The sequence below is a fragment of the Eutrema salsugineum genome, unplaced genomic scaffold (genome assembly GCF_000478725.1).
Source record: "Eutrema salsugineum unplaced genomic scaffold, Eutsalg1_0 scaffold_15, whole genome shotgun sequence".
NCBI lineage: Eukaryota > Viridiplantae > Streptophyta > Magnoliopsida > Brassicales > Brassicaceae > Eutrema > Eutrema salsugineum.
The window spans coordinates 5667608-5739543 of NW_006256867.1; the positions used below are offsets into that span (position 1 = coordinate 5667608).

The 71936-nt window shown below is 37.3% G+C and overlaps 5 protein-coding genes, 1 non-coding gene and 1 pseudogene across 6 annotated transcripts in view; 1 reads left to right on the plus strand and 6 right to left on the minus strand.

Annotated features, from left to right (window-relative positions):
- Nucleotides 1-15326: 15326 nt before the first annotated feature.
- Nucleotides 15327-15433, plus strand: LOC112088308. The gene has a single exon (XR_002900470.1). It is a non-coding gene; the product is annotated as a small nucleolar RNA R71 (small nucleolar RNA).
- A 3088-nt stretch (nucleotides 15434-18521) lies between these two features.
- LOC18022205 (proline-rich protein 1) lies at nucleotides 18522-19769 on the minus strand. The gene is made up of 3 exons (XM_006405086.1): nucleotides 19145-19769; nucleotides 18949-19055; nucleotides 18522-18662 (listed from the first exon to the last, which is right to left on the minus strand). The coding sequence occupies exons 1-3, from the start codon at nucleotides 19767-19769 to the stop codon at nucleotides 18522-18524; spliced, it is 873 nt and encodes a 290-aa protein (XP_006405149.1).
- Nucleotides 19770-33673: 13904 nt separating this feature from the next.
- On the minus strand, nucleotides 33674-34701 carry LOC18022208 (proline-rich protein 1). Its single transcript, XM_006405089.2, has 2 exons — nucleotides 34077-34701; nucleotides 33674-33987 (listed from the first exon to the last, which is right to left on the minus strand). Exons 1-2 carry the CDS (start codon nucleotides 34699-34701, stop codon nucleotides 33674-33676), a joined length of 939 nt encoding a protein of 312 aa, XP_006405152.1.
- A 3215-nt stretch (nucleotides 34702-37916) lies between these two features.
- On the minus strand, nucleotides 37917-40855 carry LOC18022209 (hydroxyproline O-galactosyltransferase HPGT3). Its single transcript, XM_006405090.2, has 12 exons — nucleotides 40338-40855; nucleotides 40023-40086; nucleotides 39868-39917; nucleotides 39601-39785; nucleotides 39457-39517; nucleotides 39269-39341; nucleotides 39004-39127; nucleotides 38800-38887; nucleotides 38654-38704; nucleotides 38490-38561; nucleotides 38285-38397; nucleotides 37917-38211 (listed from the first exon to the last, which is right to left on the minus strand). The coding sequence occupies exons 1-12, from the start codon at nucleotides 40472-40474 to the stop codon at nucleotides 38189-38191; spliced, it is 1041 nt and encodes a 346-aa protein (XP_006405153.1). The 5' UTR covers nucleotides 40475-40855; the 3' UTR covers nucleotides 37917-38188.
- Nucleotides 40856-46362: 5507 nt separating this feature from the next.
- LOC18022210 lies at nucleotides 46363-48511 on the minus strand (annotated as a pseudogene).
- Nucleotides 48512-54089: 5578 nt separating this feature from the next.
- Nucleotides 54090-57206, minus strand: LOC18022211 (pentatricopeptide repeat-containing protein At2g25580). Its single transcript, XM_006405092.2, has 2 exons — nucleotides 55223-57206; nucleotides 54090-54405 (listed from the first exon to the last, which is right to left on the minus strand). Exon 1 carries the CDS (start codon nucleotides 57148-57150, stop codon nucleotides 55234-55236), a length of 1917 nt encoding a protein of 638 aa, XP_006405155.1. The 5' UTR covers nucleotides 57151-57206; the 3' UTR covers nucleotides 54090-54405; nucleotides 55223-55233.
- Nucleotides 57207-70246: 13040 nt separating this feature from the next.
- Nucleotides 70247-71936, minus strand: part of LOC112088085 — a 3923-nt gene continuing 2233 nt past the window's right edge. Inside the window, exons 7-8 of the mRNA XM_024158236.1 lie at nucleotides 71267-71878; nucleotides 70247-71149 (exon numbers count right to left, since the gene is read on the minus strand). Of these exons, the coding sequence (XP_024014004.1) occupies nucleotides 70247-71149; nucleotides 71267-71878 (1515 nt within the window). The remainder of the gene's footprint in view (nucleotides 71150-71266; nucleotides 71879-71936) is intronic.

Here is a 71936-nt window from a genome sequence, read left to right on the forward strand (position 1 = left end):
CATAAGAGAAAACTTAGATTTGCGGTTAATGGATGTTGTAACCGCATATCTTTATGGACCACTGGACAGTGAAATCTATATGAGATTACCAGATGGTATTGAGCTCAAAGATAAGCATGCATCTCGTGATAAACACTGCATTAGGCTGAACAAATCCTTATATGGATTGAAACAAAGCAGACGTATGTGGTATAACCGGTTAAGCGAATATCTCATCAGATTAGGCTACGAAAACGATCCAATCAGTCCATGCATCTTCATCAGAAAATATCAAAACAAAGGATTTGTAATCATAGCAGTATACGTGGATGACTTGAACATCCTCGGAACATCTGGTGAAATCGCCCAAACAGTTGAATGCTTAAAAGCAGAGTTTGAAATGAAAGACCTAGGCAAAACTAAATTCTGTTTGGGATTACAACTTGAGTACGTCAATGACGGAATCCTTGTGCATCAATTGGCATACACTGAAAAGGTACTCAAGAGATTCAATATGGAACAGGCCCACCCATTAACCAGCCCAATGGTTGTGAGGAGCCTTGGATTGGATAGTGATCCATTCGGTCCAAAGAAGGACGATGAAGAAATCCTCGGTCCTGAAATGCCATACCTCAGTGCCATAGGAGCATTAATGTACTTGGCTAGTCACACTAGACCAGACATCTGCTTTGCCGTGAGCCTCTTAGCTCGCTTTAGTTCGTGTCCAACTCAAAGGCACTGGAACGGTATTAAGCACATCCTTAGATACCTTCAAGGTACTAAGGACTTGGGATTATTTTATTCTAACCATAACAAGGATGGTCTAGTTGGTTTTGCTGATGCAGGATATTTGTCAGATCCGCACTGTGCCCGGTCTCAAACCGGTTATGTTTTCACGCATGGAGGAACAGCCATATCTTGGAGATCCATGAAGCAGACTATTGCCGCTACCTCATCCAACCATGCGGAAATCTTGGCCATTCACGAAGCTAGTAGAGAGTGTGTTTGGTTGCGGTCCATGACTCAGCATATCCGATCAGATTGTGGTATGGACGAAGATAAGGAGCCTACGGTGATGTATGAAGACAATGCAGCTTGTATCGCTCAACTCAAGGACGACTACATCAAAGGTGACCGGACGAAGCATATTCTGCCCAAATTCTTCTTCACTCATGAGCTACAGAAGGATGGTCAGGTCAAGGTTCAGCAAGTCCGATCAAGCGAAAATTCAGCCGATCTATTCACTAAATCATTACCGACTTCTACACTCTGGAAGCTCATTCATCAGATAGGAATGCGTAGACTTAGAGATCTACAGTGATGCCTAAACCAGGGGGAGTAATGCGTGTTGTACTCTTTTTCCTTCACCATGGTTTTTCCCACTGGGTTTTCCTGGTAAGGTTTTAATGAGGCAACGTTCCCCAACGCATTATAGAGATCCCGGTTTTGTGACAGACATGGTTACCTTGTCCAAGGGGGAGTGTTATAAACAAATGGACTTCTAGTAACCGGCCCATTAACCATCAGGTTAATGTCTCATGGCCCATTAGGGTTTCTGATACATTAGTTATGTAATGTATATATACACTGCTTATGAAAACAATAAGATAAGAGTTTTTTCCTTAATACTTTGCCCTTTATTAATGCATTAAATAACTTTTTTTCTCTAATTAATATATTAATCAATAGGGTCAAAACTGGAATATTGTTTAAAATTCTGCATTGAAAATATAAAACGACACTCTTTGTAAAACAAAAATAAAACCTTAAAACGACACTCTTTGTGAAACGGAGGGAGTAATAATAAAAAGAATACATACAATTGACAAAAAAAAGAGAATACATACAAAATAATACTACACACTAGACGTTAAATTTTACCTTTTATGAAGAAAAGTATTAAAAGTTTATTTTCAGCTAAATAAATTTAATCTCTCTAACTAAAAACATTAAGACAATAAGATTAAAACTGGATTTTTTTTCAAATTTTTTTACTAGAAATACAAAACAACAATCTTTGTGAAACAAAAAGAAATTAAACAAAAATATATCTGCAAAATAATGATAATAATAATAATAATTAATTTTTTTGGGCATGCCTTCTTATACACTATTTACAAAGTTGGTACTTGAAATGGAGACTTCAAGTTCACTTTCACAACAAAAAAAAAAATTGAATAAAATGTACATTCTTATACACTATTTGCAAGGTCGGTTTTTGAAATGGAGGCTTCACTTTCACTAAGAAAATGAATAAAATGTTATTGATGAATCGGCTTCTTTACCAATAATTATTATATTCACTAGGTTTTTATCCACGACAGCTCAATTTTTCATAATATTATATTTGTTTATAAGGTTTTGTATAATATATCAAAATGTACCTTTTTTATTAAAGCAATTAGCAATACAATCAAAACCGTGAAAAATCATAAGTTTGATTGTTTTTGAAAATTAATCAGAATTTTCTGAAAGAAATCTGTTCTCAAATTTTGTTTTTATTTTTCATTAAAGAAGACTGTCGTTTTTATCATATATGGAATTAGTCGCATAAATCAAACAAATAAGACTATATGTAATAGTGTGTTTAATAAATATATTTCACAGTTGACTCCAAACAATGGTGTGTTGTAAAAAAAAATAATATGAATTTATTTGCGTTGAATTCAAACAAAAAAATAGTCCACTAACAATATATATATATATATATATATATATAAAGTTAATTTTCTTTATTTCTCATATACCACCTCAGTGTCTACATACACATCTACTATATACAAAAACTTTAATTATAATTAAAAAAGTTAAAGTATATCAAAAATTTAAAAATGTATTCTATATGAACTTCTACAAATAAGCTTATATGAAACAAGAAAAAAGAAACTAAAATTATGCAACAAAAAATTTCATATATTAATATCTTCACTTAATTAATTGCACAAAATTTGATCATTTAAAAAGGTAAAAATATGTATCTATTAACAAGGCTAAACAAACACATAGATGATCATAGATTTAAGATATTAAAAATAATAATAAATAATAAATACACATATTTTAAGTTAATAGGCTTTTTCTTCAATATGTTTATGTTACTTCTCAACACTATCAACAATCGCTTGCAAAGCAAAGCTAAAATCATCGCACTTAAATGAAGTCATCTTCCCAATGTGATAATGTGTAATTCCATAGATTACCACATATCAAAATCTGTTTATATTTTGGATCATCTGATAGATGTCGACATATCATAATCTGCAGAGATTTATTGCTTCGTAGGAGTATTGCCTACAGTGTTTGTAAGATTTTCAATTAGAAATGAAAACATGATGATGAGAGTCTTGGTTCATTACATGGAGAATGTGAGTAGCATTGGCGAATACTTTGAAAAATATCCCAAAAGACTAAACATGGGTGAAATACTTAAAATTTATGTGCTTGATGTATGTGTTTGGAATATGGATCGAAACAGTGATAATATCATCATCCGAGAAGAAAAAGACAATACACCTCACTTTAATTCTATTGATTATGAAATGAGTTTTGCTAATGAGTACAACATATGTAGTCTTTTTGGTTAGATTTGGTGAAAAATAGTGTCAACTCTTCAGATTTTATCAATTTTGTGGTCCAGTTAGATCTAAATCAAGATTTGGTTATTTTTTTTTTGAAGTAGTGTGGTTGGGAGCCTAACTGCATTGAAGAGTTCAACGGGTTTTCCAAAATTTCTAAAGGAAACAATTTTTCAAGTAATTACACCTCATCACATTGGGCAATTGGTTTACTATTTTTATTTTAGTTTTTTGCTCCACATTAAACTCTGTTCATCCAAATGTTTATTACACAGCATTCTTATCATCCTCAACATAAAGGATAATCCAATTAGGCATCATAAAATACAACTTAGGAATATTATTCATGAAAGAAGAAGTCTTCTGAACTATTTGGTCTGCCACTCTATTAACTTTCCACGTTTAAAACACTACTATGTATTCTTTGAGATGGGTTATTAGGTGTTCTGCATTTAACACAGGCCATGAGTTCTTATTAATGCTTTAACCATCGTTTTGGAATTTGATTCAAATATTATATATATATATATATATATATATATAAATTCTTAGGTTACCACTATTTATTAAAAAAAAAAATCTGAATATTAAAATATGATAACTACACGTAGTAGCAAATCTACGTTGTCCAAGGAAGTAGCAGCAGGCAGCTGCCACCAATCAAATTTTTTTTATAACAAAAAATAATAATCACCATTAAAAACTAAAATATTGTCTCCACACAGTTTTTTTCTTGGTTAAATAAAAAAAACATCTTTAAATATTTTGCCTCCATTAATTAAATTGTATAGATCTGCCACGGACTACGCGTCTTATTTACAAATACATAATAAAAAAAATATGATGTAATAAAGAATCACAACTAAGAAATCAGTTAATTCTATAGCAAGAAACTAGGTGATTATCTGTACTTTGTACGGGATAAATATTAACCATAGTTCTATTATTCAAATATTCAAATATAACGTATATAAATACAACTATAAAAATGTTAACTGTATTTTTAATTATAAATTAATACACTAACTATGAAATTGTAAATAATAATTACAATTATATTTATTTTTAATACAATTGCTTAAATGCTAGATAAAATTAATGGTAATTTTAATAGAATTTTAAATGAATGAAATTGCATATTTTAAATATACGAAATTGGATTAACAAATTATATCTAACCGTTTCAACATATGACTAAGATATTTTTATTTTGATATAAAAAATAGAATTATAATATGTATGACAAAATTCAGTTTTTTTTATTAAATGATAATGTGATTATGTTTTTCAAAGATCAAAGAAAAATGAGATAAATGAAATAAATGTTTAGTAACATAAGTAATATTATGTATTAAATTTTTATAAATTGATTCCAACTGGATGTACTCCTAGTTTCTACTGCAATAGAACAGTGATGTAGTTGTAATATAAATGATTCGGAATCCAGAGGACCAGTGCTACTCTATGACTTTGCAAGTATTGAATTAAAGCTAAGACATAGATAATTTGATGCGAAAACTAAAGAAATAAACAAAACGGCAAACAACGATTTAAATTCGAATTGAGACAAACACTAGATCAAGGTAATTCGCAGGAATTTCAGAGATAACTATCAGATGACTATTCAGGGCGCGGTTAAACACAAGTCTCGAACTCAAACAGAAATGCATATCGACCCACTGTCGTGGCATCGATAACTTTATCTAACAACCTAAATCCTAAACTATCGTTTGAACCTAGAAAATTGCAGACAAACATTAACAATCTGGTTTGATCTGTTCACGATTTGCCTTAGCATCAACTCTCGCAGGCTGAGGACAAATCGCTCACCTATGTTTCTTCTAGCAACCTAATACACTTTTGATGAATAGATTAACCTAAGATCATAGATTGAGTGATCAGTTCAACCTAAGCATTAAGTCTAACAGAGATGAAGACAACAGATATGAAGCCCTATTTGCATCTAATCATTTAACTCATGAAATCCTTTGAAATAAACCTTAATCTAGCTAAGAGAACTACTCAGACATGGAGAAAAGAAACACAGCAACAGATAAAAAAAGAATTCATGAAATAAATTAGAAAAGATATCAGAGTTCAGAATTATTCTCAGAATGTAGCAGGAATTCTTCTTCCTAAGCTTACAAGCATAAATCTCTCCAAAACTAAAGCGTAAAAAGTCTGTAGAAAACGTGATAATAAAACACAGGTGGCTCTGGGCTTTTTATTCCATCTCACGCGACTTAGGATTAGGTAAGATCGTTTCCTTTTCTCCAGAGGTTGGAGCAGGTGCTCCATGAAAGGTCCAAACCGGGAGCAGGTGCTCCATGAAAGGTCCAAACCGGGAGCAGGTGCTCCGCGGATGATTTCTCCAAAAGCGTATGAAATAGCTCTTTTTTGCTCAGATTCATCTCTTTTTGCTCCAATGCCTTCTAAACACTCCAATCCTCTGATAAAGCCTCTAAGTCACCTGAAACTTCCTGAAAAGACTCCAAAAACTCCTAAAACGATTAGTAAAAACGGGTTAGAATGAGCCAAAATCTCCACTCATCAACTCCCCCAGACTTGGATTTTTGTTTGTCCTCAAACAAACTCAAATTCAATTCCTAAAGAGTGACTGGATAAAGGTGGGAACTCGCAAAACTCAAAAAACCGAACCTGACAAAGGCATGCGACGATCTGCTGCAAAAATCAATCAAAAATCTTACCTCCATGTACTTCTCCGTAGACATTGCAGCTTTCCAGATTAGTCCCTCAATTTCATAACATCATCCATGTCCCATCATTGCTGAGTCTCATCGATAAAACTAGTGTCAAGGACCTTCTAGACTCGTTCCCATACTTATACCTTAACAAATTGACCATACTACACAAGAGTACATTTCCTCTCCCGAACTTATTCACTTTTCAAGCTGTTTCATTTTTTGTAAGGCATATATAACAAGGTTCAAAGACACGAGTATTGATGGTGATTGCCACCGAATCCCCGGTTTGTTCCCTCATTATATATCAAAGGTGTAGACGAATAATGGGGTCACAGGAAATTTTCCTACCCCTCGCTTCCATCCTTTGTGTGATCATTCCTTTTTAGAAGTAAAATAATGGGATCCTCGGAAATTTTCCTAATCCTTTGCTTTTAAAAGAAAATCATTTCAATCTTTTCTGTCTTTTCCTTAAATTAATTCCATTAGTCGATCTAGATGATTCTGCAGCAATGATCACTGAAAGAAAACGGTCAAGATTCACAAATGGTCTGAAATCATCATAGAATTGGTCATTATTCCCACAAGCTTTGACTTTGAATCATATAACAAACTGACTCAATAACAGAAAAATAGATTGACCGACTCAAAGACAACGTCGCAAACTAAAGAAAAACACAAAAAGGCAAAAGATAACGATGCGCATAAAGACTCTCCCCCGGACTTATCATACATCGTCCCCGGTGTACGAACAAGTAAGAGAGTGACAAAACAAATAAAAGACACAAATGGATAATACAATGGTGGTAGAAGGGTTTTACTAGCGATCAGTGCAAAGTAGCGTCCTCCGGACTCTCACTCTGAGAGCGAGCTGTGCGACGCCTGCGTCTGCTGTGACTCTCCGGAGATCTAGCTGCGGTCGCTGTGGTGCTACGACATCCACTGGTAGCATCTGCATCACCTTCTTCATGAGGCTGTTGTTCTTCTTCGTAGACGCGACCATCCACCACCGGTACTCTGCATCATCAGGATCATCAGAGATAGGTGCAAGATCAAACTCACATGCATCAGCTGAGGCGTAGGAAGACAGCTCCTCATCTCTCTGTGGTGAATACGGTTGGCTCGAAGAGCTGGTACTAGCATGAGCAGGAGCTGGAGCAGGTGCTTCGGCGTGTGCTCCAGCAGTCAAAGTGGTGCGCCCAACAAAAATCGCAGGTCCTCCGCAGTGTTGAGTGCAGTGATGGTGGGGTTAGGGAGGATGATGGTCTATGTAACTCCATAGGCGCCTTTGAAGCTGTAAGTGTTCGGGTCTGTTAGAAACCCTGAGCTCATCAGATAGGCTGTGTCCATCTTCCTTCGGCTAATGTCCTGCAAAGTGAACTGAAGAGGGACATCACAAGACACAAAGAGTGCTGTAAAGAGGCTCCCAATGTGCTCCACCTGAACACTCTTGTATGCCTTGTCCTTCGCTGCGCATATGGTCTGCGCGAACTGTATACCGAAGTTGATGCTGTGTTCGAGCGGTACCTTGTTGCTGAAGGATCTGCAACCAAGTCACCACAACCAAAGTACAATAGCTTCAAGACATTATGTGATACCTTGTTCCTAGAGTTGCGGTTGCACAGCACGTTGTTGAAGATCTTCGCACACATGCGAACAGCAGGGTGGCAAATCGCAGACACACTTGCCGAGTTAGATTTGTAGGGACCGGAAGCAATGCGCAAAACCGCGAGCTGATGATGCTACACTCTCTTTCTTTACTGAAGGAAAGAGATACAACATTGGGATGGAAGCCTTTTGTCAGGCTTATGGCTTTCATGCGGAGGACAAAACTATGAGCTTTCCAAAGAAATCCGACATCGCGAAAGAGTTCTGGCAGTGCATTGCTTTTGGTCCCTACAAATCTAACTCGGCAAATGTGTCTGCGAATCGCCACCCTGCTGTTCGCATGTGTGCGAAGATCTTCAACAACATGTTGTGCAACCGCGACTCTGGGAACAAGGTATCACAGAATGTCTTGAAGCTACTGTACTTTGGTTGTGGTGACTTGGTTGCAGATTCCTTCAGCAACAAGGTACCGGTCGAACACAGCATCAACTTCGGTATACAGTTTACGCAGACCATATGTGCAGCGAAGGACAAGGCATACAAGAGTGTGTAGGTGGAGCACATTGGGAGCCTCCTTACAGCACTCTTTGTGTCTTGTGATGTCCCTCTTCAGTTCGCTTCGCAGGACATTAGCCGAAGGAAGATGGACACAGCCCATTTGATGAGCTCAGGGTTTTTAACAGATCCAAACACTTACAGCTTCAAAGGCACCTATGGAGTTACACAGACCATCGTCCTCCCTAACCCCACCATCACTGCACTCAACACTGCGGAGGACCTGCGATTTTTGTTGGGCGCACCACTTTTGACTGCTGGAGCACACGCTGAAGCACCTGCTCCAGCTCCTGCTCATGCTAGTACCAGCTCTTCGAGCTAACCGTATTCACCACAGAGAGATGAGGAGCTGTCTTCCTACGCCTCAGCTGATGCAGGTGAGTTTGATCTTGCACCTATCTCTGATGATCCTGATGATGCAGAGTACCAGAGGTGGATGGTCGCGTCTACGAAGAAAAACAACAGCCTCATGAAGAAGGTGATGTAGATGCTTACCAGTGGATATCGTAGCACCACAGCGACCGCAACCAGATCTCCGGAGAGACACAGCAGACGCAGGCGTCGCACAGCTCGCTCTCAGAGTGAGAGTCCGGAGGACGCTACTTCGCACTGATCGCTAGTAAAACCCTTCTACCACCATTGTATTATCCATTTGTGTCTTTTATTTTTTTTTGTCTCTCTCTTACTTGTGCGTACACCGGGGACGTGTATGATAAGTCCGGGGATAGTCTTTATGCGCATCGTTATCTTTTGCCTTTTTCTTGTGTTTTTCTTTAGTTTTCGACGTTGTCTTTGAGTCGGTTTGGTCCCACTGCTCAGCCGAGTGCTCCGGCATCTTGTCGTCAGGGAGCTCGATCGCCTTGTGCTTGTCGCACGGCCATGGGTATGTCGCTTGGTTGCGGTTACTTCCCTCACCGTTCTTCTTCTTTCCATTCTTCTTAAACATTGTCCTGGGAGCCATTCCTACAACAACATTGAAGGAGAATGCAATTAAGCCAAAGAGGTTTCCAAACCAAAGTTGCGACCAGATTTTGCATGTGTGTATTTAGAGCATATAATCACATATATGTGAACTGTTTCTACTCAAGAACATCAACAACACATGCATAAGCCGAAATCAACACACAGATAGAAGAAAACTCCCTTAAAATTTTCGCCGAAATATTAAAGAGGGAATAGCGAGTCATACCTTTGCTGGGTGTCGAAATTGGTTGCAGAAACGGAAAGAGGATGAAAAACCGATGAACTTAGACCCAAAAAACGTTAAAATCGGTGAAGTTTTGAAAAATCTGGGTTTGGAGGAAGAAGATGTCGACAATGGCGAAGAAGAGAGGGAGAAGAGTTGGAATTTTTTTTTTTTTAAAGGGAAAGAAAACGCGTAGGGTAAAATGTTCTCTTAAAAATTTCTTTAAAAATTGCACTTTAGTCCCTCAAAAGTTACTTTTAAAACTCTAGAATGTTTTAAAAATCCCCAACTTACCTGGTGTGGCGGAGCAGGTGCTCCGGGTCAGAGCAGAGTGCTCTTTCGGAAATTCTTCGCCTGGAGCACCCAGTAGAGCAGATGCTCCCGTTTCCTCTTTGCATGCTCCTTCGGCTCCTTTCTCCGTGGTGAACATCCCATTGAGCAGGTGCTCTGGCGAGATAGAGGTTGCTTTTTCGGCACTTTTTTACGTGGTGAGCAACCAACCTTCAGACGGAGCAGGTGCTCCGGTTGGTTGCTCCATCCATCTTCTTCTTTTCACCTTAATCGCTGCAAACCTTTCTACCTGTTTTCTTCTCATTTTTTTTTGAAACAAGAACTGAAACACAAAGTTAGTAACAAAAATTTAAAAGACACAAAGTTAGAAACTCTTACCGGTGGGTTGGCTCCCACCAAACGCTTGTTTTAAGTCATTAGCTTGACTTTGAGGAGCTTCAGGCGTGAGGAGGATCGCTTAAGGTGAGTGATTCACCTTCTGCAATGTGTGGACCAGCGAGGTATGGCTTCAGCCTCTGTCCATTGACTACAAATTCCCCTCCTCTAGTGTCCAGCAACACTACAGCTCCATATGGTCGAACCTCCTTGATGGTGAATGGTCCGACCATCTTGATCACAGCTTCCCTGGAAACAATTTCAATCTAGAGTTAAAGAGCAATACCTGATCGTTTGGTGCAAAGCTTCTGTTGATGATCCTCTTGTCATGGAAAGCTTTTGTCCTCTCTTTGTAAATCTTCTAGTTTTCATAAGCCAAGTGCCTAATTTCCTCCAGCTCATGCAACTGCATCACTCTCCTCTCCTGAGCACTCCTTGCATTGAAATTCAGCAGCTTCACTGCCCAAGCAGCTTTGTACTCAAGTTCCACTAGAAGATGACATGCTTTTCCATACACCAAGTGGAATGGTGTAGTCCACAAAGGTGTTTTGTAAGCTGTTCTGTATGCCCAAAGAGCATCATCAAGCTTCATTGCCCAATCCTTCCTTGTAGTGCTCACAGTCTTCTGCAGAATGTTCTTGATCTCCCTGTTGGAAACCTCAACTTGCCCACTCGTCTGAGGATGGTATGGGGTCACCACCTTATGCTTTACACCATTCTTCTTCAACAAGTTTTGAAAGACTTGTTGATGAAGTGAGAGTCTCCATCACCAATCACCACTCGCGGCACACCAAATCTGGGAAAAATGACATATTTAAACATCTTTAAAACCACTTTTGCGTCATTTGTGGGACTAGCCAGAGCTTCCACCCACTTTGACACATAGTCAACTGCCACCAGAATATACTCATTCCCATAAGACGATGGAAATGGCCCCATGAAGTCTACACCCCACACATCAAAAATCTCTACTTCCAGAATGAAATTCTGAGGCATCTCGTTTCTCCTGCTTATGTTCCCTTGTCTCTGACATGTGTAACACCTGGATATGAATCTCTGCGCATCTCGGAACATATTAGGCCACCAATACCCAGCCTGCAGAATCTTTGACACTGTTTTAAAAGAGGCAAAGTGACCAGCATAAAGTGAACCATGGCAATGAAACAAGACTCCATATATCTCCTCATCAGCTACACATCTCCTGAAAATCCCATCAGAGCAATGTCTGTATAAGTAAGGCTCATCCCAAAAGTAGTGCCTCACATCCTTCAGAAACTTCTTCTTCTTGCTTCCCACGAAATCTGTAGGTTCCTGCTTTGCAGCAAGGTAATTTGCAATATCTCCAAACCATGGGAAACCAGAATGCCGATCTACATCAACTGAGTTGCAAAAACTCATCAGAGCAGGTGCTCCAGGTTGGAGCAGGTGCTCGTCGAACCCAGAAACATATATGGCGTAAATTTGTTCATCAGGAAGGCTGTCATCTAGTGGAATGCATCATCAATCTTCAGCCTCGACAAGTGGTCTGCAACCATTATCAATCCCTTTTTTTTGTCTATGATCTCCAAATCAAACTCCTGCAGCAAAAAGATCCATCTAAGGAGCCTTGGCTTGGCATCATTTTTCGTCAACAGGTATTTCAGTGCTGCACGGTCTGTGTGAACAACAACTTTCGACCCAACAAGGTAAGACCTGAATTTCTCAAAGGCATAAACCACTGCAAGAAGCTCTTTTTCAGTTGTGGCATATCTGCATTGAGCTTCGTCGAGTGTTCGGCTGGCATAATAGATGACATGGAGCCTCTTTTCTTTCCTCTGTGCCAGCACTGTTCCCACTGCATAATCACTAGCATCGGTCATGACCTCAAAAGGCAGTTCCCAATCTGGTGGCTGGACAATAGGAGCGCTGACCAAAGCTCCTTTTATCGTGTGAAATGCCTCCAAACATGCATCATCAAACTCGAATTTCACATCCTTGCACAGCAGCTGCGTCAGAGGTCTAGCAATCTTTGAGAAGTCTTTAATGAAGCGTCTGTAAAAACCAGCATCACCCAGAAAACTGCGAACCCCTTTGACTGTTGTTGGTGGCTGCAAACTCATCATCAACTTGATCTTTGTCCTTTCCACCTCGATCCCTTTCTCTGAGATTTTGTGTCCCAGCACGATCCCATTTCTCACCATGAAATGGCATTTCTCCCAGTTAAGCACCAGATACTTCTCCTCACACCGCTGCAAGACCCTGCACAAAATAGACAAACAGACAGAAAAAGAGCTTCCATAGACAGAAAAATCGTCCATGAAAATTTCCATTATGTCTTTAATCAGGTCAGTAAAAATCGACATCATGCAGCGTTGGAATGTTGCCGGAGCATTACACAAGCCAAATGGCATTCTGCGATACGCAAAAGTGCCATAAGGACATGTGAATGTCGTTTTCTCCTGGTCGTCTGGGTGGATTGGGATCTGAAAGAAACCTCATCTAAAAAGCAGTAGTAAGGGTGGTTAGCCAAACGTTCAAGCATCTGATCGATAAATGGTAAAGGAAAATGATCTTTGCGAGTTGCAGCATTCAATTTTCCTGTAATCTATGCACATTCGATGCCACCTTTCTTAGAAACTACATGAACCGGACTAACCCAATTACTATCTGAAATCGCATAGATCACACCAGCTTCTAGAAGTTTCATTATCTCTTTCTTAAAACATCTTGTAGATTCGGGTTTAACCTCCTCTGATGCTCTATAGAAGTCATTAATTCATCTTCTAGAGGTATTCTATGCATGCAAAGATCTGGAGAAATCCCTGGAATGTCATCTAGTGAATATCCTAGAGCTTTCCTATACTTTCTAAGTTCACAAAGAAGCAAGACAATCTCTACATTGTTCAATTCAGAGTTCACTATCACAGGGTATGTCGAATTGGGTCCTAGAAACGCGTACCTGAGCCCCGCAGGAAGGGGTTTGAGCTCAAGCTTCAGAGCTCGTAATTCGCTCCAAGGTCCATCAACCAAGCAATCGCGAGCAGGTGCTCCAGAACTCGGAGCAGGTGCTCCTTCGGCATTTTCTACAGTTGAGCTCTCCTTGCCTTCCAAGCTCATGCATGCCACCAGCCTCTGCATCTTCATGCTTGCATCTAGCATCCTTGCACACCCCATCAGCTTCCTCACTCAGATACCCATGCTCTCCCTCGGCTTTTGTGAGTGCCACTTCCAAAGGATCAATGGCCAAAACCTCTTTAGCAACCTCTTCAGCAATGTCTGAACCATCATCAATGACAAATGTTTGTCCGTCCAGCATTGGTTTCTTGAGGAGTTTATTTATCTCAAATCGAACCACCATGTCTCCCAGCTGGAGATCTATAACACCTCCTTTCACATCTATGATTGCCCCAGCTGTGCATAAGAAGGATCGACCCAATATCAAAGGATCTTTGGGTTCTTCATCAACCTCTAGAACCACAAAATCTGCTAGAATGAGTGTATCGCCTATCTGAACATGCAAATCCTCTAGTATACCAACTGGAAATTTAGTTGATCTATCAGTGAACACCAGCAAGATTTTTGTCGGCTTAAATCTGGTGTAACCCAATCGCTTGGCTACAAAATAAGGCATCAGATTCACAATCGCTTTGCAAACAGCACATTACCAATCCTGACTAAGAGAACAAATCTTCCTGGATCACTTCTCTTCTTCAGCACCTTGTTCTGCAACACAGCACTGCACTCCTTCGAGACCATCATGACACTCTCTTCCTCAACAGCTTTCCCAGAAACTAAACCCTTCATATATCGCTTAAGGGCTGGTATCATCTGAACAGCATCAGCTAGAGGGAGTTTTACAGTCAAATCCTTCAGCATCTCCCTGCACTTTGCCTCCTCTAAGTCCTTGCGGGACTTCTTTGGTGAAACTGGGTAAGGTAGCTTAGGCGTATAAACTCTTGCAGGAAAATTTTCTAGAGCAGATGGCTGGATCAGGTGCTCTGTCGTCGGCTCAGGGTGCTCCATCGTCTCTTCTACGTCTGGAGCAGGTGCTCTAGAATTCGGAGCAGGTGCTCCAGTCAAGGAAGTATGCTCTTTCGTCGTTTTTACGCCATGAGTTGGTGCCTCTTCTTGGAGCAGGTGCTCCACGTCCTTTTCCTTCCTCTTTTCTGAGACAGCGCTTGTTGGTGGAGCATGCAGAGTTCTCACACTTCTCAGCTCAATAGCATTCACAAACTCATTCCTAGGGTTTTCACCTTTTCCAGGGAGAGTTCCAGGTGATCTCTTCACAGCTTCTGTAGTCTGAGCTACCTGAACATCCAGATTCTTCACATGAGTCCACACTGCTTCATACTTGCCATTCAAATCATTGTACATGGTGTCCACTTTGGCATTAATCTCCATGGTAGACTTTTGCTGATTCACCAGCAGCTGTTGCATCAAGTTTTCAGCTTATCCTGCGAGTTGTTTGGGGAACTCGAAGAAAGCTGCAGACTTGTGAAGGGCAACTTCTGCTTATTTCCACCTTGAAACCGATTCTGATTGGTTATGAACTGCTTTCCTTGGAAGTTGCTGGAGAAGTTCTTCTGAAATCCTGAGTGATTCTGCACTCCTTGCTGCGGATAGACCTGATCCTGAGGGTTCTCAACATTGTTGCTTATGTAGGACAAATTCGGGTGGTTCCTGAAGTTGTTGAAGCTGCGATTCTGCACATACCCTTGTCTATTCACAAAGTTCACATCCATATGATCATCATCCTTTGCTTCCACAAACTCTTGAGCAAGAGGAGAATCGCCAATCTCATCAGCAAAATGCATAGATTTCTGGTTCTCTTTCAACAGCAGATTCACCTTTGCTGTAAGATCATCGATCTTGCTCAACTCCACACTATGAACTGCTCTGCTAGACCTGTCATACTCTTGGGATTTGTTGCTGGAGCTTGCAGCTAGGTTCTCAATCAACTCATAATCACCTGCTTTGGACTTAGTCATGAAATCGCCATTGCTAGTTGCATTCAAAGTATTCATGTAATCCCAGTTGACACCATCATAAAAGGTTGAAAGAATCTGCTCATCAGAGAACCCATGGTGAAGGCACTCTCTTCGGTACTCCTTGTACCTTTCTCAAGCTTCGCAGAAAGCTTCACCAGGTTTCTGTCTGAACAAAAAGATCTTATTCCTCAGAGCTGCAGTTTTGGACTTAGTGTAGAAGTGATCCAAAAACGCTGATCTGCACTCTGCCCAAGTAGTCAACGACCCAGCTGGCAATGACTTCAACCAGCGCAAAGCTTTGTCCGCAAGTGAGAATGGAAAAAGCTTGCACTTCAAGAAATCGGCTGATATCCCATTTGATCCAGTCGTGCTGCAAATCTCCTCAAAATTCTCGATGTGGTCCATCAGAATTTCAGCAGGAAGCCCATGAAATAGATGCTGCTTCACCAATGAAATCAATTGAGGTTTGATCTCAAAGTCTTGCTTCTGAATGGTTGGAGGAGCAATCGCAGCTCTGTTTTGGTAATAAGCATGTGGATTGTCCTTGTCTCCAATAGCAGGCTGTGGCTGCTCCCTGTCTTGCTGCGCCTTTTGCAGCTGCTCCAATTGCTGTCGAAGCTGTTGCAGCTCGACAGCCATGTTGTCATTGTTGCCTTGATCGCTCATGTTGGCTTGAATAGGCCTTTGACGTCTGTTTTCTCGCTCGACTCTTGCTAGCTCGGTGTTTGACAAAGAAAAGATCGGTGCAGTTGCTTCTTGTGGATATGTTTGACATACACCTGAAACAAACGCAAACAAGAGAACAAGAGAAAAAGTTAGTAAGGTCTTAGTCTGAATTTCAAACCAAAAATCAAAGGTAACAAATTGGTCCCCGTTGCAACGGCGCCAAAAATTGATTCCAACTAGATGTACTCCTAGTTTCTACTGCAATAGAACAGTGATGTAGTTGTAATATAAAAGATTCGGAATCCAGAGGACCAGTGATACTCTATGACTTTGCAAGGAATGAATTAAAGCTAAGACAAAGATGATTTGATGCGAAAATTAAAGAAGTAAACAAAACGGCAAACAACGATTTAAATTCGAATTGAGACAAATAGTAGATCAAGGTAATTCCCAGGAATTTCAGAGATAACTATCAGATGACTATTCAGGACGCGGTTAAACACAAGTCTCGAACTCAAACAAAAATGCATATCGACCCACTGTCGTGGCATCGATAACTAAATTCTAAACTGTCGTTTGAACCAAGAAAATTGCAGACAAGCATTAACAATCTGGTTTGATCTGTTCACGATTTGCCTTAGCATCAACTCTCGCAGGCGCTCACCAATGTTTCTTCTAGCAACCTATTATACTTTTGATGAATAGATTAACCTAAGATCATAGATTGAGTGATTAGTTCAACCTAAGCATTAAGTCTAACAGAGGTGAAGACAACAGATATGAAGCCTTATTTGCATCTAATCATTTAACTCATGAAACCCTTTGAAATAAACCTTAATCTAGCTAAAAGAACTACTCAGACATGGAGAAAAGAAACACAGCAACAGATGAAAAGGAATTCATGAAATAAATCAGAAAAGATATAAGGGTTCGGAATTCTTCTCAGAATGTAGCAAGAATTCTTTTCCCTAAGCTTACAAGCAGAAATCTCTCCAAAACTAAAGCGTAAAAAGTCTGTAGAAAACGTGATAGTAAAACACAGGCGGCTCTGGGCTTTTTATTCCATCTCATGCGACTTAGGATTATGTAAGATCGTTTCCTTATTTTTCTCCAGAGGTTGGAGCAGGTGCTCGACGAAAGGTCCAAACCGGGAGCAGGTGCTCCGCGGATGATTTCTCCAAAAGCGTATGAAATAGCTCCTTTTTGCTCAGATTCATCTCTTTTTGCTCCAATGCCTTCTAAACACTCTAATCCTCTGATAAGGCATCTAAGTCATCTGAAACTTCCTGAAAAGACTCCAAAAACTCCAAAAACGATTAGTAAAAATGGGTTAGAATGAGCCAAAATCTCCACTCATCATAAATATGTCGATAAGAAATAGAAAGAGAGAGAATATCTTTATAAATGAAATATTGAGTATTAAATGTATAATTGATATAAATTAATTTCTACCCAAATTAATATTAATGACACATGATGTAATTAGTCTAGTAAAGTAAGCATTTTTTTATAAGTATTTTGAGAAGCTCTCTCATGGCGACACATCAGCATAAGACCATCTCCAATGCGGGTCTGTTAAGAGTTTCTCATGTTAATTTGACATTAAAAATAGCCTAATTGATGAGAACCGATTCTCATGAGAGGAATTGAGAGACCCATGAGAGAACATGACGTGGCAAAGTCTGATTGGATGAAATTTTTTTTTGTTTTTTATTTTTTCCATTTATCTATCTCTCTTCTTCTGGTATTATTGCTGGAAAGAAAGAAAAAAAATTTCAGAACATATCGGGCGAAGCTTCAAGATTATCTATCGGTGCATCCTTCTCTCTTTCATGCATGTGAAATCGAGAGTCATGGCAGCGAAGCTTGAGAGATTTATCATATGAAACAAATTTGGATTTATCATATGGAACAAATTTAGATGAATTTAAAATTTCAACTTTTCTTTTTTCGATTTTTCTGTTTTGTACTTCTGTGTTTATTATATTATTTTTGTATGTGTTTGTAATTTAAATTAATGAATTAAATTTACTTTATAATATTTTTATAATTTAAAAAATTAATTTTTTTTTCTTAAGAAACTCTGTTTAAAGAACCTACCATTGGAGGTTTAAAAACTAAAAATTTCTCACAAATATACATATATGTGTAAGTAACACAAAATATATTAAAAAACAAGATGAGAACCTTTATGGGTCTCTCACCATTAGAGATGGTCTAACACTTTTGTAAGTCACACATCAAGTGAAAATTATTTTAAAATGTCCTTCTCAATTAATAAGATAAGATGTCTCTAAACAATTAATATAGCTTAAATGAAAAGAGATATAAAAATAGAGAGACAAAACGATATTATTATAGTCTTTTTTTATTTTTTTTGAAAACTTAGCAAACTAAACAAAGAAGCAGGGACATGTGTCATGTTAACCACCCATATGAATCCCATGTTTTTGGAGGTTAATCGTACCACCATCCATAAAGCATGCATACCACCATCCATAAAGCCTGCATACTCTCTTTTATATATTTACGTTCAATAAATTATCTTACCATGATTTAATTCTTAGGAGAGCTATATTTATATGCAAGATCGGGTTTCAAGTTCTATTTCATGGCTTTAGAGCTTGACACGACCGGTGAGACCCTTGTTGACATTGGTCGGGTTCTTGGAAGTCTTGATCGATGAAGTGTAGAGCTTGACACGACAGTAAGATAGGTCCTTAATGTGGGTCAACGCCACGTAGAAGCAGAGCCGTGTCTACAGTGAAATGAAAAAGGCAATCGCCTAAGACCACATCTTATTTATTAAGTTTAGAGGCCATATTTAACAAGTGAATTATAGTTTTCTTAGTTGGCTAATTTGTCTTGTGCATATTTTTATTTTGTTCAAATTCGATCCTCAGCCGCATAAAAGTATAACTATTTTTTCACCAAATTTTTTAAAAATATTACTACACATTTGATTACTGATTTTTTATATAATTTCATTAAAAAGGCCACATTTTAATTTTAGCCTAAAGCCTCCAAAATCCTAGGCACGGCACTGCGTAGAAGTATCCCTTAGAGTCAGTCGGATTGCTGTAGACCACAACCGCGTTCTTGTTCTTCCCATATGATCCTGGTTCCGAGCACACAATCTTCGCCTTTGCTCCTATATGAAATTAATCAATCGAACTTTCTAATTAGTAAATTTGTTTTTATAATGGATATCTAACCAGGAATCGTTAATAGTATGTTTACCTAGAATTGGGTACGTTTTGTAGCCGTTTTTGCATAAGATGATGCCATCAACGGCTTTAATGATATTTGGGACGTATGGCATGTAGGTTGGTTTTGATACGTATGGAGGAGGACGAGAATAGTTTGGAAACTTTTTGTAGACCGGAGGAAGGGGGCAGGGCTTGTAAACCGGAGGTGAGAGAGTAGGCTTAGTGTAAACCGGAGCTGAGAGTGTAGGTTTGTAAACCGATGGTGTGTAAACTGGAGGCGGGACAGTATGCTTGTAGGCGGGTGGTGAGTAAACCCGATGTGGGAGAGTTGGCTTGGCCGGTGGCGTGTAAACCGGAGGTGGGAGGGTGGGCTTGTAAACTGGTGGAATGTAAACCGGAGGTGGGAGAGTTGGCTTGTGGAGTGGTGGAGTGTAAAACGGAGGTGGAAGCGAGGGTTTATGAACCGGTGGAGTATACACCGGAGGTGGAATGGTGGGTTTGTGGGGAGGTGGTGTGTAAACTGGAGGTGGAAACGTGGGTTTATGAACCGGTGGAGTATAAACCGGTGGAGATGAGGGAGCGTAATAATTGGCAGTGGCAATGGTAGCCAAAGAAGGGAGGAGGCAAAGGCCAAAGGAGGCGCGTGTGATCGCCATTGCAGTCCCTGGTCTCGCCGGTCTTACCTGTAGGTAGCGCGTGGCTCGTCTTTTGTTTTTTTCTTTTTTTTTTAACATTGACCTATTATTCTATTACAAATTATTAGAACTATTACATCGACAATTCTACAACGGACAAGTCTCCCGCCTGCAAATACTCCAAACGGATTTTTATGCACTACGTTGAAAACCTCTTGTAAGCTTGTCTCCATTAATCTGCAAATTAATAATAAATCGTATTTTCCGGGACTCAAAACCCAAATCTCTTAATGCAGAAGCATTAATGAACCCATTAACCAGTAGGTTAAGGGGGCTTCCACCAAACTCACATCTTTTGCTTTTAGCTAGTTTCTTTTTTTTTATCTATTCTGTGTTTGAAGTGGGATGAGGAAATTGATTTCATGGGTTTTATAAGAAAATGTTAGGCTATTAAATGCTAATAAAATAAAATAAAAATATTATTTTCAAAGGAGACGAATTAGATTGTCATGTTTGGGATTCTCATAATGTGATGCACGATTAGAAACATCTTCGCCATTTACGTACAACCATGCATATGCATGCACACGGCGCCGACCAAATGATCGGAAAACCGGGCTATGAAAATTTGATCGGCCCATTAAATAGTATGTGTAGAGAAACTATATAGAACATTTCTGAAACCGGTGCTATGTGCTTCGTCAAACCGATTTTAAATTCCTTTTGCCCCAAACGAATATGAGATGGAACTGATATCAAATGTCTCCAGAGCTCTCTATCTCGATAGGCGATTAGGCGATTAGGGTTTTCCTCTCTTCCGCCGCCATTGGCGTCGCCTCACGCACGCCGGTGAGAACTATCTTCCCTCCCTTCTTCGGTCCTCTCTCTCTATGGCTTCTCTTTCTGCTTCCCCTCCTCCTCGTCCGCCGGATCCCCCTGACGATCTTCTCTTTCTGGCTCCTTTCTCGGCTCCTTCTGTTTTTCCCTCGGCAGTTCCGGTGGACTCTCTTTTTCCGAGATTGGTTTCCGAGGTCGCTTTGGTGCCTCCGACCTCTGGATCTGGTTCCGTGCTTCCTCTGGATTTCCCCTCTTCTGCTCAACCTCCGGTTTCGGGCTTGTGGGTTTCTAAAATTAAATCTCCCTTCAGGAATTTATCAAAGGTGGCTTCTCCTTCCTTCTCCGAGGACGGAGTCCCCTCTGTTTCAGCTCCTCCATCGATAGTTCTCGGATCTTCTCAAATTTGGAAGGACCATCTGGTTGCTTTCTTTCATGGTTCCCCTCCTTCTCCGGCAAAAATTTTCTCCGACCTGAACCCAATTTGGGGGAAGCAAGGACGAATCTCAATCAAGTCGCACTCTTCTAGGGTTTTTCTCATCTATATTCCTTGTGTTGTGACAAGACAATAGGCTCTTGATATTGGTTTTTGGAACTCTGGGAACTGCTCCTTCACCTTGACGGAATGGTCACCTCTTCTTAACCTGGCCCCAATGAAATTGGATTATGCTCCTGTTTGGGTTCTTTTCAGAAATGTGCCTCCAGAGTTGTGGTCATTCGTGGGTTTCAGCACCATTGCCTCTGGAGTTGGTTTTCCTGAGCATTCAGAATTCCCCAAGATTGCCCCTTATTCGAATGGGTTGTTAAACTTAAAGTGGTTGTTGAACTAGCTAAGTCTTGCCCAGCCTCGGTTCGTATTTTGGATAAGTTTCATAACTCTGTTCAGGTATCGGTGGAATTTCTTAAGCTTCCTCCACTTTTGCCATCCTGCGGAGAATTTGGTCATTTCGCCCTGCGATGCCCTGTGTTAAAGCGTGCTTCTATGGAACTTTCTCCTCCCCTAGTTGGAGGAGGTGGTGGTGAGCAAGCTTCAAGTTCATCTAATGCTCTACCTCCTTTGCATATTCATGTCGGCTCCCTTGCCCCCTGCCCTCCGGTGATGGGTGTGAAGAGATCTCAGAGTTTGCTTTCCTCCCCTGTTGTTTCTGCTCTTCCGGCTGGTTTTAATGAAGCTCATGGGCTTCCTGGTGTGGTCAACGATATCGCCTCCTCAAGCGAGTGGACATCGGTTGTTAGGAGGTCCAAAGTCCGCTCTCCTCCCTCAAAGCCTGCTTCCGTTCAGTCAGTTCGGCCTGTCACTACTTCTCAATTTGAAGCAGAGGAGGTTCTTATAAAAAATGCTCAGGCTATTCTTCCCCAAAGGTTAGCAAATCTCGATTCTGGTTCTCGTCCTCCGATCTCTACGTCTGCAAGGAAGAGAGCCCGGAAAAACCTCAGACAGCATATGTTTCTTCTATCCTCGTCCTCTTCGGACTCCATCCCTTTGCCGGGTCCTGCATTCGCGTCGACCATGGTTCAGAGTTCCTCCTTTTGTGGACAGTCGCTTTCGCGTCCTGCTCAGTTTTTAAAAGCTTAGGTGCGCTGCACCCCCCTTTTGACTTCATAATGAATTGTTTTTGTTGGGATATAAGAGGCCTTAATGGCGATGCAAGACAGCTTTTTGTTAAACGGTGGATCAGCACCAACCGTCCTATGATAGGCGGCCTTTTGGAAACGCATGTGAAGCAGCCTTCTTTACAAGACTTAATGATCCAGTCTTTCCCGTGCTGGAGGTATGAAGCAAATTATTCGCTGGATGCAGATAATGGGAGAATCCTGGTTATTTGGAATCCTTCTCTTTCGGTTATCATCTATCATCAAACTCCCCAAATTGTGTTGTGTGGCGTTTTCAATCCCTCGACGAGTCAGTCTTTCACTGTGGCTTTTGTTTACGCGAGGAATAGGAGATTAGAGAGGATCCCTTTGTGGAACTCTCTCAATGACATATCCTCTTCCAGTTTGGTTCGTGATTCTCCTTTACTGGTTATGGGAGACTTTAATCAAGTTCTCTCGCTGTCTGAGATATACTCGATCCTTCCGTGTTCTATATCCTTGGATGGAATGATTGATTTTCAGGATTGTTTGACTGAGTGTGGGCTTTTTGATTTGTCCTTTCGTGGATGCCATTTTACCTGGACTAACAAAAGTTCGACACTACCCAAAGCGCGTAAGCTAGATAGGGCTTTGATCAATAAGGCTTGGCAGGACCTTTTTCCGGCTTCTAACGCCTATTTCGACGCTCCAGGGGACTCAGATCATTCTCCATGTTTGGTGTCTTTGTCTAACAAAGTTACCGGAAGGAAGTCAAAATTTATATTCTTTCTCTTTTTCACTACTCATCCGGATTATAACAGTATAATTCAGGCAGCGTGGCAAAGTCCTATATCTCCTTCAGGGCCTATGTTCTCTCTCTATCAGAGGTTGAGGGCTGTTAAAGCTTCTTGTAAGGATCTTAATCGCAGATGCTTTAGCAACATCCAAGTCAGAACTAAGGAAGCTCTTAAGAAGCTGGAATCTATCCAACGTCATCTTCTAACTTCACCGTCTCAGAGTCTTTTCGAGGAAGAGGTTGTGCTAAGGAACTCGTGGTCCTTCCTAGCGTCTGCTGAAGAGTCCTTCTTTCGTCAAAAATCTCGAATCAGATGGCTATCTGCTGGTGACTCTAATACGTCGGTTTTCCACAAATCCGTTAAGGCAAATTTATCCAGGAATATTATCCATTTCCTACGGGATGATACTGGTGTCAAGATCTCAAGTCCTATGGGTTTGAAGAATCTTGTTATCCAGTATTTCTCCTCTTTACTTGGTACTGCAAATTCGAATGTTGAACCACTCTCGGTTTCGGGTATTCAGAGTCTGCATCCTTTTCGTTGTGATCCTTCTCAGGCTGCTATTATATCGAGTATTCCTTCTCCCCAGGAGATTAAGGAAACGGTTTTTGCGCTCCCAAAGAACAAAGCACCTGGGCCTGATGGGTTTTCATCTGAGTTCTTTACCCACTCTTGGGGTCAGGTAGGAGATGATTTGGTTGCGGCTGTGCAGGATTTTTTCATCAGCTCTTCGATGCTGAGGCAGGTTAACACCACGGTTATTGCTCTTATACCAAAAATGATTGGTGCCGCTAGCCAATCTCCTTGTGCAACACTGTCTACAAGGTTATCTCGCGGATATTATCTTCTCGGCTGAAATCCATTACTCCGGATGCTGTTCAACGAAATCAAGTCGGCTTTGTTAAAGGTCGGTTAATGTGTGAGAATGTTCTCCTGGCTGCAGAGCTGGTTAGTGATTTCCATCTCCCAGGTTTTATCACTCGAGGTTGTCTTCAAATCAATATCACAAAGGCGTATGACAATGTGGATTGGTCCTTCTTTTTAAATATTCTAAAAGCTTTTGGATTATCCGAGGTGTTTATTGGATGGACCAGACTTTGTATCTCTTCCCCGCATTATTCTATTGCCCTGAACGGCGAGCTAGTTGGTTTTATCCAGGGGAAGAAGGGTTTAAGGCAGGGAGATCCCATCACCTCTTCTCTTTTTGTGCTTGTCATGGACGTGCTTTCGAAGCTTTTGGACAAAGCTGTTCGGGACCTCATCGTCAAGCCTCATCCGAGTTGTCTGGATCCTCTTATTACTCACCTGAGTTTCGCGGACGACGTTCTGATATTTTTTGATGGTACATCTGATTCCCTGGGTGGAATACTATCAGTTCTATCATCTTTTGAGTGAGTCTCTGGTTTGTCACTTAGTTTGAGGAAGTCGTGTCTTTTCATCGATGGAAACAATCTTCCCTACTCTCGGGAATTAGCTGGCCGTTTTGGCCTTCAGTTGGGTAGCCTTCCGGTTCGCTATTTCGGTTTGCCTCTGATGCCTCATAAGCTGAGACCCCAGGACTTTCAGCCCTTGATCGATAAGGTTAAAGCCCGTATTTCTTCCTGGACTGTCAAGCGGTTATCTTTTGCTGGAAGACTTCAATTAATTCAGTCTGTGCTTTTTAGTATCATAAACTTCTGGTCCTCGGTGTTTCCTCTCCCCAAGGGATGTTTACATACGCTAGAACGTATCTGTAGTGCTTTTCTATGGAGTGGGTCTACATATTCCGCGAGAGGAGCAAAGGTATCATGGGCTTCGGTGTGCACTCCTAAGGATGCGGGAGGGCTAGGTCTGAAGCGACTTGAAGGTTTGAACCAGGTTTTTGGTCTCAAGCTTATTTGGCTCCTTTTCGCTGAGAATGGGTCATTGTGGGTTGCGTGGATTAAGAAAATGGTGCTTCGGGGTCGTCTTTTTTGGTCTACGGATTTTCATCTTTCTGGCAGCTGGATTTGGAGGCGCTTAATGAAGTTAAGACCCCTTGCCCGTCCCTTTCTAGCTTGTCAGGTTCACTCTGGATCTTCTTCTCTGTTTTGGCATGATAATTGGACAAACTTAGGCCCCCTGATTGACATTACGGGACCGAATGGTCCGAGGGTTTCTGGAATCTCTTCTATGTCTGTGGTTAAGGAGGTTTGCCATCAGGGGAATTGGGGCGTTTCCCGTGGGAGGCATCCGATTCTCTCCTTACTGCGCGATTGTCTGCCCCCAAATTTGTCTAACTCCTTGTCCGATCAGGATGATACATTTCTCTGGAGGAAATCGGCTGGATCTCCTCCTGGGATCTTCTCCTCTTCCAAGACTTGATTAAGCCTGAACCCCTCGCCTCCCCTGGTTGCTTGGTCTAAAGCTGTTTGGCCCTCGGTTCGTATTCCTAAACACTCGTTTCTCCTTTGGGTTCTTATGCGGGACAGGATGCCGACTCGAGATAGGCTGAGAAGTTGGGGTCTAAATGTTCCTATGAACTGTTTGTTGTGTGGTTCCTTTCCGGAATCCCGCTTGCACCTATTTTTCGACTATGAGTTTTCTGCGGAGGTTCTTTGCACTCTATTCTCTCATCGTGATTTATCCCCTCCCTCTTCTCTCGACGCTGCAATCAGGTGGACTCGCTCGGTTTCGCGAAACAAGAGGCTCCGGAACATTTGCAATTTGGCTTTCCAATCCCTGGTTTATTTTCTCTGGAAAGAGAGGAATTCCAGATTACACAATGCTTCTTCAAAGCCGGTACAGGTTATTATCAGAGATATTCGTACCACCATGAGGGCAAAGCTTGCGGGTCTTGACAGGGATTCAACGGTCAAGCCCAGAGTTTCCTCTTCTTCCACCACGTCTGACTCTTATGTCTTAACATGGTTCACGTACTTCCAGCCGTAACTCCTTTCCACTATGTTCGGACGTTATAAGTCTCCTAAGTCTTGCTTCACTTGCGTTTCACATGCTGTTCTCTGCATCCTTCATAAATATCCTTGTTTTCTTATCTATGTAGGTTGCTTTGTAATTTTCTTTTCACCACTCGGTCTTTACTCTGATGTATTGTAATGATGTCCCCTTTGTGGGAGGAGAAAGGTGAATAAGAATGAAAGTTAAAAAATAAAAAAAAAAAACGAATATGATGGATGAGATTCTCAAAGACATCAACGTTACTTAGGGCTTGAAAATGAATTTTTTCTTGGGGTTAGTGAAGCTGTGTAATAAATGAATAAGAGGGATTTTTCTAGTGGTTAATTAATATGTCACCCCATTGATATTCCTTCATAGACTCACGGTGAGGATCGAAGGCTAGGAAGATGGTAATAAAAGCCTCTATGATCAACAAATCTCAATTAATCAATTTTAAATACTTGAGGAATGCGAAATACTTCTATAAATCTATCAAAACATATATATGGTGTGCAGATCACTCTTGCAAGTTTAAAATAAAACATTCATCAACATTATTTCTAAGTCGTGTATCTATATTAATAAAGTTAGTTTTCTTCAATTCTCCTTCCGCCACCTTAGCGTCTACCTAGATACTTAATATATACAAAATCTTCAAATATAATTAAAAAAAATAGCCCAAAATTTCTAAATTTAATAATATCAAATAAATTATAATATATTCTAAATGGACTTCTACAAATAAGCTTATATGAAACAAAAACAAAAAAAAAACCAAAATTACCCAACAAAAGCTTTTATATGTTAATATCTTTACTTAATTAATTGCGCAAAATTTGACCATTTAAAAAAAGTAAAGATATGTATCTCATTAACACATAACGTTTATCATAGTATCTTTTGGCATTTTATGTATCTCTTTACCATGGTCTAATGATACAATCATCTACAAATTCAAATTGTGAGGGTTCCTTTCCAGCTTCCATCATGACTGTTGTTTCTAGTGATAAAGATAAACTAAGATCTAGTGGGCTTCATTAGGTCATGGGCTTACGCGGATTCACTTGGGGGGTGTGGTACGGTTTCCTGATAGACTTGAAAAAAGGAAAAAGGAAAATTCTTTTTCTAGTGGGTTTAGGAGTCGGGTTTTTTTGAGGCTATAAATACATGACTTAAGAGTTTGTAATTATTCATTCACACAATTAATAATAAAACCCTAAACGGGTGTTTGCCTTAATTTGCGATTTCTTTCTAAGTTTTATTGCTTTTTTCGTGCTTGATTCACAACAAGTGGTATCAGAGCTCAAGGTTTTTCCGCGAATTGTCATGACGAAAGGAAACTCTCTCAAGTTCGATATACCTAGATTCAATGGGAAGGGAAATTTTGGGTTATGGCAAAGTCGAGTCAAGGATCTGCTGACGCAGCAGGGTATGAAGAAGGCGTTGTTAGAGAAGAAACCGGACAAGATCAAGCAGGATGATTGGGATGATATGCAGGATCAAGCTGTTTCAACGATTCGATTTTGTCTCTCCGATGATATTACAAATCAAGTGATTAACATCACGACTTGAAAGGAGATGTGGGACAAGTTGGAGAAGATGTACATGTCAAAATCTTTATCCAGCAAGCTGTATCTGAAACAGAAGTTATTTGGGCTCAAGATGGTGGAATCAGGCGATCTTATTGCTCATATTAACAATTTCAACCAAATCATTGGAGATCTTACGCGTGTGGATATGAAAATTGAGGACGAGGATAAAGCCATGATTCTGCTGTGTTCTCTTCCTCCTCAGTATGAGACGTTGGTGACAGCTATTGCAGTCGATAAAACGACTATATCGCTGGAGACGGTTTGTAGTTCGCTGCAATCTCATTGGGAAAGGCGGGAAAACACTACCGTGGGTGACAAGTCTCAAGGTGATGGTTTGTACGTGAGTAGCAACCAGCAACGATGAAGGCAGGAAAAGAAGCAGGATGGAACTAAAAGGGACAAGTCGAAGTCTAAACCAGAAAAGAATTCGATGTGCTTTGGTTGTTGTCAGAAAGGCCATTATCGAAGGGATTGTCCGAACAAAAAACAGAATGGTAGATCTGGTTCTGCAAACGCAGTTCAGAAGGAGGATTCAGATGACAGTATAGGCGATTTGTTGGCTGTGACATCTAGTAATCACACAGACTCGTGGATCCTAGATACAGATGCATCATTCCATATGACTCCTCACAGAGAATGGTTTGAGACGTACAAGGCTGGGAATATGGGATCTGTTCAGTTGGCAAACGACATGTCATGTGGTGTCATTGGTACTGGAGAGATCAAGTTTCGTATGCATGATGGCATCATCAGAACATTGACTGATGTTAGGCATGTTCCAGGAGTGAAGAAAATTTTGATCCCTTTGGGGACTCTTCAAAGAAACGGATTCAGACTCAGAGGTGATGAAGATGAAGACGTGTTGAAGGTCTGTAAGGGTTCTTTGGTGGTGATTAAAGGAAAGTTGACAGCTGGGAACGTCTATAAGATGTTATGGAGTGTAGTTGTAGGTGGAGCTGCAGCTGCTGTGTCTGAATCCGATTGCATAGCTCTTTGGCATATGCGTCTGGGGCATATAGGAGAGCATGGGTTGTTTAAACTCCATAAGAGGGGTCTTCTGGACGGGCTAAAGAGTTGCAAGATGGATTTCTGCAAGTTCTGTGTGATGGGAAAGCAGTCCAAAGTTTCGTTCAAGACAGGACAACACACGACAAAGGGTCTTTTAGACTATGTTCATTCTGATGTGTGGGCTCCAACTCGGGAACAGTCATTGGGAGGGTCTAGGTACTTTGTCATCTTCATTGATGATTTCTCCAAGAAGGTTTGGGTGTACTTTATGAAGCAGAAATCTGAAGTTTTTGCAAACTTCAAGGTTTGGAAGGCTGAAGTAGAAAACCAGGTGGAGAGAAAGGTTAAGTATCTGAGATCAGATAATGGCACAGAGTATACTGACGGAGATTTTCAGAAGTTCTGTGAGGAGCATGGCAGTTAAAGACACTTTACTGTCAAGAAAACGCCTCAGCAAAACGGTGTCAGTGAGAGGATGAACCGGACAATTGCAGAGAAGGCAAGGTGTTTGAGGTTGAATGCAGGGCTTCCTAAGCAGTTCTGGGCAGAGGCAGTAAACATGGCGGTCTACCTCATCAACAGGTCGCCTAGGAGTTCCTTAGAAGGGAAAGTCGCTGAAGAGATTTGGACTGGATAGATGTTGATCTGTCAAACTTGAAGATATTTGGATGTCCAGCTTACATGTTGGTTCCAAGTGACGAAAGGTCTAAGCTGGATTCAAAATCCAAGAAGTGCATATTTCTGGGTTTTGGAAAATGAGTGAAAGGCTTCAAGTTATATGATCCTGTTGATAAGAAGAGGGTGTTCAGTTGAGATGTGGTCTTTGATGAGCAATATATGGTGCAGCAGGCGAGATCAGAACGAGTGCCTGTGATCATTGAGACTGAAGCGGATTCTGGTACATCATAGGATGAGTCTAGTGAGCCTAGACAAGCAGCATAACGTGATGAGTAACCTGTTGAGGTGGAGCAGGACGTTCAACATAGAAAAGCAGAGGAAAGTTTGGCACTTCAAAGACCAAGACGCATCATTAAGCCGCCTGAAAGATTAGGGTTTGAAGACATGGTGAATTATGCTCTGATGGTTGGTTTAGGTGATCCAGCAAACTTTATAGAGGCTATCTCAAGTCTCAAAAAAGATTTCTGGATTGGAGCTATGACAGAAGAGAATGAGAGCCTTGATAGGAATCAAACATGGGATCTAACGTCTTTACCAAAAGGCAAGAAGACAATAGGATGCAAGTGGGTTTTCAAGGTAAAACCTGGGATGTCTGAGAAGGAACCAGTGAAGTACAAGGCAAGGTTGGTGGCAAAGGGTTACTCACAGAAGAAAGGGGTTGATTATGACGAAATATTCTCCCCAGTAGTTAGGCACACTTCTATTCGAGCTGTGCTGGGTTTAGTAGCGAGCTGGGATTTCCATCTTGATCAGATGGATGTAAAGACAGCATTTCTTCATGGAGATCTGGACGAAGAGATTTATATGGAGCAACCAGAAGGGTTTGTGAAACCAGGAGAGGAGAAGCTTGTGTGCAGACTTAAGAAGTCTCTGTATGGATTGAAGCAAGCTCCTAGGCAATGGTACAAACGTTTTGACTCCTACATGGTGAACATTGGCTACAGAAGTTGTGAGTATGATAGCTGCGTCTATGTAAGGTATCTGGACGACCATTCTCCCATATACCTACTGCTTTATGTTGATGATATGCTCATTGCTGCGAAAGATATGGAGGATATTGATAAGCTGAAAGAGTTGTTGAAGAATGAGTTTGATATGAAGGATCTTGGTGCTGCAAAGAAGATCCTTGGGATGGAAATTCGCAGAGAAAGAAGCTCAAGGAGATTATGGCTTTCTCAAAAGAGCTATATTCAGAAGATTGTAGACAGGTTTGACATGGAAGATGCAAAGATAGTGTCTACACCTTTGGCGATGCACTTCTCACTTTCAGCGATGCAGTGTCCTAAGTCTGATCAAGAGATCAGAGATATGTCGAAAGTTCCTTATGCAAGTCCAGTTGGTTGCTTGATGTATGCTATGGTGTGCACTAGACCTGATTTATTAGCACAAGCAGTTAGTCAAGTGAGCAAGTACATGTCCAATCTTGGAAGAGAACACTAGAAAGCCGTCAAATGGATTTTTAGATACTTAAAGGGTACAAGTGATCTTGGGCTTATGTTTGGTGGTCAAGAGAGTGGCTCAGTTGTGGGATACGTGGATTCAGATTATGCTGGTGATCTAGACAACAGAAGATCTACTACAGGGTACATTTTTACTCTTGCAGGAGGTCCTATTTGTTGGAGATCTGTGCTACAGTCTGTTGTTGCTATGTCTACCACCGAAGCTGAGTATATGGCAATGGGAGAGGCAGCTAAGGAAGCACTTTGGGTTAAGGGACTTGTGACAGAGTTGGGTGTTGATCAAGGTGGAGTTCAGCTATACAGCGACAGCCAGAGTGCGTTGTCTCTAGCCAAGAACCCGGTATATCATGCAAGGACGAAGCACATTCATGTCAGATTTCATAAGATCAGAGAGTTGTCTGCATCTGGAGAAGTTTTGTTGGAGAAGGTGCACACGTTAGAGAATGCAGCTGATATGTTGACCAAGCCCGTTACTGTGGAGAAGTTTAAGCATTGCTTGGATTTGCTCCATGTTTTCAAGTGCTGAAGAAAAAGAAATCCCCCGAGAAGTGATTGGAGTTTGAAAGTGACTTTATGGAGATTTTTGTCAAGGTGGAGATTGTTGTTTCTAGTGACAAAGATAAACTAGGGTCTAGTGGGCTTCATTAGGTCATGGGCTTACGCGGATTCACTTGGGAGGTGTGGTACGGTTTCCTGATAGGCTTGGAAAAGGAAAAAGGAAAATCTTTTTTCTACTGGGTTTAAGAGTCGGGTTTTTTTTTATGCTATAAATACAGGGTTTAAGGGTTTGTAATTATTCATTCACACAATTAATAATAAAACCCTAAATGGGTGTTTGCCTCAATTTACAATTTCTTTCTAAATTTTATTGCTTTCTTCGTGCTTGATTCAGAACAATGACACTCAATTTAAACTTCATCTTAGCAGAATGAATAAGATTTGATGTTGACAAAAAAAAATTAAAGTCATCTGCAAAATGTGATGAGGTGTAATTCCTTGCAAACTGCTTCCTTCAGAAGTTTTTTGAAAAACCGTGACCTATTCAATGTAGTTAGGCTCTCATCCACACTGCCTCAAAAACATATGATTGGCAGACTCTGAATCTGGATCTAATTGGGCCACAAAATTGACAGAATCCAAAAAGTTGACACTATTTTTCACCAAATCTAACAAAAAAAGGAAGACTTATTTCATGATCAATAGAAGTAAAGTGAGGTGTACCATCTTCTTCTTCTAGGATGATGATATTATCACTGTTTTGATCCATATTCTCAAAACGTACATCAAGCACAGAAATCCTAAGCATTTCGCCCATGTTTAGTCTTTCATGATATTTGTCAAAGTATTCACCAATGTCACCCTCATTCTCCATGTAATGAACCAAGACTTGCATCATCTAGTTTTCATTTCCAATTGACAATCTTACAAACAATGTAGGCAATACTAGCTCCTGCAAAGCAATAAACCTCTACAGATTATGATATGTGGCCATCTATGAAAAGGTCCAAAAGATAAACAGATTCTGATCTGTGAAAATCCATGGAATTACACTTCATCACATTGGGCAGATGGCTTCATTTTTTTACTTTTTTTGGCTAAATTAAACATCAAATCTGATTCATCCAAATGTTTATGACAAAGCATTCTTATTATCCTCAACATAAGGGATAATCCAATTAGGCATCATAGAATACAACTTAAGGATATTACTCATGAAAGAAGAAGTCTTCTGAGTTATTCAGTCTGCCACTCTATTACCTTCTCACGTTTAAAACACTATCTTATAATCTTCAGAACGGGTTAATAGGTGTTCCACACTTAACACAGGTCACAAGCCATCAAATAATGCCTCAACCATCGATATGGTAGCTGATTCGAATATTATATATATAAAAAGAGTTTTTTTTTTTTATGTTGTCACGTTAGTATCAACTTGTATACCATTTATAAAAAAAAAAAACTAATCTAATATTAAAATATGATAATTACACGTCTTATTTGTGAATATATAAATAAAGATACGATGTAATAAAGAATCACAACTAATAAATCAACTATTTCTATAACAATAAAAATCTCTAAACAATTAGTGCAGATTAGATAAAAAGAGAAATAAAAAGAGAGAGAGACAAAACGAGATTTTTATAGTCAACTTTTGTTAGCTAGTTTGAAAACTTAGCAAACCAGACAAAGAAGCAGGGACATCTGTCATATTATATGAATATGATACCCATGTTTTCGGAGGTTAATCATACCACTCTACACATAAAACATACTCTCTTTTATACATTTAGGTTCAATACATTATGTCATTATCTTACCAAAATTTAATTCTTGGGAGAGCTATATCTAAATGCCACATCGGGTTTCAAGTTCTATTTAATGTCAACCTCGAGGCTACAAGAGCATTCCTTCAACGGTAATTAACACTTAATACTTAATGTCCATTAGTTATGCCCTCTCATGTTCAAGATGATACACAAATCCACTAATTCTACAAAACAAAACCAGCTTGACTTGCAAAGAGAAAGGAAGTCACTCCATTGAAAAATACCATGAAGTCCAGAAAAATGAGTATGTCTCCATTGCAGAACTCAATGGATTTTTTGTCACATCCAACCTCCAGGTTAATTTAAAATTTTCCAAAAAATATTCTCAATATTAAACACCAAAGAAGTTGTTCATATACAAAACTAACTACATCTCTTTAAGTGTAAGAGACTGAACTATGCACCGCTCTACAAAAGGATGATGTTACATTTCCTAGAATACAAAATCAAGTAAATTAAACACAATAAATATCAAATAGATACTTTGTTTTTAACATCTCCAAATAGATAATAATGAAAAATATTAAAACTGGTAAACGTTTGCATGGAGAGCGGATCACACACTAGTTTATTATATAAAATAATTTGATAGATTACATTTGTAACCACCGAACAATTGAAATTTGAATAAACAAATGAAAGAACATTTTTGGAGTGAAAAGAAGAAAAAATCAGATAATAAATTTATCAAAGCGACCTCATATATAACGCATGCAAGTTCATAATCTTGTGATGATTTCAGTACTTAGGAATGCGAGGAGCAGCCTTGGGACCGGTAAAGTAGAAAGGACCGACGTTAAAGAGCTTCAAGTTCTTGTCGGAGTACATCGACAAGGGAACTCCGGTGAGACCCTTGTTGACATTGGTCGGGTTCTTGCAAGTCTTGATCGATGAAGTGTAGAGCTTGACACGACAGTAAGATAGGTCCTTGATGTGGGTCAACGCCACCTGGAAGTATCCCTTAGCGTCAGTTGGATTGCTGTAGATCACAACCTCGCTCTTGTTCTTCCCATATGATCCTGGTTCTGAGCACACAATCTTCGCCTTTGCTCCTATATGGAAATAATCAATCGAACTTTCTAATTAGTAACTTTGTTTTTATAATAGATATCTAACGAGGAATCGTTAATAGTATGTTTACCTTGAATTGGGTACGTTTTGTAGCCGTTTTTGCATAAGATGATGCCATCAACGGCTTTAATGATCTCTGGGACGTATGGCTTGTAGGTTGGTTTTGGTACGTATGGAGGTGGATGAGAATAGCTTGGAGACTTTTTGTAGACCGGAGGAAGGGGGGTGGGCTTGTAAACCGGAGGTGGGAGAGTTGGCTTGGTGTAAACCGGAGGTGAGAGTGTGGGTTTGTAAACCGGTGGAATGTAAACTGGAGGTGGGAGAGTAGGCTTGTAGGCAGGTGGTGAGTAAATCCGACGTGGGAGAGTTGGCTTGTGGGCTGGTGACGTGTAAACCGGAGGTGGGAGAGTGGGCTTGTGAACTGGTGGAATGTAAACCGGAGGTGGGAGAACTGGGTTGTGGAATGGTGGAGTGTAAACCGGAGGTGAAAGCGTAGGTTTATGAACCGGTGGAGTATAAACCGGTGGAATGGTGGTTTTGTGGGCAGGTGGTGTGTAAACCGGAGGTGAAAGCGTGGGTTTATGAACCGGTGGAGTGTAAACCGGAAGAGATGAGGGAGTATAGTAATCAGCAGTGGCAATGGTAGCCAAAGCAAGAAAGAGGCAAATGCCAAAGGAGGCGCGTGTGATCGCCATTGCAGAGCGCGTGGCTTGTCTTTAGCTAGTTTGTTGTTTTGTTTGTGTTCTGTATTTGGAGTGGGATGAGGAAATGATTTCATGAAATGGGGTTTTATAAGAAAACTAGATTTTGAGCGTGGATATTTGGTTGATAAAAATTATATGCAATCAATTATTATTATTAAGATATAAATTTTATATGTTAATATTTTAATAATATATTAATAATATTATGGTGTTAATCTAATAATTTTTATGTAAATAGTGAGGTTTTAATGGGGTTTTATATACAATATGTCATATTTCAAAAACATATTATTTGGTCAAAAACTTATAAGTTAATATAACCGAACCAACTAATTTTTTTTTTTATAAATCAATCAAATGTTACTTTTTAAACATAGTATTGACATGATGATAACATGTTATACATTCACTTTTTTTAAATCAAGAAGATAATTGTTTTTATTTCACTTTTATTCCAATTATATATGTGTTCTTTAAAAACAATAATAAAATTAAAAATTAATATTTCATCTTTTTCTTCATGTTCATTTTTATTCTTGTTATATCTGTTTTTATTATATTTATTTATTTAAATAATTTCTGTATGATTATATTCAGTTTCATCATATTCATTCTCACTTTTTTCTAATTATAATTAAGTAGGCAAAATAGATACAATTTAATACATACAAATTTATAACAATGAAATAACAAATTGAGCAACTCAAAACTAAGGTCTTCTACATTAATCTATTGCAATTCCAAGTCGAATATACAAAATGTATTTTTTTATCATTTTCCTATAATATATTACATGAGATTATTTGGAAATATGTTTTGCATATGTGAAAAAAATTTAGATGAATATAAATAATAATTATTAGTTATTTAAAATTTTATGTGAAAATTCTTAAAATCAAATATCTTAAACTTGTATAAGTAGCATATATTTTTTGATAGATAATAAATTAAATTTGTAACTTAAACAGTGATAATGGAGATTTTAATATCATGTTGCTTTTTTGTTATTTCTAGAGATTTAACTTATTTTTTAGTTTATTTTCTTAACCATAATATTAGAATTAGAAAACTTTTTATAATTTAAAATTTTGATATATACGAATAAAATTAAAATTTTAAATGCTGATGTGGATACTTTGAAAATAATATAGCTTTAACTGTTATTAATAATAAAATAATTTTAATTAACAATTTTTCCTATATTTTTGTATTAACAATATAATTTTATTATTTAGATTTTTTTTTTAATTTTAGTTATTGATGTGGACTAATAAAATTGATCTTTTAAATCTTTTGAGAATGTCTTTAGAGGCATATAACTTTAATTTTTTTCTATAATTATATTTTTTTGTTAACAATATAATTTTAAAACTTGAAAATTGTCTTAATTTTAAATATTGATGTGGACCAATAAATTAAATTTTAAATTATATGTGGACATTCTTAGAGACATATAGCTTTAACTTTTATCAATAATAGATTTAGAAAATCAAAGCTGGAAGATCCCACACGATACCCGTTGCAGCAAGTGATTTTGGTATCTCCTCTTTGGTTTGAGGCTTACCGAATGTATTCGGATGGTGTTTGGTCAGCTAATTGTTATCGTTGTGGTTAAGTTTAGGTTGCAAAAATCTAGCTCGGATACTTAGTCTCTTTCGTCTTAATGACGGAATCTCTTTCTCTATTTTCAGTGCTTCTTTTTCAAAAGTGTCGAGTATCAATCACTTGACATGTTTCTCGGATCGCTTGAAATTTATCATTATTCTCAAATTCTTTGGCCAAGCTTTGGAGTTTTTACGGTCTTTTTTTTTTTAATATTAAAACGGTTTGTAATGACTTTGTTTATATCTCATTTTATTATATTTTTTGTAATTTAGCTAATAGTAAAACATATAGTTTAGTCAAGTTGGTTCCTTTATGTTGTAATGATTCAATTTTTTAGTAAAACCTAACTATATATATATATATATATTTTTGTTTATTTGACATGGTTGCAAATACAGAAAAACAAAACTTAAAAATTATCATAGTTATATAAAAATGCTAATGTAAGAGTCTCTAAATATGTGTGTATATATTTAATTTAAATTTAAAATTTAAAATTTTAGTTTTTTATTATTAATATGAATTTTATATATAATTTCTTTATTTTTAATAATTTTTAAAAACAATAATAAAATTTGGAAATTTTTTTAATTTTCAGTGTTGAGCTGGACCAATAAAAAATTTATACATAATTATTTTACTCAGAAATAATATTAGAATTTGTAAAGTTTCTTAATTTACTTATTCAGCAATAATATTAGAATTTGTAAACTTTTCTTAATCTTGAATGTTGATGTGGACCAATAAAATTGCCATTTTAAATTCTATGTGGACACCTTAAAATGCATTTAGCTTCAACTTTTATTAGTATATATAAGATAAGATAAGATGTTAGGATATTAAATATGTTATAAAATAGAAAATATTATCTTCAAAGGTGAATAATTGGATAGTCATGTTTGGGATTCTGATAGTGTGATGCACGATTAGAAACATCTTCGCCATTTACAAGTTACAACCATGCATATGCATGCACACGGCGCCGACCAAATAATTGGAGAACAGGGCTGGGAGAGTTTGATCGGCCCATCAACTAGTACGGGTAGAGAAAGTTATAAAACACCTTTCTTAAACTGGTGCTATGTGCTTTTTCTAACCGATTATGAATTCCTCTATAGTCCCAAAGGACGATGAGATGGATGAGATTTAAAAAGATATCAACGTTACTTATGGCATGAAAATGAAAATTTTATTGGGTTTAGTGAAGCCATGCACTTGAATGAATGAGATGACTTTTGTTGCAAGTTAATATGTCACCCCACTGATTTTACTTTAGAGACTCATGGCGAGGATCGATGGCTAGAAAGATGGCGAAGAGACTTTTTCATGATCAAATGTAATAAAAGCCTCTCTCATCAATAAAACTCAGTTAATCAATTCAAAAACTTGTCGGATATCAATGGGGTGACATATTAACTTGTGGGATGCTTCGTTTGCTACAATCTAATTTGTACCGTATTACTTTTTACCACCTCTTATTCTTACCACCATCTTTCTTACCGTCTCACAATCTCTAACCACACACATCTATTTTTTGTCACTAAACCGAAACATTGATAAAAAAAACATAAATTGTAACTAGAAACGATGAAACAAGAGAATAAGAAAAAGCAAGTAATATTTTTTCACGGAGAAGTTCCAACTAAGTCACTCCATCACTCAAACTATAGTTCGAAGCTGGGATGGAATCTAACCAAGTCCACTATTTTTGGTCAGTTGTAACTAATAATGTTCCTTTTCTTTTTTACACCTATGCTGGCTAAAATTCTTGGGTATATTGCTCTATATTACCAACAACGAAACAAGTAACATATTAGAAACGCCATGAATACACCATAGGTTTTGTTGGAAGAGACTATTATATCTCCTTTGATCAAGCCACAGAACACACCTTGTCTGTAAAAATAAACAGAGAGATTTAAGCATATACATATCATACATTTGAATCATGTTATAAATTTAAACATACCTTGTCTAATGCTGCTACAGCAAAGACGATTGTCGTCTATATAAGTTGCCTGAACACCAATCATCCAAGATCCTATAGAGGTATCATCAAATGCATATGTCTTCAATGATCCACTGCATTTACATATATATACCAAAGAAGAGAACATGTGATGATTGTGAACGAGCGTGGAACAATGCCAGATTAGTAAGATTGTGAACAAAACCTGTTTATGTTTATATACTGAGCCAAATTCTTGGATAGTATTAACAACGATCCAGCTGCATGACGGAAGTACCTAAAGACAACGAAGGAAGAATATGAGTTTATGATGTTAAATTTCAATGAAGAACTTGACGAGTATGTATATAATATTTTTCAATCACTTACGATTTTTCATCCCCAAATTTCCACCATTCTGGCTCATACCATTGCCCTCCCCTGAAAACACCAAGACCCATGTAGATGGAGATTAGAATGTATTACTATATTTTCAAGGAGACTCAGAATTTAGTAAAATTGAGTATGATACGAACTCTTCAGCAACAACTTCGCCAGACTTCATGCACCCAATGTAAGCAGCGTCTTGACCACGCCGGCTTTCAAGTAGACCAATCAACCCCTCTATTAAAACATTTGTCACACAAATTAAATTGTTGGGATTGGATCGGAGAAAAGTTTAGCATGAACGGAATTAAACATAACTTAAGAATAGAGGAAATAAAAGAGGAAGTATCTACCAAGATCTAGGTCAATATTGTCATCAACTTTGATGTAAAACTCTGCATCCCAGTTTTGAACAGCAGCACTGAAGAAGTACTTCACTTTCTTGGGTAGCTCTTCTTGGGCCTCCTCGTGATTTTCCTGATAAACCAAATGTGCCAGAAGAAAATAACAGTGAGCAAAACTGTGTGTGCAAAACAAAAACAAAAGAAGGAAACACTTACATAATTCGATCAAGCAGGCAGCAAAAAGATCATAAAGCTTTTAATACTGTTTACTTACAAGAATCAGAAAATCTTTTCTTGCTCGATCTTCCTCGTCAATTTTTCGATCTAGGCTATCACCTCGGTTTGGACTGGAATTCTTAAAACATTCACATCAGTATTATAATCCATTTAGTGATAAGAAGCACGAGAAGATAAAAAACTTAATACATAAAACAAAAACAAAGATTTAGTCAGTGAGAAAACCTTCGACCAATCACAAAACGTATGATAACTCCTCTTTCCTCAAGTTTCCTCAAAGCATCACCTATAACGGAAAACATTGGTGATCATACAAACTATTAAAATGCCAAAACGGTTTCGATGATTCAGTCACATCACGATCTATACCTTGTGGCATCCAAGATCCTCTAAACGTATTTCGCCTCAGATGACTTCCAAAGCCAGTATAGACTCCTATCACAGCAAGCAATTTCTTCCCTGAAGACGAACCACTTTTCTTGTTTTTCAGATAGCCTTGACTCTTTGCAAGAGTCAACTCCATTTCAGTCTCAATAATTTTCCTCTCAAGATCTCTAAATTAACAAGTCACATAATGTGTTATTACCAGCAGAAAACACATTTGCATCCTCCACAATCACACAAAAACCAACTTACTTGCATCCTAAAACCATCAGCTTGTCATCCACAGTAAGAACCTTAGGCCTCTACACACCCCCAAGAACATCAAAAATTTGGAGTAATAAGAATGAATCATGCCAATGAGACGAGGTTTCAAAAACCAATTAAAGAGTGCACAAGAATGGCCAAACCTGATCATAATTCTTCTTAAGCATATTATTGAGTACTACTCTATTCTCCGCATCTTGCCATAACCTAATAATAAGAAACCAGTACCAGACTAAAATTAGAGATTGAATTGATACAAGACTAATTAGAGATTAAATACTAAGCGACTAATATAGAGATTGAACAAACAAAAAGTATAGTTTGGGGAGATTTATCGAAAACAATGATAAAAGTGTTGGATCACGATCGTTAACGATACAAATCTCTGAATCTAGAGTCATTTTGGAGATTCTATTATCGATCGAATCAGCGAAAATTGGGGGGAAAATTCGACGTACCGACCAGCGACGTAGAGCCAAGCGACGCAAGAGAAGAAAGCCATGATAACTGAAGGCTTGGAGGTATTCTGAGATTTGGAGGATCTTCCTCGTCGTTCTGATTTGGACGAAACCGTCGTGGGTAAGCTGCTCTCCATCTCAATCCACGATCACAGGAAAGAGATGAGAGAGATGAGAGGGAGTTTCAAATCTGAGAGAGCAAGCAAAAATAATGAGATAAGAGGGAGATTTTCAAAATATGGTAGAGAATCGCAAGTGAAGAAGAGAGCTCTGAATTTGTTTCGGTTTCTGTGTTGGTGCTTGGAGATTTGGTTACTCTCTTGCAGGCTCATTTAAGACTATAGAGTCGTAGCCAAAATTCTTCAGTAGGAGAACCTCTCTAGAGGTCAGAGGGTTAGGTTTTGGTTAGTTACAGCCTTTCAGGTAGGGTTGGGCGTTTTCTACCGAATCGAATCGAACCGAACCGAATGCAGATTTGGTTAACTCGATTTATCGATTTGAACAAAAAGTGTATATCTGTAAAAATAATAAACCTATATCTTGTTATGGAAAAAATTATCATGTAAGAGAATGGTTTGAAGCAAAAATACACCTGTATGGCAATATTCATACGATCATTGAAAATTGGCAATTTTTATTTTTATTTTTGTTAAAAACAATGATTAATTTCAAATAAAAATATATTTATTTTTTTGTCGACTGAAATTAAAAAATTCAGACAATATTCGTATAATCGTGAAAAATTGACAATTTTAATTTTTATTTCAGTAAAAAAATCGATAAATTAGATTTATATTCAAAAGATATCTTTAGATCTAAATTGAAAATTAGCCAATATAATACAACTTAAAGTATTTAAAGTACATGCAGATCATAAATTTTAGAGTTTTATTGTATGGATGATAGCCAAATATGAAGATCACATCAGACTGAAGAATATACTTAGCTGTTTAGGTTTAGGGTGGAAAAGAAATGAAAAAAATACCCTTACTCACACTTATCTTGGGATTTGATGGATTTGGGCCAAGAATTAGAGAGAGGTTTCTAGAGATTGGACCACTGGAAAAAAAAATTGGAATGTCACAATATAACCATGAATCGTCTGAGCTATGACACCATGGAGAGATTTTCAAAATAAGAATACATAAGGAGAAAGAACTCTGGTTTTAAGTTTAGGAAGAGATGGATCTCAAGAGAAGGGTTCCGGGAGGCAGTTTCTGTAGTTGATAACACCGTATTTTGACCAATTTTATGGATCATAATGATGTCTTATGCAGGTGTTTTAATTCTATTTTCAATGTTTTTAAAGTGTTTTCAAAATTTTAGAGTTTCAAAAGACTTTTCAGGAAACTTGGGCAAAAGATATGCAATTTAGAACAAATGAACAATTTTGGATATATGTAGACTGTCAGAAGTATGTCAAGCGATGAAGACCTTCTCACCATCTGATCACCTACAAAGTTTGCAAAAACATAGAGGATACAACCAGCTTTCTAATGCACTTGGTTTAGAGACAATTCAACAGTTAGATCTTCAGATACTTCCGATGCAATAAAGACAGAAAATGCAGTCTCGGAAGGAGAACACAAACTGGGACCACAGCCAAAGCATGTTTCCCCACGGGTAGGAGCACCGTGTTTGCGGCCAGACAACGTTCACGACCTAATTAAAGCCCAAGTCGATTCCCTTTATTATTTTTGAAGCCCTAAGTGTCCAAGACAACTCCAGAAGCTATAAATACCCTCTTTAGGTCATTCTAAAGAAAGAGACCGCAGACTTAGAGAGAGAGAAGAGATTTTCGTGTGAAAACCTAAGGAGGCCGCCGTCTTCAATGAGGAGCCGTCGAGGAGAGCATCATCCCCCCTCCATCTGCGACTCTGTTCTTTGTTCTTCTTCCCTGTTTTCTTTAATTTCCAGCAACTTTCAATATTTTGTGATGCTTGTTTACAATATGTTTAAGTAGTTTCCCAGTTGGGTTTAAAGGGAATTTCATGTGTCTTCTTCTATGAATCTATAGATTTAGGATTTATAATCTTCTAGATGTTCTTCGTTTACCTTTAATCTTACTGCGTGATTCTTTGTGGCCACTTAGAAGCCGATCTAGATATGATTTGTTGCGAAAGCTTTCATTGATTGTCTAACCTAGGGTGAAACGAGCAATGATTCTATAGGAGTGAAAACCTACCTATAGATGAGTTGTGAATGTTGATGAGTGTTGTTCAACTATTTCATCTACTTCCTTCTAGGATCAAAGTGGAAACCTACTGATCAGGGTTGCGAGAGATAGTTGTTTAGTGCTGCGAAAGTAGGCTATTCATACTTCCGTGCCTCGAGTTCTAGAACATACATAGTCGATTACCTTTATCATTTACTTAATTTTGACATAGTTTTAGTCCATGAATCCCTGTGATACCCTTGAGCCCAGCGTTTGTTTTCTATTGATTACAACCTTCGATTTTTCCCTGCTTTCATTCGCCTCGATTTTTGCTTGCTTTTACCTGTTTTCGTTTTCAACTGCTTTTGCTTGCTTTTCTTCCTAGTTTAGATTTAGTGACACCCAAAACCAAAACCCAAATTGTTTAGTTCTAGTCTGATTTAAGCATTAGCGTGAATTCGTACGGAAACAACTAAGTCTCTTTGGATCGATACCCTAAATACTACAGCGCACATCTGTGCACTTGCAGACATTTATGGGTTATAAATTTAAAACCTGAAGCTTAGTAAAAACAACAACACCCAGTTTACAATCGCATCAGTAATCAACAAGAGGGTCCTGAGAAAAAACCAATAATGCAAAGAATCTGAGAATGCTGGAAAACCATTTCCCAGTGGAAGAGAAGCTCAAAGCCTAACTCTGCAAAATGTATTCAGGAGTTACAATACCAGATTTATCAGGCAACTCAGCAATCATCCATTGATCTTAGGGCGCTTTTTATAATGAAGAAATGGTTGAGGCAGGAATATCAATAAGCGGAAATCTTTTTGGTGAATAATTGGATAAGGGAAGGGGATAGAAACACAAATTTCTATCACGTGGTCACAAAGATCAGAAGGGTTCAAAATAGGATCAAGTGTCTCAGAGATGAAAAAGATACAGACTGGTTCACAGAGAAGGATCTAGATCAGGTGGGAGAGGATATTGGTGTATGAATTCTCAATAAACCAGCCACTGTTATCTCCTAAGGACAAAACGAAAGGCTACTTGAGCCAGTTACTAAAAAGGAGGTGAGAAGAGCAGTATTTAACATCAATCCTGATAAGTGCCCGGGCCCGATGGAATAAACGGTCCCCTGTATCAGAAACTCTGGGAGAGTATGGGGAAAAACTCACCCAAATGGCTCAAGATTTTTTCAGTTTGGGAAGTTTGGAAAAGGAGACAAGCAGAACTAACATTTGCTTGATATCGAAGACGATGGGTGTCTTGAGACTCACTGAATACATACTAATAAGTCTGTGTAACATGCTCTAAAAGATCATTGCTAAACTACTAGGAAACAGACAGAAGAAGCGGATCCATTATGGCATATGATCACCAAACCTGAGACTTTAATGGCAAGAGTTTTTAAAGGTTGGTACTTCCACAAAGCGGATCCATTATCTGCCCGTTAGGTTCACATTCCTCTTATGCTTAGAGGAGCATTCATGCAGCTCAAAAACTAATAAGAGCCCGAGCAAGAGCCCGAGCAAGAGCCCTGGTGGGGAACAGAAAGATGAATAGACCCATGGAGCAGGCCTTGGCTTGGAAGTAGGCCGGCCAGATCACTTGTCTCGACACTAATGATGTCGCCTCGTCTGCAAAATGATGTCAAAGGATGGACAAACGTTAAGGAGCTCATGGAAGACCAAGGCAGAGAGTGGAGAAAAGTGGAGTTGCAGCAAATATTGTGTGAACCTGATTTGCATTAGAGGATAAAATTCAACCAGATGGACCTGAAAGTCAAAACTCTTTCTAATGGGACTATACCAAATCTGGTAAATATTCTGTTAAATCAGGTTATATGGTTTTCACTCTCACATAGTGGACACAAAGAATCCACCGGAGATAGATCCACCGAGCTTGAATGCCCTGTATCAAATGAATGGAAACTTGAAGCTAGCCTTAAAGTCCATCACATCTTATGGAAATTTCTAAGCAACAGTCTCCCAGTGGCAAGAAAAGAGACATCTAACAAGAGATCCAATGTGCGGGAGATACCAAAGTGGTAGAAAATCAGTAAATCACATTCTCGTTCAGTACCCGTATGCACGCCTGTATGGGTTGCAAGTGTTCCTTCTCCATCAAGAGGAGAATGTCGGAATCTCATTACACTAACCTGTACTGTGTAATGCCTATTCACCGACTACAACCCCAAGAAACAGGTACTCAGTCTCTTGTTCCCTGACTCTTATGGAGATTGTGGAAAAATAGGAACAATTTCGCCTTTTAAGGAAGAGACTATGGAGTCCAAGACACAGTGAGTAAGGTGAGAATGAATACTGAGGATTGGAGCACAAGAAAAGGAATTGAGATCCCACAAATGAGAAGAAAAGCAGAAAGTATAGGAAGTCACTGGTGGAAACCACCTCCTGAGCAATGGCTCAAGTGCAATGTTGATGCTGTCTGGCCAAAGGAGGGGAATCATTGTGGAATATTTTGGATATTAAGGGACCGAGATGTAAATATGATATGGGCAGGTGGAAAAGCTCTCCCACGACTAGATACAACCCTAAACACTGAAGCCGAAGCCTTGAGATGGGCTGTACATCTGATCTCTGGGTTTGGCTATCAGAATGTCATATTCGAGTCAGATTCAAAGGAAATCGTGGAGGCACTAACTAGAGATACTGTGTGGTCCAGATTTAAAGTTCCTCATGAAGATCTCTCTCAATAGCTGTCCTGCATTACCAACCACGCAATTATGTTCCATCCAAGAGGTGATGAAGTTGCTGATAGAATAGCAAGGGAGACTGTTTCTTTTGGAAATTTTGTTCCCAAGTTGTATTCTATTAATTACACCTGTTTGGTTAGGATTATTGATTGAGGTTGATAAACCACTGTAAAACTTGTTTGATTAATACAAAGTTGGAGTTGAGCCAAAAAAAGAAAAAAACACAGCTTCTCACTAAAACAAACCGTATTGTAAAAAAAACATAATAATATGTTTAGATCGCATAGAGGACTCTGGGATTTACCTTTAAATTCAGACTGTTGAGCAAATGCAACTGAGAATTTCTGTTCCCAGTGATCATCTTTTATTTTTTGTATTTTATGACCAAATCCCACTAATAAGTACTGATTAACTCTCATCTAGAAATGGACAATATCAATTATAGACTGAGGTTTTTGAATTGCAACTGCATAAACTCAAAAATCATAACTTATAAAACTTCTTAGTTATTTTCCTATTTCATCACTGTCCTCGAATACTAAACTACATTTTCCAATTTCAACTGTATTGTTTACAAAACTGTACAATAGAATTCTGGGATTCAAACATTATAACTTGCATTTGTTCGCAGAAGCACAACCATTTTACTAAAATCCTATGCAGCAGCCATCAAATATAACCAGATCTAAAATTGAAAACTTTTAGAAAAAATTTCTGCTCCACTACTGTTAGACACACCTAATATCAGTTAACATTCTTGATTTAGTTTTCAAATGAATTTGAAATTTGATTTATTGTATTTTCTTTTGTATGTGTAATTCAAAAATGTATATTTTACATATTTGTACATGATTAATTATAACTATAACTCTTTTTTAAAGGGATTATGTGATTAAACGCAAAAGGGCACAACATCTCTATGGCCATCTCTAGTAATACCCTAATGCATGTTTTGTTCTAATAATCATAACTAGAAGACAATTTCTATGTTGATGTATATTTTTCATTATTTTTGAAAAAAAATGTAACAACAACATATTTCTTAAAAATAAAATACAACATAACAATAACAAGGAGAAATGAGGGAAAATAGAACACCATAGTTTTGAAGAAAAAGTAAACATAATAAGAAGAAATGAGGAATCACATAAAAATTATTAGTAACCAGAATTAGAATCTGGTGGATGACCATCATTATGACTTTCATTTTCACAAATGCTTTTTTCCTTAAAGCTCAGGTTTTTGTTCTGGTCGATAATTCATATTGTAATCTGGAATAGATCCTTCAGTAACATTACCATGATTAATGATTTCAAACGGTAATGATGGATTAGGAATAATTATGTTCTGGTTGTAGAACGCATTTATATTCATCATTCTTCTTTGATTTAACTGTTCCAAATCGGGGTTGATATTAGTGCCACCATCAACCCAATAAAGAGCCTTACTGGAACTTCCAGCATAGAAGTTTTGATGAGGAACAGTTGTTTGTAAAAATTTAGAAGCTTCAAGTGGAACTGTTTTCTTCAAATTTTCAAGTTTACGTTTGAATTCATAGGCTTGAGCTAAATCAAGTCTTTCAATAGGTTCTTCCCAACAATTCCTAGGCATTTTAGAGTTTTTTCTTATTTTCTTCAACTCTTTATTCTTCCTTTTTCTCTGCGTCTAATTGGTTCACCACCTGCAAATAAAGATATTTTAATTTTAAAGTTTATTGTATAAAACCTTGACCTATCAAATTAGTTCCTTGGATTAAAAAAGTATATATTATATAATTGAGAATAATTGCTAGCTCACTTAGTGATATGTGTCAAATCAATTTATTAGATTTTAACATATAATATTAATGATAAAAATTATAATTGATAATCAATTTCTAATTATAAAAGATAAAGTTATTAAAAAAAAGGAAAAATCTACGTTTATAATTGATTCCTCATCTAAAAAGGTAATGATACTAAACAAATAAAAAAATAATAAAAATTTATTATAAAAGCCAAAGTTATTAAAAATAAAAAAATTAAATATTAACAATGAAAAGGAAATAATTTTAAAAACCGATTAGTATAAAAATAAAAACTTAAAAGTTTGAAAATATTTATAACCAGATCATAATCTTAAAAAGTAAAATTACTTAATAAAAAGAAAATACTTTATAATTTATTATAAATTTTAATTAAGAGTATTTTTAATTTTTTCATAGGTTTTCTATATCTAATTATAAACACGTATTTTTTTACGGGTTATCACATATATAATTATAAACACACATATATTTGGGTCCTAATCTAGTATATATATATATTGTGTATATATATCATATTTTTAGCATTTTTCAGACATATAATGAGTATATAAATTAATTTTAAATATGGAGAAAAGTTCTACTTTTAACAATATTATGTATTACTTATTGGCGACAATATATATATATATATATATGTATATTTAGTAATAGGTAACTGAATACAACCATGTGAATTAGGGATTTTATGATTTATATCAAACATAATATTGTTTTAAATAACATAATAAAAAATAATTACCTGAGTAAGTTGATTGTTTAGATCTTGAATGATAGAATTTTGACGGATTTCATTAAGTTTCATGTTAGCATTTTGTTGAGGAGGTGAATGGTTATTGTTTAAGAACCAATCAACTATAGTTTAAACATTTGGATGACCAAATGAAAAGATTTTTTGACTTGGGGAGAATACAATAATAGCGATATCTGCTTCACAAAGTGTGCAAAGCTCACTCGCTTTTTTGAAAAGCCCCGATCTTCTTTTTGAAGAAGTAATTTGAAAGTTATTTTCATTTTTTATTTTGATCATCTCTAATTTTTGACGATTTTTACTTTTCCTCACTATTTTATGATATTTAGAAAAAGAAAACAAAGATTGATTGATATGTGCAGAATGAAATTTTACATGTATTTATAGTGGGATATCACATACCAGCATTTAATAGTTTGAGTTGTCTATGAATAATTTCAAAATTTAATATTTGAATTTCAGTTTTTCCAATTTTAGGACATTTTAATATCTACATATTCCATCAATATAAAGTATGCAATTCATATTCATTTGACTATAGTATCATCATTCATTTGTTACAATGTATCATAATCTGTCATTTCTAAGTTATTATGATATTTGCATATTTTTTTAATAGCAAAAATATCATTGTAAATAAATTGAGATATGACGATGTCAAAATTTGAGGAAAATCATTAAAAAAAAATTCATGAGTTTGAGACAGAAACTTAAAACAAATATTCATACCAACTGGCACATATTTTGTCATTTTGGGAAAAAAATAAACTCAAAAATTAAGCTAATTTCTGATTATATGCATCGTTCTTCCTATAATTTAGCATATTAAGTTATTAACAACAAATATGCGTTGTTGCAATATGCTTATATTTTCTTGTGGAAGTTGCATAACAGAAAAGAAGTTGATCAGTACATCTATGATTGTGTGCAATAGCTCCCCCTCTTGTTAAGAATTTTGACGACACTCATTTCTGCAACATAATCCACCCAATATTTTCAAATAGCTTTAACATCTAGAGTATATGCAATTTTTTTTTATGTTTATGACGATGGAAACTGACAACAACATAAATTTGAACAATATTTTCAAAAATATTATATGAGGATATACAAATTTTGTGTGATATATGTTCGGCGTGGTTTATATGACAATAAATTGCACTCGTTGAAATTTGAACCCCAGTTATCTGGGTGAACATTTCAGAAACCATTGAGCTAATTGGTTTCTACAAATGCTTTCATTTAGTATAGATAGATATTCATGGAAATCATTTGGAAGTTTGGGCCTATATCCAACCCATTTTATAAAATGTATGTTATGCTATGATTAAGATGTATTGTCCAAAAGTTATAATATAACTAGGGTATTTAATATATAACTTTCTCAAAAGCTTAACTAAAATAAATGAAGTGTAATGTTCTAATTAAGAAGCTAAAGAAGACCAAAAGTCCAAAACAAAATAAATGTTGTTTTTGAGACAAATCCTGAAGCCTTTATTTTATTTAAAATCCGATATTCTTGGTTCGAGCAAATATCAAACTCGAAATAAAGATCACGATTCTTCTTCTCCCATTGACAACGTTTATATGAGTCGAATCGGAGAAAGCTAACACAAAACTTGACCTATAAACTAGATGATGTGATATAATCATATAAATCGTGACTCTTTGGACCCTCACAGTTTTCAGATTGATTCAATAATTTCAAAGCACTCAAATGTGAATTGAATTTTGTTCATAAACTGATTTATTTTATTAGTTTTAACACCAATTAACTGAAACTCATTTTAGTATACCCGAACTGGATAAACAATGTTTATTAAGTTCTTAAAATTTTATTTTTGTACATGTTTAAAGTTTAAAAGTTTATACACATTATATTAATTATAGGGTTTTTTTTGCAAAAAAAAAAACTGTCACTTGGACAAAATTTGCAACTTAATCTTTCACTTCAGAAAAATGCAGGTCAATCCTCTATCTACCCGTCTACCCGCTATACAACCTTCCTCCATAGGTAGATTTTATAGTCTATATATCATCGTGTATAAGTTAACAAAACAATGTCTTTTAGACGTTTTAAAAAATATATAAATAATGCAAAAAAAAGTTTGAACTTGCGACCTATATGTAATAAACTCATAAATTCACAACCACTATCACACCGATATTCATTGTAATTTCTAACAAAATTATATATATTTGAAGTGTATCTCGTTCTTCTTCTTCATCGAGAGAGAGAGAAAGAAAGAGAGGAAGAGAGAGATAGAGAGAGACAAAGAGGAGCTAACGATGGTTTTGTGAATGGGATAGGATTTGGGGGAAATTGATCTTACTAGAGCTAAGTTAAATGGATTTGTATTAAGGGAGGATTGCTGTTTTAGCCTTACAAATTTCTGAAATTAGTAAAACAATTTAACATTCTCAAAATTAGTAAAATAACCTAACACTTTTAAAAACCTCGATTGTATCCTCGCTAAGCTTTGATGAAAAAAAAAACATAATCACAAAAATGCTATTATTATTTACTTCCAAGTCAGCAGCAACAATCGCGCGCCAAAAAATTAAGTCTACAATCCTTAATGGTAGATTTAAATTTGTTGGTAGATTTAATTAATTTTTTTTTTGGTAGACTTATTTTTTCAGAAATAGATTTGTGTAGATGTTGATAGATTTGTTGAACACTGGTAGACTTATGGTGATAAACTTATTTTCAACGAGACAATAGACTTGATTTTCTTGGTAGATATTTTATTTTTTTATAGACTTGTTGGTAAGCAAAATAGATTTAGTATGAGTTGGTAGATATAATGAATTGAGTTGACTTTGTGGGGTTTGGTTTACCAAAATTGGTAGACTTCATTACCTTTGACGGTAGACTTGTTAGACAAAAATATAAATTTATTTAAAAATTTAAATCTACTACAGTTAGTTTTGTTTGTGATAGGTTTGTTTTACTTATGGTAGATTTAAATACCGATAGAAAATTTGTTTTGTACTAGTAGATTTGTTTTCTTTGTGATAGATTTAAAAGTTCTTTTAAGGGACATATGATTTGTGATAAATCTATGGGACAATGTAATATATATATATATATATATATATATATATTTGAGGGTGGTAGAGTTATTTTTTTTTTAAATAGACTTATTTTTTAAAAATAGATTTATTTGGTAATAGAGTAGATATATAACTCATTTGGGAGCCTCGATTTTGATAGAATTATTTGAAAATCGGTAGATGTATGGAAATTGGTATACATATTGAAAGTTGATAGACATATTGACTTTACATGACGGTAGACTTAATAATATGAAATGACGTTTTTATCCGGCAGTACTTAATAATATGAAATGACGCCTTTATCCGGCAGTTATTATTGAATTTCCCTATACCAACCACCGCATCCAACTACATCTAGGGTCGCCACCGCCATTCTTTTCGTCGTTGATTTCCTCTCTTTACCTCTTTTGATGTTCTCTCTCTTTGTACCTCATCCTCTATCATGTCTTCTTCTTGTATGGTGGATATATTTTTAGTTTGTGGGAAAGGGAATTTTTGAAACCTCGGTATGTGTTCTTGGTTGATAAGCGAAAAGGATATCGAGTTGTACCTGCTGACAGGGAAATCGAGTATGGTGATTTTCTACAAAGGGTTTACGAAGATTTTGGCATAGATCAGCGCCGTTATGAGATTCAATTGAGTTATATGTTGTCAAAGAGATACATGCAAAAGCTACCTAAAGATACACCTCCAGTTTTTGTAGCAAGTACTCAACAACTTGATGGGTTTTTGCGTCACTTTGAGAACAAAACGATCCATCTATGAGTCAAGATTACTGTGAAAACAGCGACAGAAATTGTTAAAGAAGATGCTGATGAGCTAAATGGGAAAATCTGTAAAAGATCTACAGAGTTGGATGAAGACGTTGAAGCTGAAGAAGATGATGACGAAAGAGAAGAAGAAAGGTTCGACAATTGCGATGATCTAGATGGTGCGAGTTCTAGTGATGAAGATTACAATTTGTGTGGGAAGAGCTCTGACATTGAAGAAGGCATGCAAAAAACAAAAAACCTGCCACCAAAAAACAAGGTTTGTCAAGAATGGATGATTTTGTGCTGCTGGAAATGAAGTTTGTAGAATTGGTTTTTTAGGCAATGTGATGACACAAAAGACGAGTTTGAGACCAGATTAAAGATCTACGCTGTTGCAAATAAAATGGACTTCAATGTGGGAAACTTGAAACCCACATTATTGACGGTTAAGTGTTGGGTCGGAGGATGTAAATGGAGGGTACGAGCTTTGATGGTTGGAGATGGACCAAAGTTCTACATCAAAACATACTATGGTGTGTACACATTTTCTATCATGATGCGTTCCTCACGTGCCCAACAAGCAACTCTGGAGATATTAGGACGTCTTGATAAGGATTTTGTTGGTGGAGTAAGTAATACCGTTACCCCAAATCACGTATCTGATGCGCTTACCAAACGTTATGGAATCAAGGTAAAGGGTAGATATTGGTATATTTATTAGCTTTATTTGATAGTTTTTTTACTTTAGTTTGGTAGATTTTCCCATTAGTATGGTAGATTTGTTTCCATTAGTATGGTAGGTAGATTTGTATCCACTAGTATGCTAGATTTGTTTCCAATAGTTTGGTAGATGTTGATGTCTTTTAGTTTGATAGACTTATTTTTGATGAAGTTATAGGTTGAATATTGGAAAGCTTATCGTGTATTGAAGTACGCACGAGAACTAGTGACTGGAAGTTCAGAGGATAGTTACAAGGAGCTTCCGTCGTACTTATACATGATAAGGCGAGCTAATCCAGAACCACTAATAAAGCTGGAAGTGGATTCGGAAGACAAGTTCAAGTTAATGTTCCTTGCATTCTGTGCGAGCATTCAGAGGTTTCCATCTATGCGGAAAGTAGTGGTGGTTGATGGCACTTTCTTAACAGGTAAATACAAAGGTACACTATTCATTGTCATAACTCAAGATGGGAATTTCAATATTTTCCCAATTGCTTTCGGTATCGTCGATACTGAGAATGATGAGTCATAGGAATGGTTCTTTGCACAACTACACTGAGTTCTACATGGTGATGAAGGACTTGCCATGATTTCAGCAGGCATAGATCAATTGGGAAAGTTATGAAATATGGTTTACCTCATTTCTTCTCGAGGTATTTTCACAAGAATAAATTAGTCAAATATAAAGATGGGAAGCTTATCGACTTGTGAAGTAAGCACCAAGCACATATAGGCTTGCAGATTTCAATATCTTGATAGCACAGATTCAAGAGTGTAACCAAGGACTGTATATCTACTTACAAAAAGAGGATGTCCGCATGTGGAGCTGGGTTCATTTTCCGGGACAAAGGTACAACTTCACTACTAAAAGCATAACAGAGTTCTTAAATAAGGTCCTCTCAATGGTTAGAAGTTATCGAATTGTGAGACTACTGGAGGAGATAAGATCGCTTTTGACTAGGTGGTTTGCCAAAAGGCGCCGAGCTGCATATGTGATGGATACCAAACTTACTACTGGTGTCGAGAAATTGCTACAGGTACAGCTTTGATAGATATGTTCTCTTTCATGATAGAATTAGTTGTTTTGATGATAGACTTAATTGTATAATTTTTGTACAGGAAAGAGTTGAAGGTGCAAAGCAACTAGCAGTGCAAGAGATAGACGACCATCTAGCACAGGTTACCGGTGTCTCATCCTTACATGTTGTCAATTTGGAAGAAAGAACGTTTATTTGCTGATGATTTGACATCGATAAAATACCGTGCGTCCATGCCGTTGCAGCAGCTGAAGCTAATTTTTTTTTTTCCGAATCAGTCTAGCCCATCCTTACTATGGTACATCATACCTTTCCTCTACCTCTGTGGAAACAGTAATGCCAAGCGATGTTTTGTCACCTGTACCTGAAGTAGTCGCCAGCAAAGTCTGTAAGCCTCCTTTTGTTTGTAAATGACCAAGTAGACCAAAAAATCACGAATGAAAAGTGCCTTAGAAATAGCAATGCAGAAGAAACGTTCAAGGAAAGAGCACATGTGTTCTAAATGTGGCCAAAGCGGCCATAATCGTGTGACATGCCCATCATGAACTTTTTTGATCAAGCGTGTAATTATATTTGAATGTTTGTTGTTGTTTAATCTCTTTTACTTTAATTATCATCATATGAACGAACTTAAATATGTGCAATCATCATCATCATGTTAAGAAATATATCATAAATCATAAACATAAAACCGAGAAAGAATTCTGTGCAACATGGCAAAGAAGTCTACCATACATAACATAAGAATCGAAACCATCAAACAAGTCTATTAAACATAATCCGAAGTCTACCATACATAACAAAAGAATGGTACACCATAATGAGAATAGGTATGCCGACATGATCCTTACATAATGAAAGACATACTGAGGCACTCAGTTAAGTTTTAAATAGTTAAAGGGTTCATCTCTTCTACTTGAAGAGATATGAAATCACATCAAATACAACAAGAATAGCAAGAAGCAAATACCCTTCACCCCGGTTGGCGTATAACTCCTTCAGGCTAGCTCCTTCAATCAAGAGAAAATTGTCTTCGTATAGTGCAGTCTTTTGGTTTGAACTCGGCTTCAAAAACCCTATAAATATAAGAAATCATAAACACTAACCAATATATCATAATAATTAGCGATATTCCATTAGTTAGAGATATTTTTTTTTTAATGACAATTCATTAGTTAGATATATATATATATATATTCATTTTTTTTGTACTTTTTATTAGATTTTTGGTTTTAAATTTTGATTCTAAAATTTTAGAAAAAGATTGATTTGACAGCGAAATTAAACATTAAACCATAATAATTTAGAGCAGTTTGTTTTAAGTTATTCACATCATCACATAAGAACCAATAAAAAATGATACGTAATAGCTAAATGAGGTAAAAATGTCTTTTTGCAAGCTGAAACTCATTTTGACGATGACACGTAAACGAGACACTGTAAAACTCGATATGAACGAGACACATCAACAAATCACTACACAAATAAGTATATAGATGTTAGGACATATTGTTTTGGGCAACAAAAATAAAATTGGCAAGTGTATAAATATCCCAATCATATAATTAGTTTGCATTGGTAATGTCACTATGTCTAAGATTCAAAGCCAGAAACATTTGATAATAGAGTATATTACCCATAAAAACAATACATAGCATTCATGACATAGCTGATCATAACCTAAACTCAAACAAAAACTGCAACAAATAGACAAGAATATGAGATTGATTGATCTATGACAACAAAACGGTTGATAATTGCTCCTTATGAATGCAAGTTTGTCTCTCTTGCTTTTATGTTTTTCCATCCCGCAACACAGGATTATCAGGATGATTTACAAAAAAAACAAAAGAAGAGCGAAAAGCTTTTCAACGCAGACACTGTAGAACATACCTCAAGGTTAATCACCAGTAGTCTCCACAAGTGCAAGCACCGTCTTTCATATGGTGAAATCTCTTTATATCTCGCATGATCACTTCTCTACCAACTATAACTGCCATAATCTTCAACGCGTTATGACAATCAATACACACACGGAGGTTTTTCAGCACAGTGAAAGTTTTACGCGGTGCAGAGTTGAGAACACCGCGAGCAAAAGCTATTCTCTCGCTATGACCCAGGAGTGCGGACTCTTTACTCTCATCGTCTACATCATGCAAAGCAATTTTCGTTAGAGGGACATATCCCATTTCTACCATATGCATCTTTAAACTCCTCAATAGCTCAAAGAGTTCATCGTTCTCAGGTAGATTGGTATCCCCTGCCTTGAATTCCTGCCTCACACCAGGTGTGAAACTGGGAAAAGAATGAATCCCCGACCTTTTCTTGAGACTCTCTTTCTCAACATCTGATGCCTTGACCGGTAAAAAACCTTCCTTTGACTGTTTGTTCAGTCGTGTAGGATCTAACTCCTCAACAATCTCAGCACACCGATCACCAAGCTCTAAATCGCCGTGTACACGAGAAAGGTTCATCAATGTTTCCCACACATCAGCATTTGGCTCCATAGGCATTCTCTCAACAAATTCCAAGGCTTCATCTAGAAATCCCGGTAACGCAAACATCTCAACGATGCTTACATAATCGTCCATGGTAGGGATGATTCCATAGTCTTTGGACATTGACATAAAGTGCAATAACCCTTCATCAATATCACCTAGCAAACCACATGTATAGAACACTCCTCTGAATAGTCGACCGTCTGGTTTGTTTCCTTCGTTTTTAAAACGAGTGAACATGTCAATAGCGTCTTCTCCTAGACCATTCTTTGCGAAACATCTTATTATACTACACCAAGTCTCCAGATTCTTCTCAGGCATTTCCTCGAAAACACTCGACGCTTCATTCACCAAACCACAGTTGGAATACATTTCAATCAATATCTGATAAGAACTCACATCTAAATGAGAAACTGAGGCACGAATTTTCCAGTGAACAGCCTTGGCTTCTCGAGAAGCCTCTGCTTCACCACATAGCTTAGCTAACCGTAAAAGCCTATCTAAATCCAAAACATGACTCAAGCTTTCCAATGTATCCATAGCATACAGAGCCTTCTTCACATTCCCTTTTCTGTAAAACGCATCGAATTCCTCAACCACGAGGTCAGTATGAGTTTTTAGATAGTTTGCATCTAAATGGTAAACTAAAGCTCTGATCTTTCCCTGAACAGATACTTTAGTTTCTTGTAGAGTATCAGCATCATGAAAACCATCTTCTTCCCCACAAAGCTGCGCTAACCGTAAAAGCCTAGCTAAATCCAGAAAATGACCCTTCTTCTCCAGTGAGTTCATAGCATCTAGAGCCAGCTTTAGGTTATCTTGTTTGCAAAATGCATCAAAACCCTCAATCGTGTACTCTTTTTTGGAATTGAAAGTCTTGTTATTATTACCTGAATACCAAGAAGATCCACCATTTCGATAATCAGAGTTTGTCCCGTAACTTAGATTCTTCCAGAGGTTTTCTTGATTCTGAGATTGGACCTGTGGATTAGACACACTAAGATTCTGCTGCCATGAATTCGAACTCAAACTCTGACTTTGTGTCTGAAGAACACTTTCACTAACTTCATTACAGCTTCCACTTCGGTTTTGGTTTTCCCAATATTCTTTGCTGCCCTTAAAATATGGTCTAGGGTTTATATCACCAGAGAAATTTGATGAATCCTCGGTTCGATACTCATTAGAGTTTCTAAAATCTAACCTTTCAGCCGCCGTGGAAAGGTTCCTCAGAAATTTGTGGATTCTTTTGGCTGATTCAGAGGAAGAAGAAGGATATAAGAGAGCAGAGTTCGCTCTCTGAAACAGTGCTCTCTTTGTATACATCAGAAGAGCAGAGACTCAAAGAGTGATTTTAGCTTCGGCGGAGAATCTCAGACCGACGAAAATTGTGCGGTGTTTATGGTTTGACGGCGACGAACGATAACGATACGACCGGAGATGAACTATTGGGCCTAAGTTGGGCCCATTGGGTTGGCATCAAATTTGGTAGAGCAATAATAATACTCTTTATCATTTTCTTTCAAATTACGGTTTACCATCTAGTTTTGAACTAGTTTTGAAGATGATTAGAACTTAAGAACTCCAGGCTTTAAGAATAATTCTCGGCTTTAGAAAACTAACTCAAAAACTAAAGCTTTCGATCTCTATCAAGTTATATCACAAGTTTGATATCTCCTTATATAGAGAATGGATTAGATAACTCTTAATTCTAATAGAAATACAAATTTTCTTTTCTTAAATAACTTACTAACAATATTTCCTTATATAGAGAATGTTTCATTGCAGCTCCATGAGACTCCTTTGGGCTCTGCATGTAGCGACTTAACACACCTACACAATATGACAAATCTGGTCTTGTATGAAGCGAGTACCTGAGGCAACCAACATTCTTCTGATTCATTGTAGCATCAACTTCTTTCTTGCTTTCAGCCTTGGATAGCTTCAATCCGAGTTCCATCGGTGTATGTGTCAAGTTACAGTTCCTCATTCCAGCTTCATCTAAAATCTTCAAATCATACCGATTTTGACACAAAGATATTCCTTCTTCATACTGACAAACCTCAATTCCAAGATAGTATGTCATTCCCAAGGTCACTCATGTCGAACTTTGAAAGACATCTCCCCTTTAAACCTGTTGATAACATCTATGCTTGACCCGGTGATGAATAGGTCATCAGCGTATACAGCTACAACCAAGATACTTCTGCTGAGTTATTTCCGATACACAGATGGTTCCTTCGAGCACTTTGTGAACCTTAATTCCACCAATATTTGGTTTAACTTGTTATTCCATGCTCTTGGTGCCTGCCTTAACCCATACAAAGTTTTGTGTAATTTGTAGACCTTGTCTTCTTCTCCTTTCTTCTCATAGCCCTCTGGTTGTGTGACATACACAATCTCCTTTAATTCTTCATGGAGGAACGCTATTTTAACATCCAAATGATGTATCTCCCACTTATTTGAAGCCGCGAGATTGATGAGGAGTCGTATGGATTCCAACTGCGCCACTGGTGCAAAGACTTCCTCGAAATCAACCCCATGCTGTTGTACATAACCCTTTGCGACCAATCGGGCTTTGTGTTTATTGACACTTCCATCAGAATTTCGCTTAAGCTTAAATACCCACTTTAGACCTATTGGTTTTGCTCCAATCGGAAGATTGACAAGGGTCCAAGTTCGGTTTTTCTCGATCGAACGGAGCTCATCTTCGCACGTAAGTCTCCACTCCTTCACGCCTTGGCTTCATTGAAATTTCCAGGTTCATCATTCAAGCACATCAACAACCTTTCTCCTTCTTCTTCCGCAAGTAAAACATAGTTCTCTACTAGATACTTTTGGTTATACTGACGGCCTCGTTGATCTTCGCAGATCTGGTGATGCTTGAATATCGGCATCTTACCTCTATTTCTTGTTCATAAGAAGCTACAGACACATTATCATCTGTGTCGAGCATATTTCTTGGAGACTCTGTTTCTTCCCTTGTTTCGAGTTCATGCTCTGTTTCTGCTTCTTCGTTTAAACTTTGGATACCATGATTTCCAAATTCTCCTAACAAGATTTTAAAGCTTCCATCCTGTCTTTCTTCTGAGCTTATCGCACTCCAGTTCCATCCTTTAGTCTTGTTATATATCACATCTTGACTTACCACAATTTTCCGAGCTTTGGGATCAAGTAATCGATACGCCTTTGACCCAGTCTCTGTTCCGAGATACACAAGCATACGAGATCTGTCATCTAACTTCTTCAGCAACGGCGTTTCCACTTTTGCATATGCGATGCATCCGAATACTTTAAGATGACATATGTTTGGCCTTTTGTTTCGGTAAAGCTCATATGGTGTCTTGTCCTTAAGTGTTTGTGTAGCCACTCGATTCAACAGATACGTGCTATGTCCAATAGCTTCTACCCAAAGATAATTTGGTACTCGCATATCTTTCATGATGCTTCTAGACATCTCCATCAAAGTCCTGTTTTGCCTCTCTACCACACCGTTTTGTTGAGGCGTGTATGGTGCAGTGAGATGTCGTCTTATCCCCGAGGCATCACAGAAAGAGTTAAACTCGCTTGAGACGAATTCTACTCCCCTGTCTGTTCTAAACGTTTGAATATTTTCTCCTGCTTCTACTTTGACAAGGCTCTTGAACCTTTTGAACTTGATAAACGCATCACTTTTTTCTTTGAGAATAATCCTCCACATGTATCTGGTGAAGTCATCAATGAACACAAAGATGTACCTATTGCCGGCTAAGGTACTTGGCGTTATAGGACCGCAGAGATCGCCGTGCACGAACTCGAGTGCCTTACTTGCTCGATACGTGGTGGCTTGTGGGAATGCCTTTCTTACTTGTTTCCTCAGCAGACAAGAACCGCATACTTCCTTTTCAAATTTACTTTGGGAATTCCTTGAACAAGTTCTCGGTTCACCATATTTTTTATTGTCTCGAAGTTTATGTGTCCAAGTTTGCATTGCCATCTCTTTGACTCGTTCATTGTCGACAAGTGCAAGCAGTGGTGATCTCTGATTCCCATATGAACCTTATATAACCTGTTCTTCGACCGGTTTGCTTTGGCAAGCAATTTTCCCTTCGCATCATGCATCGTCAAGGACTCTCCTCTCATTCTTATGTCACACCCGGATTCTGTCGCTTGACCGAGGCTGATGATATTACTTTTTAGGTCAGGTATAAAGTAAACATTTCTCATCATCCTTAGTTCTCCATTCATATCAGTGAATGAGATTGATCCTTTCCCTTTAATATCAATTTGAGAGTCATCACCAAAGCAAACCTTCCCTGTTATTGACTCATCAATCACTGAAAAATATCTCCGATCACCTGTCATGTGATTGCTGGCTCCGTTGTCAAGGTACCACAAACCTTCTTCTCCTGATATTCACTTGGTGTGCAGTGTTTCTCGTTGAGATAAACAACCTCATGCATTAACAACTCGTCGGCACTTTGTGTCTCTATATTATTGTTCTCTTGATCCTCCTGAAGTTTAAGTAGTCGATCGGGACAATCAGAGGCGTAGTGACCAACCTTGTCACAACAATAACATGTTATAAACAATGTGTCTCTCCCTTGATTTGATCGTCCGCGACCTCTACCTCTTCGTCCTCTCCAATTGTTGTTGTAGTCGCGATTTGGTTTCCCTGTTTGATCCTCCGTATTCACATACATCAGTTTTTGTTTGTATCTTCCTGAGCTTCCTGTCCTCAAAATATCCTCTCTTCATAGGCTTTTAAACGAACTATAATGTCTTCAAAACTGGTGACGTTAAGGTCCAAGACTTGCTCAAGGGAGGCAACGATGTGGATGTACTTTTGTCGAGGTAAACTTTTAAGAAATTTCTTCACCAATTTGAACTCTTCAATGTTTACTCCGAGGGCGGCTGATTTTGACGAGATTTCTGACAGTTCTCCTGAAAAATCGTCGATTGTTTCTGTGTCTTTCATCTTTAGTCGATCAAATTCAGCCATCAGAGTTTGTAGTCTTGCCTCTTTGACTCTATCAGCACTCACATGTCTTGTTCGTATTGCTTCCCATACTTTCTTTGTTGTGTCTAACACGCTGACTTGTAGTACCAACGATTCGGGTATGGATTGAAATAGTAACGCCATCACTATGATGTTCTTTTCGTCATCCTTTGCTTCTGTTTCTACTCTTTCCCAGACTTTGTGGACTTTGAGACAAACTCGCATCCGCATAGCCCAAACCGTGTAGTTCGTTGTGCTGAGCATAGGGCATTGGATCGAAGATAAACTTCCTCCTTCTTTGGGTTTTTTCGGTTGCTGGTACTAGGTCTCCCATGTCTGTGCGAAGTTGACTTGAATTTAGGATAAAATAGCTCTGATACCAAATCTAGTTTTGAAGATGATTATGAGCTTAAGAACTCAAGGCTATAAGAAAAACTCTCTTATTGCGTTAGAAACCTAACTCAAAAACTAAAGCTCTCAATCTCTATTAAGTTATATTACAAGTTGATATCTCCTTATATAGAGAAGGGACTAGATAACTCCTAATTCTAATAGGAATACAAATTTCCTTTTCTTAGATAACTCTTAAGAATATTTCCTATTTCTAATATCTTGCAAGTCAATCTATCTTCAAGCTTAATTCCAACATACCAATCATTTTTTTGTTCCTTAGGTTTATTCGAAGTAGTCACCCTAACCTAAGTGGTTCAAAACTTTGAATCGAAAAAAGGGAAATTTGCAATAACTGATAGATAAGGAAACATCTATACTATTATTTGCAAAGTCAAAAATCTTACGTGTCGTCTCCAGAGCGATTTGCTTATGTGTCTTATTAAAATCTATATATGTGTCATTTTCCTTAATTCTAATAGGATGATCATTAATCATACATGTCAATATAGGTGATATGGCTTTTTTATCGAATACGGGCCATCGAATTAGTTGGGCCAGCGATTTATAGTTTAATTCTCGGCCATAACCATCAAAACTATTAAATGGGCCACCAAACTGAAAGTGTCAAATGGGCCATCAACAAAAATACCTTAAACCCTAAAGCATTTATCCTACACTATATAAATCGTTAGTCTACATATGTTTTTGACATTCTACACTCATCGTTCTCTTAGGTCTATTTCTTCTTCTTAATTATGTTCAGCAGCGTCTTTTATACTCTTCCTATTTATAGCTTCTTTTCTCTTTGTGTTTAGATAGCTACACTATATGTATTGTTATTGTTATTGTCTACTATTTTCTTATGTTCGATATTTCTATAGATAGCTTCATTCGTTTTTACGAAAACATAAATTAACCTCATCTTTTTTATTTTTTTCTTAAAGCTAGAGATCATCCTGCAAAATATAGCTGATTGGCTCAATCTTTTGGAATAATATCTTTCAATGGATCTAACAGGTGACTTTAAATAATAATTGTGATTAATTGGTTTTTAAATAGTTTCTTACAAATTTAAACTGACAAAAAATTTAATTTGTTAAACTAACGTACTCGCATATTCTCTTATTTATTGTTTTCATCTTTTGGTCAGACAAACACGTTTTACCTTACCATCTAGGTGACTAAAAAAAACTGAAAATATAACAAGTTTTTAAGCTGGATGGAATGCAATCAAATGTCTCAAGAGGCACACCTGCTATTTTATACAGAATTTCCAAACAAATGGGTTTGGCATACTAGAATCCAACAATGGAAACGCCATATGATAGGCACCTCCAAAGATTATGTTCTAGATCCATGTCCCGAGCAGGCTGGAGAACTCTATTATTTGTGTTTGATGCTGCTTCATGTAAGGGGTGCACATACTTATTTGGATCTCAGAACAGTTAAAGGTGTTGAACATCCTACATTCAAGGCTGCCTGTTACACCTTAGGACTGGTATCTGATGGCGATCAAGAATATGTGGATGCATTTATCCAAGCAAGTCAATGGGGCACTACTGATGGTTTAAAAATCATGTTTGTTACTCTTTTACAAACTGGTTCTCTCAAAGACCCGATGGCATTCTGGAACTCCGTTCATCATCTCCTATTTCCCTAATTAAAGTTTTCATTATTATGTTATTTCCCTAAATTATTTTGTTATTGATTCTCTTTTCCATATGGTGAAGACGGATTCAGGTTAGATATTGATATTGGTTTTATTGATGTGGAGGGAAAAAAGAGAAAGCATGTTACTATGCGTGAGTTCATTGCTTTCCGAATCCAAGAGCGTTTGGGAGAATCTCCTATTCTTATGATGTCTGGAAGACTTTTTCAGCAGCTTTAGTTGATACTTATATGATGATCGAATCTAACAGGTTGCGATATATTTTGCTGAACCAGAATAAGCTTCGTTCAGATCATTATGATAAGATTGTCTTAACTGCTGAAAAAGGAGAATCTTATCTTGCAGAGCAAGGTAAGAGAATTTTCATTCCATCTTCATTCACAGGTGGTCCCAGGTATATGATGCAACACTACTTGGATGCGATGGCTGTATGCAAGTAATATGGATATCCAGATTTCTTTATCACGATAACGTGTAATCCTAAGTGGCCAGAGATTACAAGATATTTGCAAAAACATAGTTTAAACATAGAAGATAGGTCGGATCTCTGCTGTAGAGTATTCAAATTGAAGCTGGATAATCTTATGGACTATATATCCGAAGATGAAGTATTGGGAAAAGTAAATTCAGGTATTTTCACTATCATAAAATTTTAAAACAGATTTTAATTAAAAAAAAAAATACTAAACTCTTTTTTCCAAGTTTCCCTATAACTTATCTGATATTTTGTTTTCCCTCGGCTCAGCAATGTACACAATTGAATTACAGAAGAGAGGTTTATGGCATGCACATATTATATTTTTCTTGGATCCAGATTCTAAAGTTCCAACCGGAGATGACATTGACAAGTTTATTTCCACAGAGATTCCTGATAAGGATTTAGAACCTCATTTTTACGAAGTGATAAGTGATTCAATGCTACATGGACCATGCAGTGAGTTAAATAGGAACAATGTGTGCATGATGGATCGTGTACTAAGTTCTATCCAAAACCATTCAGTTCAATCACAAAGATTGACGATGCTGGTCTTTCAATCTACAAGAGAAGACCTGACAGGTTAGTTATCACCAAAAAAGGAATTGAACTTGACAACAGATATGTTGTTCCTTATAACAAAAAGCTCTCACTACAATTTCATACTCATATTAATATTGAGTGGTGTAATCAGACTAGATCGATTAAATATTTGTTCAAATATATTAATAAGGGTCCAGATTACATACAAGCTAAAGATGGCGATTAAGTTAAAGTTGATGATGAGGTTCAAAGATACTTAAATTGCAGGTCAGTTTTATTCCAACTATACATCTATACTATTCCATGTTATTAGTAATTATTTTAACAAGTTTTGTAAATATTTAGGTATCTCTCGCTATACGAAAGCAGTTGGAGGATTTTAGCTTTCCTACCCATTTTCGTACCACAGCAGTTGTCAAGTTGTCTTTTCATTTACCTAATCAACAGTGGGTTGTTTATAATGAAGACGATCCCGTTGAAGAAGTACTTAATCGTCCAGCAGTTGCACGGTCAAAGTTTCTAGCTTGGTTTGAGGCAAATAATCAATTTGAGGAAGCTGCCAACTTGGCATACGCTGAATTTCCAATTATGTTTGTTTGTGTAACAAAAACCAAATCCTGGAAATTACGCAAACAGGTTTTGCTATTGGGAGAATTATGTATGTGCCACCTTCTTATATAGAGGCATACCATCTAAGAGTGTTGCTTAATATTTTCAAGTGTCCGAAAAGCTTTGAGGATCTACGTACAGTGAATGAAGTTATTTATCCTAAATTTAAAGATGCATGTTATGTTTTAGGATTGCTTGATGATGATAAAGAGTACATTGAGGCTATTAAGGAAGCAAGTTTGTGGGCATTTGGAAAGTTCTTGCGCCGATTATTTGTTATTATTCTGGTTTCTAATTCTGTCACTGCACCTCAAGATCTTTGGAACTCAAGATGGGAATATCTTACTGAAGATATGTTATACAATATGACAAAAAAAAAACCAAAAAATCAAAGTACATTTCCTAAACATTTTTTCCATATATTTCTAATAATGATTACTCATATTCTAATAGATCATATATATTAAAAGCGAGTTCAAAATAAGCAATGGAGGCCTCTCATTGAGTTTCAGCTGGTTAATTACCTCTTACCCCTTAATGAGAAAAATCAATTTCGAAAATATTAACCAAATTTTTTTAATTAAACTCAAGGATATCAATATCGTCAGCCCTAAACGCGTGGACCTGAATGTCGTCGGCCCATATTAACTATTTTTCGTAACCTAAACAAAACCCTAGCAATATAAACCCTAAGTTTGAACACCTATATAAATACGTCTCCTATGTTCATTCTTCCATATCGTTTTAGAAAAACCCTAGATTAAACTTACTCATATGCAATTTTGATTCCTGCTTTTAGTTTGCTTGCTTTTTTTCTTTTCTTTTATTTTGATGTTGTTGTTGCTTCTCTATTGTAGGCTGATCTTTCGAGAAGGATATTGAAGTTGTGAATGCAGGCTGATCTTTCGAGAAGGATATTTAAGTGCAATCTTATTCTTCCTCTTCATTCAGCTTATTGGTCTCGTGTAACTTTCTCATATGCAATATTTTCTTTGTTTTCTTTGTGGTCTACGCCGTTTTGATTCATGCTATTACTATGCTTGCATTTTTTTTTTTGATGTTGTTGTTGCTTTTCTATTGTAGGCTGTTCTTCTGAAAAAGATACTGAAGTTGTGAACGCATTCTTCTTTTCATTCCGCTTATCGGTTTCGTGGAAGTGTCGTTAGCCGCACTTTTTAGGTTAGTTCGTATGACCTTTTGATTTCAAAGGTCTTGATTTAACCTAAACTTATTTTGAAATCGGACATGTGCAATATTTTTTTTTGTTTTCTTCGTAGTTTACGCCGCTTTGACGTCTTACTTTTTCTATTTTTGCTTATCGTTTTTGGTTTGATGTTGTGTTTTTTCTATTGTAGGTTGATCTGCTGAAAAGGATATTGAATTTGTGTACTTTTCCGTTATAGTTCATTGCTAATTGAGTAGTTTTGCACCTTTCTCTTCGTGATTTATTTTTAGTTTTTATGTTCACTTAGTGATTGATGGAAGGTTTATTCATGGTTATGATCTTATATGATTATTTCTCTGTTTTTTGACAGATTTAAACGCCTATTCACTTCTGACAAGGTATGTGCTTCGTTTGAAACAGGTTTGTGCTTTTGTCTGTTTTGATTCCGTTTGGTTGTCTCTTTGGTGACTTTTTGATGGTTTTTCATTTAATTCTCATCTTTCTTATCTTGATTTTTTGCAGGTTTTAGGTGTTCGTGTCCTGTTTCGGAGAGGGTTGCTTTAGTGTTCTTAAATAGTGGCAAGAGGTAGAGATTTTCATGGTTATATTTTTTTGTTACACTGATTTTGTTCGTTTGTTGCCCTAATATTGGTTGTTTAGCTATTATCAGGGTTATATGTCATTGCCTCTCTTTTATAAGTTTTAGTATTTTGTTTTTACTGCAGCAATATATAACTCAAATCAAGACATTTGTGTTTGTATCGTTCTTATTATTTTTGGATCATGTGGCATTGTTTATCATCTTTCCCTTTTGTCATCACTGTTTGTGACACTCTGTTCTGTTTTGCATCTTTTTCCCTGACAGATCTTTTGGCACTCTCGGGGATCCTGGTGCTGCGGTAATATGTCGTGTGGTTTTTGCTTCGTGTTGCATCTTCTTGACCCACTGTCTGAAGAGCTCTATTTCTATCTTCCACCGCAAGTTTCTTGGTTTCTTTTATCTTATGTTGTTCCTTGAGCTATTTTTGAGTTCTCTTCCGTGCACTTGCTAATAACTTTCTTCTTTTCTTCCATCGCAAATTACTCAATTTCTTTTCTCTTATGTTGTTGCTGAATTGTTTTTGAATTCTCTTATGTGTCCTTGCGAAGAACTTTCTTCTTTTCTTCCACCACAAGTTTCTCGATAATTTTTCTCTTTTATATGTTGTTCCTGAGCTGCTGTTGAATTTTCTTTCATGTCCTAAGGACTTTTTTCTTTTCCTACTGCAAGTTTCTCGATTTCTTTTCTCTTCTGCTGTTCCTGAGCTTTTTTTGAATTCCTTTCTATCACCGCAACTTTATCTACCTCAGTATTTTTCCTTTGTGTCTGAGCTTCTACTGCTTCTTTTCGTTCGGAACGAGCAACCATAGGTTTTTCTATTACCGGATTGATATTCTCGCCAGCTTCTTTTTCAATTCCTATTGATATTTTATTTTTCATCCCCACCTTTTGCTCCTCTGCCCTCAGAGACTCAGGTATCTTTAGAGGAGAACTAGATTGATTACTTTGTTTCGCCAGCCGATCTGGCGTGACAGCACTTCGTGAAGGAAACTGAGACGCAGACAAAGAAGCTGTAATGGCTGCAACATTTCTTTTAGGCTTGGTTTCTGATGACATGGATGGCTGCAGGACGAAAAGGAGGGCGTGAAGGAGAAGTAAGTGGTGGTGATCGCGAAGAAGTCCCTCAAGAGAGACGAGAAGGGGAGCCGTAGGAGAAGAAAGGAATGTTAAAACGGAAAAGAGGCATGATGATATGGGAAAGGGATGTCAAAATGGATAAATGGTAAAGAGTAAAGTTTTTGTGTGTTTGTATACATATATGTGTTGTTTTGGTGTTTAAAGAGGAAAATATAACTTTTCAGGCAGGGAAAGTAAAGTATTTGTTTTCTCTAGTGAAGTTATCTTTCGAATCTCTGTTCAGTTGATACTTTTGCTCCTTAGCTTAACAGAAAACTTGATGAAGAGTGAACCCAAGTTTGAATTTTTTTTTTCTTTTCAAAGAGAGTCTTCTTGAAGCAGTTGTTTAAGAGATTAAACATGCTATTGCAGAAAAAAACTACAGTTTAATGCAGAAGAAATATTAACATAGTAAAGTTTTTCATAACTGTTCAAAATTTATCGTTCAAGTGAAAAATCAATTCTGTAATTGCTAATCAGTGTATCATACCAAGGAGACTTAGTTCCCAAGGCAAATGAGAATAGCCAAAACTTTCACGTTCCTTCGTGGTTGCTAGAGATTTTTGCAGCGGATACTATTACAATGTATGAACGATTAAAAATATGTCCTTCCTTCTTTGGCTAATCTATTACATGATATCAATGTATTGTATAAGTTTCTACAAAAAGTATTTTAATTTGCATGATGATATTTTTTTTAAATGTGTTTATAGTTACTTGGACTCACAAAACTTGATAGACCAGTGTTCGAGATTAAAGATGTGGTAATTTTTGGCATCGTGAAAGTCTAAAGTTGCATAACAATAGAAAATTTTTGTTGGAAAACACAAGAACACTATATGGTTTGTACCATTGGGATTTTATCTTAATATATCAACTTTTAAAAGCTATGTACCAATATGTTGGAGCCATTTTAAATAAAAGAAAATAAGGAACGTTAGCCTAAACATTTCTATAACAAAGGTGTAATCAAGTCTAGAGGTAGTATAGGATAATAATGAGGTCACAAAAACTCCCTTAATCTTCAAGAGAGTGTTATGATTATTGTGGCCGTATTTTTCTAAATCTTTTCTGCTTATTGAATGCTTATCTACCTAACTGGATTTCCATATTTTAGAAACATGCACACTCCCATGGTGTAATTAAGTTTTGTATGCGAGTACGATTTCCAATTAACAGGGAACAACTATAAGCATGCATATTTTAGACGCGAGTACGATTTCCGACATTGATCGGCCATTAAACATCAAAAGTGAGGATTCACTACCACTATTATTTTGATTTCTCACATAATGTTTTCATTTGTATGTATTATGTCTTTTACTTAAAAGCTTCTCAGGGACCAAGATACCATGAGCCATGGTCATTAGGTGATCTAATTGATTTTGAATATCTTTCCGTTAAATCTTCCTCTTAATCAAACATTGGTTTTTATGCCTTTTAACTGATTATTATTCTGCTTATGAATGATGATAGTTTTTTTTTTAATTAGTGATGATTTCAGAGATTTGTTCGTATCTTGGAAATTTTTGACTATGTATCTTTGTTATTCTTATTTGTTGTTTTTATGTGTTTTTGATAGGTCTGCTTTAAGGAGGTGTAGTATAAATGTTGACCTTCCTTCTGGATGCTTATTATATAAATCTCTATATGTTGGATTTATCACCAAATGTTGATGAACTGTAAGTTAAGTTTAATTAATCACTGCATGTTTTGGATATTATTGGAAATTTTTGTTCTTGGAATTCTTCTCCATCTTTATCTTTGGTCTCTTTGTTACACAGATAGGTCGATCGGGTTCTGTTTGTTTCGACTTGATAAATCAGACTTGGAGTCCTATAACTCGATCTCTCTGTTTATTTCATGTTTAATACATAAAACATGTTCCGTTTGAGAGAGTTATAATGTGCAAATTATTGGATTATCCATTGTGTATTTAGCTTGAGCTTTTTCTTGAGCAAAAGCTGAACGATGATGAAGAGTATGTGAAACTTGCAATGCAGACGCATGTGTGGAACAAGCAAGAGGTCTATATATGTAGGTGCAAGCAATGGTCCTCTTGTGGATAACAGTATCTTGATAAGTGGTTGCCAAACTGATCAAACTTCTGCAGATGTGAGTCCTCCGGGTAAACCTGAAATGGTTTATGGAGCATTCAACAATGCTGTACAGATCATACTTGGGGAGACAAAGGGTACAATTACATACAAAGAATTATATTGAAGGCAAAAAAGCTCCTTAAGAAACAAGGTTTTGCTCAACGACCAGGGATGTACTGTAACGATAGTTATGTGAATGCTTCTTTTATTTGTCGAGAATTGCATGTTGTTTGTAGTTTTCTCAAAAGTATTGAATTGTTTGATGTTTGTCAAGTGTTCTTTGTCAATTGCCCGTTAGTTATGGCAAATGTTCTTCTAATTGGCTATGATCTTATCATACCTCTCCTAGTTGTCCACTTGTGACGTGTTTTGATCGAACGTGGTACATATATTTTCTCAATCTTCCCAATATAATTTAGCTAATAAACAATAGTAACTATATAAATTATAGTAAATGCTACTATTTCTGCCAATTTGTAATATTTCCTCAATCTTCCCTACATAATTTAGCTAATAATAAACAATAATATCTATATATATTATATAAATGCTATGTTTTCCAGATTTATGAATGAGTTACTCAGAATTAAAATTTTCTTTTTTTTCTTTTTTGAAAAAATGTTAAATTTATTTCAAAAAAATGCTGTTTTCTTTACAAGATCAGTCCAAAGGGAAAGGGATGTAAAGAAATAAATCTACAAGCTATAACGACAAGGTGTTAGGAAACAGAGCAAAGCTCTTTTGTTTTTAAAACCAGAGGAAAGTTCACTGTGCTTATGGCGGTAGTCTCGATCCAAACCAGAGCTCGAGACCATCTCTATATCTGTAGTCGCCTTCCATATGCAGGGAGCTCAGGCGATTTCTGATTACTCTATCTAGCTTGGAGATTAAAACTGCAGCAGGAGTCGGAATTCCTCCATGGCGTCGTGCATTCCTCTCTCGCCATATGAAGGTCAGCGGTGCTTGGAATGTATATCTCGCAAGAAACAGCTCTGTACGACTGAGATTCCTCAAAACAAGCAAATTCACTAAATCTGTCCAGACATATGTATAGTTCCTGTGAAGTAATCCCTGCACCAGCTTGCTCCAGATCAGCTTCGAGTAATCGCAATCGAAAAAAAGGTGTGGTATGGTTTCCATCGGATCCCCACAAAAGATACAAGCAGATGATATTCCTTGACCCCACTGTACCTTACACTCCCCAGTAGATAGTCGATTTCGCATTGCTAACCAGGTGATGAATGCGAATTTCGGTGTGGCATTTTGGAACCATACGAGATAGCTCCAAGCCTTCCTAGTTCCCTCTACTCTGATGTTATTCCAGGTATGTTTGGAGATAAACCGAGAAGAGTAGGCATCCTTTCTTCCACGCCAGAGAGCTTGATCCTCTCGCAGTTTCCTTTTAGCCTTAGACTCTGCAACCTCATCTTCTATCTGGTTCAAAATGATGGTACGGTGACGTTTCCATCGATGTATCCTCCAAACATCAGCCAAAGTTGACTGCGATGGAACACCAAAACGAAGGCAGCCCTGCATCCCTACAGCATCGGTTAGTCGACCCATGGAGCACCAGTTATCGTGCCAAAACGCCGTTGTCTCACCGTTGTTAACCTCTATAGCGTGAAAATCTTTAGCCAAATCCCTCATTTTAAGCATTCGCTTCCAAATCCATGAGGCCTGAGCCGAAGATTGCAGAGACTAGAAAGATTTACCCTTAAGCAGCTCTGTTTTTATCCACATCGTCCAAAGATAGGTGGTAGACAGTAGCCGCCAAATGAGTTTGAGACAGCTTACTGTATTAACCTCACACAAAGATCTAAGACCCAGTCCCCCTTCAATTTTCGGTTTGCACACATCAACCCAACAGACCTTTGCTTTCCGATGACTGAGCGTAGGACCCGACCAAAGGAATGCACTGCATAGCGATTCCACCTCCTTGATGCAGCTCCGCGGAAGGTAAAAAGCACTCATCCAGAAGTTCGTTAAACCCGATATAACAGAGACGAGCAACTGTAATCTTCCCGCAAATGATATATGCCGCACCGTCCAAGAACCAAAACAACGTCTAATCCTCTCAACCAACGGTGCGTAATCAGCTCGAGTCATCTTTTTCGTCATCAAAGGTAACCCAAGATATCGAACTGGCAGCTCTCCCAAACCAAATTGGAAATGATTGATAATAGAGGCACAGGTGGTTTCAGGTACACCAGACATGAAAATTGTAGACTTCTCCAGACTTATGCGCAATCCCGAAAACCTTGCGAACCGCTCAAAAACATCAACAATCCCTTCCACTGATCTCTCCTTCCCATCCAAAAAAACCATGATATCGCCTGCAAAGCACAAATGTGTTAGTTTCAGAGTGGAGCATCTCGTATGATAACCAAAACGATTTTCCGCAGCTGCCTAATCAAGCATTTTTGACAAAACATTCATTCAAATCACAAACAGGTATGGAGAGAGA

What these genes read in the sequence shown, in the direction of transcription:
- LOC18022205 (XM_006405086.1), bottom strand. Translation starts at nt 19,769, where the DNA reads ATGGCGATCACACGCGCCTCCTTTGGCCTTTGCCTCCTCCCTTCTTTG. An exon ending in CAAAACGTACCCAATTCTAG is followed by an intron (nt 19,056 to 19,144) that starts GTAAACATACTA and finishes AATTTCATATAG; the next exon opens with GAGCAAAGGCGAAGATTGTG. An exon ending in CTAAGGGATACTTCTACGCA is followed by an intron (nt 18,663 to 18,948) that starts GTGCCGTGCCTA and finishes ATTTCACTGTAG; the next exon opens with ACACGGCTCTGCTTCTACGT.
- LOC18022208 (XM_006405089.2), bottom strand. Translation starts at nt 34,701, where the DNA reads ATGGCGATCACACGCGCCTCCTTTGGCATTTGCCTCTTTCTTGCTTTG. An exon ending in CAAAACGTACCCAATTCAAG is followed by an intron (nt 33,988 to 34,076) that starts GTAAACATACTA and finishes ATTTCCATATAG; the next exon opens with GAGCAAAGGCGAAGATTGTG.
- LOC18022209 (XM_006405090.2), bottom strand. Translation starts at nt 40,474, where the DNA reads ATGGAGAGCAGCTTACCCACGACGGTTTCGTCCAAATCAGAACGACGA. An exon ending in TTAAGAAGAATTATGATCAG is followed by an intron (nt 39,918 to 40,022) that starts GTTTGGCCATTC and finishes GGGGGTGTGTAG; the next exon opens with AGGCCTAAGGTTCTTACTGT. An exon ending in AAATTTGGGGATGAAAAATC is followed by an intron (nt 38,562 to 38,653) that starts GTAAGTGATTGA and finishes CGTTGTCTTTAG; the next exon opens with GTACTTCCGTCATGCAGCTG.
- LOC18022211 (XM_006405092.2), bottom strand. Translation starts at nt 57,150, where the DNA reads ATGTATACAAAGAGAGCACTGTTTCAGAGAGCGAACTCTGCTCTCTTA.